The following is a 71,941-nucleotide window of genomic DNA, read 5'->3' on the forward strand; positions in this document are numbered from 1 at the left end:
CGTGAAAACAACAGAGACCACCTAGCTTGGTGGGGGTTCAGGTGTTTTGCCGTGCGGAGGTACTCCAAGTTCTGGTGGTCAGTGAGGATCTGGAACGGGTGTGTAAACCCCTCCAACCAGTGGCGCCATTCCTCCATAGCCATCGTCACTGCCAGAAGTTCACGGTTCCCCACGTCATAATTGCGTTCAGCCGGGGACAGTTTTCTGGAGAAGTAAGCACAGGGGTGTAATTTGGGTGGCTCACCGGATCGCTGAGACAGGACTGCCCCGACTCCTGATTCACTGGCGTCGACCTCCACCACAAAAGGCAGACTGGGGTCAGGTAGACGCAGGATTGGCGCCATGGTAAACCGTGTCTTCAGGTCCTCGAATGCCACCTGTGCAGTCGGGTTCCACACAAGTGTTCGAGGCTTACCTTTGAGTAGAGAGGTGAGGGGAGAAGCCACAGAACTGAAGTTCCGGATGAAGCGTCGATAGAAGTTAGCGAATCCTAAGAACCGCTGAAGCTCCTTTACCGTACGTGGAGTCGGCCAGGCAGTGACAGCTTCAACCTTGTCCCGGTCCATCCTCACACCCTCCGGGCCGATGACATACCGCAGAAACGCTGCGGTTGGATAATGGGAAACGCATTTTTCTGCCTTGACAAACAAGCGATGGGCCAGAAGTCGGTTCAGGACCTGTCGGACGTACTGAACATGTTGAGACCTGGACTCAGAATAAATGAGAATGTCATCAATATAAGCAATCACAAATTAAACCAACATGTCCCATAACACATCATTGATGAGGCTCTGGAAGACGGAGGGTGCATTGGCCAGACCATACGGCATCACGCTGTATTCAAAATGTCCAGAGTGCGTGCTGAAGGCTGTCTTCCATTCATCGCCCTCCCTAATGCGCACCAGGTTGTAAGCGCTGCGGAGGTCCAGTTTGGTGTAGATAGTAGAGCCACGCAACTGATCTAAAGCGCTGGGCACTAAGGGAAGGGGATACTTGTACTTAAGGGTGATCTCGTTAAGACCCCTGTAGTCAATACAGGGCCGAAGCCCCCCATTCTTCTTCTCCATGAAGAAGAAACCGGCAGAAGCCGGAGAAGAAGAAGGACGGATGAATTTTTGTCGCAGCGCCTCCTCCACATATGTCTCCATGGCCCTCTGTTCTGAATGTGTGAGGGGATAAATGCGACTACGCGGAGGTAAAGTCCCTGGTAGAAGCTCAATCTTGCAGTCGCTGGGACGGTGAGGTGGAAGACAGGTGGCTCGTAGCTTACTGAACACCTCTAGCAGATCCTGGTATTCCTTGGGAACTGCAGAAGCCGACGATACCACAGGACTTTCTACGGAGGTGGATGCGCAGTCCAGAGTCACAGGATGAGCCGTTAGTGTGGTAGGAAAACTCACAGTGCCAGACCCCCACTGAAAGGCGGGAGTGTTGCGGCGGAGCCAAGGGAGTCCTAGGACCAGGAGGTGACGGGACTGAGGGAGGACAAACAGGGTGATCTTCTCCCGATGGGTTCCAACAGTGAGCTGGAGAGGGCCCACGAAGTGTGTAACAGTCCCACTGCTAATCGGTCTCCCATCAATAGCCCGGATGGCCACCGGGGTAGGGAGACAGTAGAGCTGTAGGTGGAGCCGATTTACCAGTATAGGGGAGATGAGATCACCTGCCACGCCGGAGTCTATTAAAGCTGGGAGAGAACAGTCCTGGTCACCGTAGGATACATGTACTGGGATGGAAAATTGATCCAAACAGTAAGAGGGCGGAGACACACTCACCCGAGCGGTAACAGCGAACCGGTCCTGCTTGTCCCATCTGCTCTGAGGTCCGTGAGGGCAATCTGGCTTAAGGTGGTCCTCCTCACCACAATACATGCATAAACCCCTCCTTCTGCGGCGGCGGCGCTCCGCTGCGGACAACCTGGATCTTTCCAACTGCATGGGTTCCTCAGGTGAGTCCTCCACATGCGAGGGGCAGTCATGGGCGAGATGTCTGTCGCGGTGCAGGTTGTCTAGACGGATGGCCAAAGCGATGAGAGAATCCAAAGAAAGGGTGTCATCCCGGCAAGCCAGCTCCTTCTGAAGGGCGGGGCGGAGTCCCTGTCGGAAGACAGTGATAAGAGCCGCCTCGTTCCATCCGCTTGCTGCCGCCGTGGTGCAGAAGTCCAGGGCGTAATCTGCTGTAGAGCGGGAACCCTGCTGTAAACGAAGCAAGCGTTCACCACCCTCTCTACCCTCTGGTGGATGGTCGAAGACAGCTCGAAACAACCGAAGGAAAGCTGGGTAACTTCCGCAGTCGTTCCAGCTGGCGGTGGCCCACTCCCGTGCACGTCCACCCAGAACATCGGCGGCGCCAGGGAGGGGCTTGGGTGTGCTTCAGCTACCTCTGGGATTGTCAAAGCACCCTCATAGCACCCCCAAAAGAATTTCAATGATTTTAATTTTTATGTAACTTTATTTGCAGTTTTTTCATACACATTCAAAGTAATTTTTTAAATTAGAAAACATAAAAACTATTTATAAAAAATGTCGAAATATATTTGAGAATACGCATGTAACCTTTGACCCGATTCTTCCGTTATTGGCTAGAGCGGCATGTTTTGCTAGCTTGGTAGCTTGCGAGGTGAACGGTGCAGAGATGGATCGCTTTGTTTTCCAAAAACGTCCACGGATAGACCAAAAAACTTCTGACGGTGGGGAAGCAAGTCAGGCTTCCTCTGTTGATGAAAATTTAGTGATGCCAGGACCGGAGCAGGACCAAGGAGATGAAGAAGGGCAGCTGCCCTCTTTTTCTGCTGACAACCCTAGCAACTCTGGGGTTGCAGATGACATCAGTTCTCGGCCATATGACGACCCAAGGCGGCCTGTTCTGCAAAAGTACCCCTCAAAGCCATTCGGGAACCAGCATAGGAGTTTTAACAAAAGCTGGATGGATCAGTACATGTGGCTGGAATACAGTATGTCAGACAGAACCCGAGCCTTGGACCAAGAAAAGATCATAGATGCCTTTGCCCTAAACCACCACAACAGGAGGATTGTTTTGTTATGAAGACATCAACAGGTATGAGTGCTGTTTTTTGCGGCAGCAGTGTTGATTGCTGTAAATGTATTAGGTGAATATTGCATTTATTTTGAGTTCTTGTTTATATAGCCTATGGGCTTTATATTCTGAATGTGATATAGGAAGGTCTGTTGATTTCTAAGCTGCAGTGTTATTTAGGAGCAGATGTGGTGGATTTTAGTAACCAAAGCTGTAGTGTGTACGCGTAAAAAAATGCAGCGCTTTGGTGGCGTTGCCGCATCAGCTGTTGCTTATTTCTTCAGTATTGTACTAAGGGTAGATTAGATGAATTTTGCATTTTAATTTAGCAACTTTGAATCGTGCAAACTGTGTATTAAATACAAACGTGTGCGTTTGCATTAAAATTTTTGTGCATCATGGTTGTTGGTATTGCATTCGATCGTGATTAAAAGCATCGTCAACTGTCGGGTTAGCACCTAGTAGCACCTGGAAAAAAAATAGCCTGGCGCCGCCACTGACCCAGAAGAGAGATTACGGTGGCGATCCGCTCCCGATCCTGGAGACCCGGATGATAGGCTAAGTACAGATCGCACTGAAGCAGGAATCCCGCGCAGTCGGTCGCACCGCCGTGGAACGCCTCAAAAAGTCTGACTGGAGAAACAGCAGCTCGAGGCGATGAGGAGGAAGCCGCTTCCGGTGTTGGAGGTGGTGCGGTGTTTCCCACAGTCGTCGGTGGCGGATGATGCTGGATCTGGAGATGCCGGTGAAGATCAGCCATCACGGTCTCCTGCTTTCCCAGTCTTTGCTCAAGCGCGTGGATGGCTGCTGTAAACTAAGGCAAGAGGGCGGCTGGATCAGGAACCGAAGCTGGGGCTGAAGACAGTTCTCCGGACGAAGAACAACCTGCTGCGTCCATGGTTGGTCTAGTCTTCTGTAACGGCTGACACAGGGACGGCTGGACACAAACGCAGGTTGCAGGTTTTAAAAAGGTTTAATGAAGTCAGTCAGTGGATCGAATGCACAAGCAAAGGTAAGACTAGACAATGAATGGAGGCAGACAGAAGATATATATAGAGCTGTGTCCAGGTGTAGACTGTTAGCCTGATAAGGGAATGCAGGCGATCCTCATAATGACCACGTATGGTGCGTTGTGGGTAGTGTAGTCCTGTCCTAGTACTCCGGAGATGACGAGCGGTCTGGCGGATGAGGTGCAGCCCTGACAATTAAAACATAAAACTAGTCCAGATAAGGGCTTAGCTGAATGCTAATGTCAACAAAGACTCTTTTTCATGGTACCTACGGCCAAAATAATTTGAAACAGTAGAGGAGAGTTTGGTGGAGTTCTTGTGGAAGAGTGGCTCTCACAACTCTACATGCTAGCATACTAATGTAGTTAACCTATGTTTGGTATCAAATATATATATATATCTATATATATATAGATATATTAGTACTGTTAAACATTTAAAAGGACAAACCCATTAGCAGGGCTATCACACCAGTCTGGTGTTAACAAAGAGAAATAATTTGCCAAGAACATTGCATGTTTGCATTTGTTATTAGTAGAGGTTTAGCTATGAGGGGCCGTTTGAGACATTATTCAGAATTACCCTCTCACAGACACATGTGAAATTTATGTCATTCACACATTATACTGAAACCTCTCATATATTATACTGAAATCATTCACACGTTTCTGTCAGGGGGTGGTGTATGGATCTAAGGAGTGAAGCTTATGGAGAATGATAAAGAACAGTTTATTGAATGTGCAGAGGAGATTGCAGGGTTCGGTGAACGGACGGGCTGGAGCGGGCAGACAGGACTTTCCGGGATGCAGGCGAGGTACGGACAGGTTCTTGGGAGAGAGATGTCAACAGGTTAGTATCAGTTTAACACGACAGGATCAGATAACGTGCACGACTGGTTACCACGATGAGTAGTATAATCCAGCGATGACTGGATGTCCGTGTGGTGGTTATATGGAGGTGAGGTGATGATCTGATGTCCTCCAGCTGCGCCGTCCTAACAGCGGTGTCAATTGGCAGTCCGAATATGGGCAACAGGAAGCACTGATTGAAGATGAGCATGGGCCATGACAGGTATAGTAAAACCTCTCATACACTAAACTGAAATGCTCTCACATACTACACTGAAGTCCTCTCACATACTATACTACAAATAAATATAGCTAAATATATTCACACCTGCAAAATCTATGATTTTTTTATATGACATTATTGTTATTATGCATCATGCTCTCATTGGCTTTCTCACACATTTCTATTGTAGAAGTAAAATAGCAACCACAAAAGCCACAGCTCCATAATGGATTTATAACAGAAGCTAAAGGCAAGCATAATATTGATTGGTATTATAAATAAACATCTGTGATTCTTCCATTAATGATCCATCACTATCGATCACATTTCTCATGTGAGACATGGGATGTGATTGATGGTGATGGGTCATGCATGTGCGACATATTAAACAGTTGCCATTTATGCATAAATCTACATTAGAAACACTCAATGAATTCACTATCAGCAAAGACAACATACATATCCATCAATCACAAATGTACGCACACAGAAAGATGTAAGCCTGTTGCTTCTTTTGATGTTGGGGGATATTTCCTTAGTATTCCCTCATGCATTTCCCTCTGGGGGCCTTCAAATGAGTATGTCATGGCAAGACCCCTGGGAAAGGTCAGCACCGCTCAGAAGTCCCAATGGGGCCACATCAGACACAGCACTGGGAGATCAAAAGCTAGGATGTAACCTACCGGTGAGGCTTCTCAGTGGGGCATTAAGGAGACTGGAGAGGAGGGGAAGAAGGAGGATGGGGGAAAACAATAGAGAGAAAGCTAAAGTGCAAGGAAGGAAATGAGGGTGCAATGGAGGTGGATGTAAGCAGGAAATGGCAAAACTACATTTGCACCTTCAAGTCTGCACAATCATAATTCTGCCTTAAGTCATGATGCAACAACTTCACATAATGCAACGTTTATGCAAGTGAGATCAACATTAGCTGAAACAAAACAACAGTTTTATTTTCACAGGTCTATTAATATATTTAGATTTCTCAGGGACAATTAATTGAAAATAGTAACTCCTGATGAATATGTATTCAATAAAGAAATTTTTACTACACGACAATTTGACTCCATTTAACATTGTTTAGTATACTAATTTTAATTAGTATATTCATTTTAAATTTAAATGCTATTTTTTATCAATACAAAGAAACACATATTGTTTATTTCCTGTCTAATATTTTTAATTTTTGAGCTGCTTTGTTTCCAGTGTGACCTGTATGAAGGCTGGGTTGCTCCAGTGAAATAGCAAGTAGAATGAATATAAATGTTCACCCCATATAATGCTGTACTGATTAATGGAAAACAAAAAAACGGACAATTCCCTTACCACATCCTCCTGAATTGTCCTGAAGTAGTTTCTTCTGAAACTCTGTTGCTTTTTCTTTGCTATGAGCAGCAAATTTTCATAAGCAGCTATATGATTATTAATCATCACCATCAACTGCTGTACCATTGTAAAGAAGTTTACTTTAGTAACAACAACAAACAAGGACAGACAATAGTGGCACCAAGGGTAAATGGTGCCAGTATGTGATAAAATGTGATATGTGATAGAAGAACATGGACAGCTGTCTGGTTACACTGCACTGAGGGAAATATAAAGTATTTCTCTGCTGTTTTGTTTTTTGTTTTGCTGTTTTGGGTGGTTGTGCATTTATGCTAAATGGTAAATGGAACATACTTATATATAGTGTTGTGCTAGTTACTGAAAAAAGTAACTAGTTACAGTTACTGGTTACTTCATTCAAAAATGAACTCAGTTACTTTGTTGATTACTTGCACCAAAAAATGTGTTACTGTTAAATATAGTTACTTTTGTAACCCATTATTGTCATTATAACTTACTTAAAGTGTTGTACAAAATATAAAACAAACTCAAATACAAAGTACTTTTTCAACACAAAGTCAGGCCAGCAAATTATTTTTTAAAAAATTAAATAAAAAAACAATATAACAGCAGCTCAAAAATGAAAAAGGACTGTTGGGTTCATTTTTCCATTCCACATCCAGGGGTTATTGCGTTGTGAACAGCTGTGAGAGAATCAGGAGGGCTTCACAAACGGAGCAGAAGAACCCTCAACCTGCGAGTGAAGACATTTACAAACGACTTTACATAAAAATAAGCCCAAGAAGCTGACTTTGCAACACTGCCCATGTCGCGCTGCATCAAGAAAGAAGAAGAAGCTCACAGCTGTTGGCCGAAATGTATTTATTTAGCTACTACCAGACAAACACACCATAGGGTAATTATAACTGAGTTACTTTATTTGAAGACCAATGCATTAGAGTATTAGTTACTGAGTAGTTATGCATTACTACCCAACACTGCATTTAAAGCACTTTCCTAGTCATGGTGACCACTTAAAGCGCTTTATATACTAAATGCTTTCTCCTTTCTCACACATTCATGCACACATGATAGAAACATCATACATCATACATCATACAACTGGTCTGGATATTAGGCTATACTGTATATTCTATCACATGGTTATGATGTGCTTTAAGGATTATTGAGCTGATTTCAAAAGAGGCATACCCGACAGACCAGCTGGTGTTACAACCCCCGGCTCTGCTAGGTGGCAACATTGAAGACAAGAAATTAAATGGTATAAGTAAAAAGGTTTATTTAAAAACCAAAACAAAAAGGACTAAAGGTAAATCTCAACAATCTCAACAACCTCACTCGGATCTCCGTCTGGACATCAGGTGATTGGGCCAATCACAGGCAGGTGATGACCTAGCCAGCCAATCGCAGACGGGTGATGACCTAGCGGCAACCTCCGCCTGTATAAAGTGAAACCTATGAGGAAGTGCAAAAATATTGCAGTTCACCCTTCATCCGCTAGGGGCTGGGTCCAAAACAAAGCAACTCTCCATAAACTCCCATGTTCAAAAGACCAACTTTACAGCAGAAATAAACATTTATAGGCCGGGTACATAAATCCATTTTAGGATTAAAAGGTCAAGTTTAGCTTCATGACAACTGTGAGGGGGGTGAATTTTTATCTAACTCAAAATTTGGCATAATTAAGGGTGTGTCCTTTTGATTGACAGGTATCCAATATCAGCGGAAAGAAGGGAGAGTGCAGCACAAACGCGGTTTTTAGCTGGCAAACAGTGCACCTTAGCTTTGGCCCGCCTACCTCCGTTAGCTGGTTAGCTACTGTTGTTTGGGCTTAGCTCGGTTAGCTCTTAGCTACAGGCTAAGTTAGATGGGGGAAAATCATTCACCCCCACCTTCACGGTCCCCTTCTCTGCTCGACCTTTCTGCCCATTTTGTATTTTCCAGGACTAACGACACACGTGACGCTACTAAGATGGCGACGGTGGGAACGCCCAGCGAGCTTCACTTTTGCTCTTCAGAAACGTAGGGTTGACATCACGGAGGCTCCGCTGATTTTTATAAACAGTCTATGGTGATGACACAGCTAGGTATGTGCTAAGGAGCCAGCCAATCGTGGACAAGTGATGACAGAGTCAGGTAGTTGCTGGGGAAATCCAGGCAGCCAGCCACTCATCTGGTTGCCACCAAACACAGAAATGTACATACAAACACAAGACCAAGGCCTGGGGCCATAACAGCTGGGTGGAGTGGAGTGAGCTGACCATACCATAAAGCAGGTGATTGTGAACAGCAGTGTAAATCCATGGTAAAAAAAAAAAAAACAGAGCTGTTGTACTCTCTTTAATTGCTTTTTTGACCAAAGCATGTCATAGATATTTCTTTAAGACCTTAGGAAATGCTTTTAGTTTGTGAGCAAAGGAAATAATGTCTCCTTTGAAAATAATTAAATAATTTTCACGAGAACCAGCCACATACACCAATGAGAAAGAGTAAAGTAGGCAACGCCTAGTGGACATTTATGGGAATGCTCTTCTGGATTCATCCTCGCGCGACGTCTGCGTACGACAGGGCCGATGTAGCTGACACTGGTGAAATGTGCTCTCATCCTCAAGCATAGAGTTATGGCATTATTTATTTCCAGAAACACTTAATCACAAACTGACCAATCACAAGGGAGTATTTCCGCGTAACTGCGCTGCAAGCACGGGTGCACGTTGGCTCTGGAAGAGGTGTGCATCAAAGCTCTGCAAAGTTTTTCTGATATGTATATGTGCAACTGCTCTAACTCAAACTGACAGACTTGCTAATTAATAGATATGATGTGACTTCCACTTTCTGTTTCGGAAATCTGACTTTAGGGGAAAACATATTGTGGTTTTTCCTAGTCAGAATTAAAAATTTTCAAATATTGAATTCAAATGGAATACATTATGCTAGCTCCCTCTTGCCATGTTTGCTATTATATACTGCTACTGAAATGTACGGGGGAACTAAGACATGAACTCTGAACTCTGCACTACCTTCTAGTTGATGTATTACATAACAACCACACCAACATAAAGCACACATGGGAGTACGTGGGCAGTGACGTTTGACAGTGTTTGAAAAGGACATGTTAACATACGTAAAGGGAGTATCAAACATAAAATACAAGGTTCAGCTAATGATGTAAGTCACTCTGTATTTGATCTTTAGCCAAAAAAGTTCACTTAATAGATCAAAAAACATTTTACAATTTTGCACCAATCTGATATTATAATAAATCACAAGCTAGACTGAGCCTTTTCATATCAGAGATAATAGTGTAGCAATGATCTATTTTTATTTACATTTTGCAAATGATAAAATATGGTTGAAAAGCAGTTTCAGTATTAAACTATAAGAATTTCTAATAGATGATGCAGATGACCGTACATGCTGCATTCTCTCAGCTCTCTCTTTTTTACATGTTTGCATCATTAAGACAGTTAAAATACAGCAGAGAGGTTTTTTAGAAAGAGTACATATTGCCTCAAAGCCTAAGTGCCTCTTAAGAGAGACAGTCTCTGCCAGCCCCATGAATCATACAAATCAAAAGTAAAAAAAAAAAAAAACAGTGACTCATGAGACTAAAAACATCCAGTTGCTGCCTGAATGCAAAAGCACAATGATGAGGGGGTTGCAGGGAGAAAGAGGGCGAACGATAACAGCTCGATGCCTACGTCAATGACAAAAGAGAAACCAGACCCTTGGGGTGGAGTGGGATAAATAAAGGAGCGAGGAGGGTGGGTAATATTATCCACATCTTCCCTCTGCCTGCGGCTTTGCTGCCTGTCATGCTCTGCTGGGCAGTGATGTCACTCATACTGTAGTGAGACCCACTCATCCAGTCCCTCACAGACATACACAAAAACTGAAAGAGTTTAAAAAAAAAAAAAAAAAAAAAACTGCGCTCACACATAATGCACATATACTGTAGGATGTACAATGCAACACACAGTGCATCATTACAAGTTTATATGGAATAGATGATAAATAATTCAAGGGTTGTAGTCAAGGATAAAAAACTACTAGAAAAATACATTCCTCCTCGCTCGCTTACATTTGGATGCACCTTTATCCACTTAGCTGTTCAGCTCAGTGAGATAAACAAGGCATTTGGATGGAAAGGTACATTTTTGGTTTCCTCCTATTCGCCAAATATGATTATATGGCACATTTGAGTACTTTTCCTAAATATAGGATGGGAGGAGGAGCAGAGAAAAAAGAAGATGATGCGCTTGGTGTCACACCAAACTATGTCCCCATTTTCAACCCCAGTATAGTCCCTTCAGCACCTTAGTCATTTGCCATAAATAGTCTCAGTAGCAGCCACACAAGCTAGCCCATACTGTCTCTCTCTACGCTTCATTTATTATTTTTTAGCTGTGATCAGGCCTCGCCTGTATTCTGTTTTTAATGTGCAGAGTGTGCTGTAAGACAGCCAGTGAAGCTTTGCTTTATTGGATCTGAAAATGCTTAACCCAGCCCATCACAGGAAAATACTGCACACTTCAGTGGGAGGCCAAGGACGCTCTCACCGCGACCAGAAGAGGCTTTTAAATCACAGAGGGTGAACACTGTGTACTGCACTCTATCTGGGCTGCACATCTCATCTGTCAGGTGAATTCACAAAACTGAAAATACAAGGCTGGTTTTAAAAATAAATAGTCTATCACTGATTACACTAAGAGCATTGCAACATGTACATAAAACATTAAAAATGCTTAAAAAAACTATATATATATATATATATATATATATATATATATATATATATATATATATTGTCTGATGCAATATCATAGATTAGCAAGCTTCTTTGTATGGTGCAGGAGTCATTACTTCAAAGAGCAGGGGCTGCCTGAATCCCCCACAAGAGGAAAGAGCTTCTACTGTGGTCAGACACCGTGAGTGGTCAAGAGTTGCTATGAGAGTAAACATCAACAAGAAATCATATGAGTTTGTATTTCGTTCTACCTCTAAAATTCAGATCCTTTCTGCATGCTTCATAAAATGAGGTTGCTTGAAGAAAAGTAAAGACTTTTAAAAGACTCTGTGGCTTAAAAAACTAGAAAAAGTACCTAAAGTAAAGATCACACATGCATTTTCTCCTCAGTTTCCTCTCTGTGTTGACACCCCTTCCCACCACCTTTACTTCTTTGTTTAAGACTTCTTGCATTTTTCACCCTGTGAGCTCAGCCTCGCTCACCCCAGCCACCTGTGTCAATGCTGTATGCCAGCCAAGGCATGTGCAGGTGTCACATTTCATGTCACAGAGCAACAAAAAAGATGAGTGTTCATCAAACTGTAGGAGAAAACACAAAAAAGGGACTTTCTAGCTTTTAGTGATGAGAGGATTTCCTGTGATCACTGACAGTATAAAGAGAACAAAGCACATCAAAAGGTTCAAACTTGACTGGAGAATTGATTTTCATGAAGCACAGAAAGCAGCTGGGGATGTGACAGCTGAACACCGTCTTATACAGAAGGAAGGTGGAGAGCCCAACTCAACTGTGAGTTCAACACATATACATCTCACTTTTTTACTGTATATTAGCTCTTAACTGTTAATCTACAACATGTTAATGTTGTTTGGAGAGAAATTTCATATTTTAAGTTTTTTTTATTTATTAATTTTTACTTTAACTTGAACACATCAGAATGAAAACAACCAGCTAATGCAGATAGAAGTTGGGGAGACAGTGGGAATTCATTTCAGAGCTGAAAGAGCCACATTAAGAAGTGATGTGATGAGCACAGAGCAAGCCAAATGCATCTACACTGTCCACTTTAAAGTGTGCTGAGTGGACAGAACAAAGTCATGGGCAACTCTGACAGTAAGCAGGTACAGTAGACAGCAAATAACTCTGGCTGAGCTAATGCAAAGCTCCATTTCTCCCACATTTGTTTAAACTATTACCCTCAGCAGTAAACCAAGTTTCATAGTTTTAACACTGTTTTAGCAGTAGATTTTTATAAGCTTTTGTGTGTTTAGCAAAAATACAAATTAAGTCTGCCAAAATAATAATTATTCAACATTCATTTTCAGCCTTTTATAGATTAACCTATTAAAGCTTAAGGTTTCCCAGTTGAGAGACTTTGACAAGAGACTGTCCCAAACTGAGTCGAAACACCCTTCTGAAGTTTTTTGAACTACCTGAACCAAAACCTCTTTAATTTTGTTGTGCTTCACTTTATCAAAGTTGGCCTTTGTACTATGATTTGATAGTGGTTTAGAGCTGCCACTGAATTTATTCCAAGAAGATATTTATGTTCATCCATTATTATTAAGATTTATTCTGATGTTTTTGTTTGTTTGTTTTTTTTAGTTGAGCCTGAACACGTTACTTTTTGTGCTGTGCTCCATCTTCATTAGTTCTTCACCAGTAACACATATACTGATATTTACACACCTTAACAATTCTTGCAAGTGTTTCCTTTATTGTGATTGCAAAAGTATTCAAATAGACCGTGTTGTTGCAGAGAAATATACTCATTTCATTATGACAATGCAATTTCTGAGCAGATGCCTTAAAAAAACACAGAGCTTAAAGGGTTAAATACACTTTATAACAAAAATCCACTCTGCAAAAGTGACTTTCATTTAATGATATTTGGAATTTTAAAGGTAATTTTTACTTAAATGGCTTAGCCATCTTACAACCTTAACTCATTTAGTTTTCTTTCTGTGCTGAATTATGTTTATCCATAGCAGTGTACACAGAACTTGCTATTTTCCACCACAAAAGTAAATTATTTTTTTCTTTCTCCATATCTTATTTGTCATGCAGCACAGTCCTGGCTTGTTGCAGTCTCAGAATCCCCTGTCTGAGTTTACCACGCACTCCGTGACGTCAGGAAGCTCTCTGTGTGTCTGTGCAGGCATCTCTGTCAGCTCATGAGTGGAAGAGGTGGGAAGAGTGGAGAAAAAAATAAGAAAAAAAAAAAAAAAACAAGAGGTGGGAGACGGGCTTTTTCCAGTGATATCATAGAAATTATGTGTGTTGCTGCATGCAACACAAGTCCAGCAGCCTGGGTGTAAGAACACGTGATCTCAAAGTTTGTTTTTCTCATTATAAAAGGCACATCCAGGAAGGCAGATGGGAGGTGTCTGCATTGTCTGGGTTAGCTGAACTTGTTCATAAGTGAAGGAAGGGTCACTAGCTGATCAGTACAACCTGATGACAGGAACCCACTCGCATTTACTCCTATGGGCCATTTAACCTGCATATTTTTGTAGATTAAGGTAAGAAACCTGAGGAAACCCACAGAGACTTTAGGAAAGGTTTCCTCAGTTGTGGTCCTTGAGAATCACTGTCCTGTTTTTTGTGTTTTTCCTCCTCTGACACAACAGATTCAAATGATATAGATCTTTTCAATAGCTTCTTGGAACAGAGCTGAAAAACCACCTTAGTTCTATTTTTTTAAAACAACATAAACATACAGCACCATCTGGTGGTGGCAAGCATGTATTGTTTTGAGTCTATTTTACTAACTCAGTATTTCGATGTTACATCACTTACCTGCTGGTGACCTGTCCAGTGTACCATTCATCTCACCTCATAGTTGCTGGGACAGCGTCCAGCCCCCTCTCCACACCCCTCTCCATAACAGCCAATGGATGAAGAAGTGGTGAAGAGCTTATGAGTTAAAAATTTGCAACCCTCTACCATAAAGACACACACATTTACCTTAACTATTAAATTAACTATGTTTTGACAGATTCTGATTTATTGAACTGTAACACAGAAATTACTCTATCCCATCACTGCCCACACCAGGTGCTAATTTAGAAGGATTGAGGTGTGAATATTGTTCCAAGTTAGCAAAGTCTGAACCCAATTAGCACACAGAAAGACTAAAAATCAAAACTGTTCAGCCACCAAACTGAACCAGATTAATAGATCTTATTAAATAAAGGAAGGGGATGAATACAGCAGAAAGGAGAAGGAAAAAAAGGAAAAAGCCCAGAGAAGAGATGGGGTGAGACAATGGTTAAAATCATTTAATATTATTTCATTTATACTTTATAGTGTGTTGCTTTTGATGCTCTACCATTTTTAGGAATTAAAAAATACAAAAACAGTTTTTTAAAATAATGTTTTGAACTAATCCAACCAGTGTGTGAAATTATGTTGGAGTTAATGTGTTTTTAAAGCAAAGACTGAAAAGTTTTGAATGGAGATTTTGGTTTTCAACTAAAGGTTGGGCGACTTCAGAGTTGAGTCAGCAGTTTTGCTTTATGTGCAGAGTTTGGGGAAATAAAGGCAAACTTTAAGATTGCTTTTCTCGCTTCTCCAGCAATTATGGAAAGCGGATATTTCATTTGTCGACATCCCACAGTCTATATAAATGATTTGTCACCGGGCCTTGTCAGGTATGGCTTTAGAAGTGAGATGGATTTCAACTTCTATTAAATATCTCTGCTGATGACAAACAGGGAAATAAAAAAACCAACCCAGTTTAGAGAGGATGAAAACTGAAATGGGAAGAGCTTTAGAGCTCAGACAAGTGTGTGCTTTCATACATTTATGTTCATCTGTTTTAATGTTGGTAATTTTGAAGACGTTCTTCAGAAACTCTATAGTAATGAATATTCACACCTATCCCAGCCAATAATCCATAACTGAAGTCGTAGGAACGCTTTTTCATTTTGACGCCTTCATCTTTATAAACTAATCTGCATCTTCTAAACCGTGTGTGGTTTGAGAATAACATAAAAATAAAAAAAATGCAGATCTCTACTTCTCCAACTTTGACAGAAAATGCTGATTTCATGAAAGATTCCTTCACTTGAACTAGAACAATTAAGCAGTAATGAAACACAAGCAGCAACTTCTCCATGAAACTGAGTTTAATAGATTGTTAAAAATAAGGCTATGATACTGTTTTAGCAAACATTGACAAGGAGGAACCACTGTTACGGTATCCAGAGAGAACCGGGTACAACAGCTAGATGTGACCAGTCTCTGGTGGAACAAGTAAGCACACATCTGCCACACACCTGGAAAATTAAACACACCAAACAAATGTGTCCTGCTTTCATTCTCCTCAGTGAACCTCACACACAGACACACACACATACATTTACATCCCGCCCACCCAAAATGGTGGCAATAAATTGAGAATTGAGCTGATAATGGAGCAGTGTTCTCTTAAAAAAACATGCATAGTTTTGTACATGACTGATTTTTTTAAAAGATTTTTTTTTGTTTGTTTTTGTTTTCACACAATTTCTGACATGATTATATGAATCTATCATATTGAACCCTTATTAACAATCATGTAAACTCATTGGACTATTTTGTTCATAATAGCCTCGTATGATATTTTGTTCATGTAGAAAGTTACATTCTGAACCCAGACGGGCTCCATAACAAAGGAAATAAATACTTAAATGGCAAAAACACAATAAAAAGTTACTGCTCTGAAATGGACTTCAGACCAAACTTGGTCTCACGCTTTTGATATAAAAACAAATGAAAACATCGGCTTGATAGTGGTGTGCTGCTTTCACATTACAGTCATTAAAATGATCATTACTTAATGAAAGTGTCTCACAAATGAATACAAAAAACACACAATATGAAAAAAAAAACCTTTCAGGTCTCCAAATGCACACGTAACAATAAAACAAGGAATGATGAAGCAAGAAGAGACTTTCTTTAGTGTTATGTGGTCCCTGGTGAAAATCTTCTCCCCCCCCCCCCCCCCCCCCCCCCCACTTATTCAAGCTCATTTCCAACAACATCCTGAAAATAAACGTGTAAACTCCCAAATTATTCGACTCACAAATCAGACACATGTTTCCTCTCCTTTCATCCTTTGGTTACTGAACCACTGCAAAAAAATATTTGTACATTTTGTTCCCTTCTGAAATTCGCACACTGTAGTGTAGTTTACATTACTTACATGTGTTTCTCCAAACCTCGAGCTACTAACATCTAACATTTTAAAGTGCCAATGAGCTGAAGCAAACAGGAAGCACTGAGCTGGCGGCACAGGCAGCATTTCTTCATAAACGAGACGAGCAGGCACAGACTTCCTCACGCAGCTAATGCTAACCTGCTTCTTCTAATCACAGGAAACTTTTAAAATGCCCAAAAGTGCTTAAATATTCTTCATATGTTATAAATCTGACGACCTGGGCGGCATTTGAATTCTAATAAGACTTCTCAAACAATATTTTATCCCACGACTTTTGCTGCTAATTGCACAACACTGAAGTGTTTTCTGTGCACTACTGACTTCAAGCCGGTTTTCTAAAAGCCTGACAATAAAAACTAAAGAAATCAGCTTCGTACGTGTTAAACCGTGGAGCTTTTACACAAGAAATAAGTCAGTGATGAGTTATAAATGCAAAGAATGCCTGGAAAACAGCTTAAAATAACCCCTTTTCCTTTTACATCTGAACCCTTTTTAATATTTAGGAAACAACAGCAAACATTTACCTGATCTTTATGCCCTTTTTCCTGTGTGCACCAGCCTTTCCAACATGCAAAAAATGGGTGAATGCTTGGACGCATTCTTTTTAACATAAACAAAATTCTAACCTGTTTCAAATTAATCGTGGATAAAATGTATAAAACAAGGGCTAAAAATAATTAGATTCTTTTTTTTGTTTAGTTTTCTTTTCATTACAAAGTAGTCGTCTATGCAGGCATAAAGAACAATGAATAAAATTAAAATGAAAAACTTGGAGGAGGGCATGCAGGGTTGGTGGACGCCCCTGGTGTCGACTCATCAGTCTGTGCTGTCCTTCAGTCTTGAGTCGCGGTGACCTGCCAGACGATGAGGTGGCTCCGCTCGGCCTTGGTGGGTGCTGACTGCTGGCTGCCTGTCGACTCGGATAAACCGTCCAACTCGCTGCTTTCATCACCTGAGGAGGAGGATGTGTCGAGCAAACAGTAAACAGTTCAGCAATCAGCTCTATTTCTCTTCCTGAAAATGTGTCTGAATAGAAACACACACACATAAATACACAACTTTTAGATGCAACATGGTTTACCAACCAATTCTGAAGTCGATATAACCTTCTCCTCCACTCATGACCAGGTATGTTTTGGGCTCAGACGTTGCTGTATCAGAGGACTCGGAAGCAGGATCGTCAGAGCCAGAATCTGCGCTACCTGGAGGAGGCATCGCCTGACCTGTGTTTAAAAAAGTGAAGAGATAAACAAGTTTAAACATAGTTTTACCTGATGTTAAGAAAGAAAACTGAGGAAAGAATAAGGGACTGATTCAGGAAGCAGTTTCATGTTTGCAACACAACTGAAACCGATAAATCCTTCATCAATTTATTTCCTGGAAATTAATTAAGTACCACGTTCACAAAATTAACAGATCTGAAACTGAAGACTATTAAGCCAGAAATCTTGGTAATGAGCTAAATTTTAACAGCCACATTAAAGCAGTAACCAAAGCAGTCTTTTACCATGTGACTGATGGCTCAGCGTGATTTAAAAAAACTTCTTCATGCATTTGTTTTCAGTAGGCTTGACTAGTGCAATAGAGTTTTTACTGCTCACTCTTGTTTTTTTTTTTTTTAAAAAAAGGGAACATATCACTCTGGTTCTCAGATCTTTACACTGGCTTCCTGTGCACCAAAGATTTGATGTGAAAATGTTGCTGCTGGGGTACAAGGCACCAGATGCTCATGGTCCAAACTATACATCTGACTTGCTGATGCAGCATGATCCAGAGAGACTTCTAAGATCATCTGGGACAAGTTTGCTTTCCATACCAAGAGTTAAAACTAAACAAGGAGCATCAGCGTTTAGCTTTTAATGCTCCTAATATCTGGATACCAGAAAACTTGGAAGTCTGCTCCAAAGCTTAGTTCTTTTAGATCGAGTCTTAAAACGTTTTTATTTACCACAGTTTAAATTTAAGAAAGTGAGTTTTTCTTTTTTTTTCTGACGGTGATGGTGATGTTTTTTTCCTCCTGTTGATTTTTGTTTCTATATCTCACTCACTGTATGTGTTGCCTTGTCTGTTTCTTATTTCTTTTTTGGATTTAAATTGACTGAAACTGAAATGGCATTAACACTGACATGACGATACTGATCGAGTCTATGGTGGTGACTGACACGTGAATTAGTAAAGTTAGTAAAGACTGGTAAAATGTCAGTTGTGTAAACAGCAGCTGGAACAAAAGCAACGGTCCTGGAAATTTCCCCCTGGATTATTGAAGCCAGGACATGACTTTCATCATGGGCTGAAATAAAGAAGAATGTAAGTTGTTGCAGGAAGACAAGAGCTTTTCTACTCTCATAGTAAGAGAAGGAAGTAGTCGTAAGAAATGTGAAATAGATCAAGTTTGGCTTTTCTAAACATAAATAAATAAATAAATAAATAACAGACTGTAGCAACAAAACTTTGAAGAAATACTTTGTAAAGTTCTTAAAAAGTAAAATATTAAAGCACTGGAGCTTGCAGAAGTTGTGACTAGTTGGGCTAAAAATCATTAATCAGCACCTGGATGACAAAGATTTCTTTTTTAAAAAAAAACAGCTTTTACTTGAAGAACAATGGAAGAACAGTGAGACCTGCTACAGTCCAGGGAAAGTCTTTTAATCCACTAAAGTTCATCCTCCTCTGGCTGTTACAAATCACCTCATCCCTACAACCCCCACAGAAAAAAATAGCTGAATATTACACTTTTTATAGCTAAAATAAATGTTCAAGTCTTATTGGAAGTGATGAAACTTCTCTTTTTGGAAAGGGGGATTAATTGGTGAATTACAAAGAAAATATATACAAGAAGGTTCATGTCTGAAGGCATCTTTTCAATAATGTTGAAAAGTTTGAGTCTGAATGTAAAGATTTTTGTATGCAAATTAAAGTAGGCCATCGGCTGAAAAGTCCTTATATTTTTCTTCAGTGTTATCTTTATAAAATATTATTACATTCACGGTAGGCTAAGCAGCTTCAAGCAGCAACAAGACTGCGGGTCCAGATAAGGTGTCAGGTCGGACACTAAAATCATGTGCAGACCAACTGGCAGAAGTTTTTCTGGACATGTTCAAGTTGTCCCTGCAGCGTTCCACGGTTCCTGCCTGCCTGAAGTCCTCCACCATTGTGTCTGTGTCCAAAAACACAACCATCACCTGCCTCAATGATTACCATCCCATCGCTCTCACCCCAATCATCAAAGTGTTTCGAGTGCATCCTCCTAAAGCACACCAAGGATGCCATTCATTTTGGCCTGGACAGCCTGCAATTCACACACAGGGAGAACCGTTCTATAGAGGATGCTCTCTCGAAAGCACTTCACACGGTCCTGACTCATCTGCAGCATCCCAACACCTATGTTAGGATGCTGTTTGTGGACTTCAGCTCAGCCTTTAACACAGTTCTCTCGGACGTGCTGGCCCTGAAGCTTCACAACGTCGGTCTGTCAGCATCACTGAGTCTGGATCAGTGGCTTCCTCACCAACAGGCCCCAGGTGGTGAGGATAGGGAAGTCAACATCTTCAACATTTATCTTAGCCGTGCCCTCTTCACACAGGACTGCTCTGCCATCCACCCCACCAACATGGTTGTGAAGTTTGCGGACGATGTCACCGTGGTCTCATATCCAACAATAATGAGACCCACTACAGAGAAGAGGTCCAGAGTCTCACAAAATGGTGTTCCAAGAACAAACTGGTTCTAAACATTGAGACAAGGGAGGCCATAGTAGAATGCAGGAGGTCCAGGAAGACTGAGCACGCTCCTCTCTGCATACACTGAGAGGCAGTGGAGTGTGTGGACATCATTAAGTTCCTGGTCATCCACATTTCCTCTGACCTCTCCTGGACTGTGAACACTTCACACCTGGTGAAGAAGGCCCAAAAACGTCTCTTCTTTCTCAGAAAGTTGAAGCAGACGTTGAGAGCATCCTGTGTCCCAGCGTGATGGCAGATGAACAGCACAGGACAAGAGGAACAAGAGGTGGTGAGGACAGTTCAAGGGATTGTGGGCCGCCGTCTACCAGATCTGGACCACCTACACCTCCCGAGTCCAGAAGAGGGCCAGACACATTGCAGACGACCCCACCCACCGGGAAATGCACTGTTTGTACCGCTTCCATCAGGAAAGTGGTACAGGAACATTAAAACCACAGATAGAGGCAGCTTCTTCCCCAGAGCTGTGAACCCCCCTCCCCGTAGTTCAAAACTTATATGCCCCCCTCCTATAGTACTTCTTGAACAAGATTCACACCCTCAGACACACCTCCATCCTTGCACTAGGATGCTCTTTATCCACCCTGTAAATATTACTGTCTGCTGTGAATTCTCTAATTTTCTGTAAATATTGAGGTCTTCTTATATCTTCATATGTTTTATGTCTTCATTTTTTACTTATTTATGTGCCTGTTATATTTATGTTTATTAATTTGTGTGCTTAAGCCGCGAGACTCCTCAAAAATTTGTTACGCTTGCATAATGACAATAAAGATCTTGAATCTTGAATCTAGGACTGACACAGAGGTAATACAGATTCTATGTGCATCAGAGTAAATAAAATTCAATTTATCTGCCTGTGGGTGCAGCATGGCTGACTCACTAGCTTTGGATCTCAGGCTTCTTTGCACTCAACACACTCATGTCGGAAAGCAAAGTCTTGAAGTGAAGTTCTTCGTTTTACCGTTTAATATCAAAATAAACTTGAACATATACATAAAAAAGGACTGAAATTTAGCCTTTCTGTTAAACTAACTGAAATGCGGTGTAGGTCAAAAGACTGTGTTGCTTCAAGGTCCAGTAACTTCTAATCTACTTTTCTTGGCTGATTCTTTTTTCTTTTTTTTTTTTTTTTTTACTTCAGTCTAGCAGCCAATCAAAATCCACCAATAAAAGAAGATCATTTCAACTGCAACACAGAACTATAGAATAATTAGGATTAAGTCCTAATCATAAAAAAATGGCTTCAACACTGCCTTTATTTCTTACCTGGCACAGTCACAAAAAACTTGACAGCATCTCGATGTCCATGGAAACACAACTGGGCGTGGGCCATGGAGCAGTATGGCACGAAGCTGCCTGGCATGCCGCAGTCTGAAGTGTCATCACTGTAGACCCGTACAGCACTGCCAGGGCGATTTGGCATGATTCCCATTGTCTTGTTAGCTAAAGAATGGGAAAGAAAATTAAATTAATAAAACCTTCTGATGTCACAGCCTGTATATTAACTGGAATTTGTTCAAGTGGGTTTTTTCCATTATGTCACTGAGAGCTGGAACTTCCAAAAGAACAAAAAAAAGGTTACTATTGATTGGACCAATCTCAGTCTCCAAACATGGTTAAAAACAGGAAATTGTATCAAGACGATGACGAAGGCAGGGGAAAAATACCAATTCAGGTACATACAGAAAGAATAATACTGAATAATATTAGAACCATTCAGTTTCCTTTAAATGGGGCCTTGAAGTGTAAACCTAACAGTGCTGTGTGAGCCAGTCAGTATCCATGGCAACTTGACTATATTTAATTTAAAAAAAAAAGTCACACTTGGGATGGAATTACTGTTGCCCTGTACGTCGGTGCTTTAAAACAGGTCTTGGATGCAGAGACAGAGATAGACAAATAGAGACGATACAGAGAAGCTAAAAGGAAGAGAGCAGGTTAGGATGTATACAGCAAAAAGATTCAATGAACTATCGCAGCAGCCATCATGGCGATGAGGTGAAAGAGGAGAGCAGCAGAAATGAGACAAAGGTCTCCCATGTGCCCACTACACCCACTATTTAGGTTTTCTGAAAGAATTTGTTAATTCCATTTTACAACATCCAAGCTAAAGATCACTTACAAAAGATTAACTTTGTTTTTATTTAACTAATAATTACATCTCTGTGTAGAGAATGTTCACAAAGGATTTAATATCTGCTTACAGTACCTTCCTGAACTCAGCTATAACAGCTATGTTTATACAGTCGAGTCACTGTGGGCTAGAGCTACCAGGCGCCAGCATATGCTTGTAGCCTGGGCCTTGAAGCTCTGAGCCAAAAACTTCTTTGCATTAAAATTATGAGACTGCTGGCTCTGGAATCTTATCATAAAACCTGCTGTTACAGCTGTACACTAGGGCTGGGCAAATCTATCCAAATATTGATAGTATATCGATTTCAAGGCTAGTATCGGTATCAATCGATACCTGCATGATGAGATTAATACTTTTTTACAGTGTTTAGAGGAAACAAAGCCAAAGAATGTTAATGAAAGCCAACCAAGAGTAGGTTTTGCTTTTGTTAATTTGCCCTGTTGACCTAATTTTCCGAAAAAATTGTGTGTGATAAAAGGGAATAACAGATTATGTAATTATTTTGCTACATTGCTGATTTTGATATTGTGTGCAAACAAAAAAGCATACATTTAATTTTATTTGGTTCTGCTATTCAGTTTGTAAATAAAATATGTTTTATTTGACAATAATCTTTATACTTTGATTATGATAATAATAATGATAGATAATTAAAGGCAAACTCATTAATCACTGAAAATTAAAGCAAAAGGTATCGGTATTGATATCAGTATAGGAGATACTTGCCCTGGATTTACTTGGTATCTTTATGAAAAAATATACGGCATCGCCCAACGCTACTGTACATCTGCTGCACTAATTATTCTATCTTGTATGTCATCGCCTGGCTGGGATTGGCTTTACATCGTGACACCTTATGTCTCTGCTCCCTGGTGTGCGGCCCTCTGGACCAATCGCTGCTGCTGTTTCCTCACTTTATGGATTAAAGGGCGCGGTATCTCTTCATTCAGGGGCAGCTGTGTTCCGGCAGTCAGATTTTGTAAAGACTTGTTAGTTTGGTTGTGATTTGTGAGATATTACATTGTGTCTAACCTCTTAGGTCTAGTGTTGAGCCATTAAGGCTTTTTGCTTTAGTTTTTGTGCAATTATTGCAATTGTTAACTGGAGATTTGGACATTGGGCCTACATTTCAGTCTACTTACGGTTTTGGATTGTTATATTCTTATTTACTGGTGCTGCTTCTGTTTTGTTTTGTTGTGGAGTCCATGCAGTCAGTTTGGTTTTGTTTCTTTGATTTGTACTTTACATTTTACTGGATGTTGTCTTCCATTTATTGAGTTGTTTTTGTTTTATGTGTTTCTTTAATTTGAGCAGCATCACCTGCCCATTCCTCTTGTGTATTTGTTTCTTTGTGTCCACCTGCCAGATGGGACAATGAATTCCTAACTACTCCACATTACATCAGGGCATCTTTATTTTATGTTGCATCCCCTTTCCTTAGCCGAGCTGGGTCGTAACACCTGCCTACAATATACTGCACCACTGTGAACGTCACCAAACCTGCTCTTGAACAGTACAATTTATCAATAAAGCACAATAAGCAATAGTGACTTACATAACCTGCATGTAAAGCATAATAAGCACAGAAAAAGAAAAGACTCAATGAAACGTGTAAAATGCAAATAGTGGTATGTTATAGATGTTTGATGCAGATGTTTTTAAGCAGATGGATGTAAAGATGTGCCGTGCCTATAAGTAAAAAAAATGCTATGCTGAATAAAGTAAAACACAGATATCATTAACATGTCAGAATCCTGTAGGCTTTTACATGAAACACTCTTCTGCAAAGACCAGAACTCTGCACAGTACAGTGTTATGTAGCTGAAAGAAATAGCAAGTTGATGAACTACTGAATTCCTTCAGGTCTCCACATCCCAGCCCACAGGTAAACCCCACCTTGATGTCATCTTATACTAAAGTAATCCTGTCTGGATCAAGGGTTAGTTGTCGGGCTAAAACTATGGTAGTGTGACCCCAGCAAGCCCTGATGAAGCCTTGCTAAAGCTCTGAAAATTACCTAAGAAATGCATTTAGCCCTGGCACATAACTCACTCACCACTTTTGGAACGATAGTATAAATGTGGCTAAGGTGTCCCAATATGGTGGCCTAGAATCCCTTCCTAATGTAATTTCACAAAAAAGAAAAGCAAGAAAACCTGCTTTTGACTAACAAGTGGGTCATACTTCTGCAAATGTATAGGTCTGCATCCCTCTGCAGAGTGAAGACAGACAGACAGATGTGAAGGAAAAAAACACTTGACAATGCAGCTCAAGCTGACGCAACGTTTTGATCGAATGCTGATTGGCTGTAAGTTAGCCCAGGCTGGAATGGCCCAACTGGCCGACAATATCCAATTTCTTAACGATCAGGATCAAACACCAGGCACCAACGGTTCAAGTTGTTCCAAATTTTGCAAACTGCCAAAGCTAAAACATGCATTCACACATTCACAGGACCTGTTTAGAAGATATACAGAGAGGCGTTCAAGCCCTCTTTGTTATGTCTGACGTTATCTTCTTCTGCAAGGTCATCATAGTCCAGAAAATTTAAATGCTTAAATGCAATATTTATTGCTATGTCAATAATTTTCTACTGTATACAATGATGAATTCAGAATCTAAGTAGGTGGTTGCTGACTTTGTAAAGGTGAGTGATACCTTCAGACAGTGGGATGGAGATGATGACTCCATTTCCAGTCCCCACCCACAGTCGGTTGCAGGATACTACCAAAGCTGTGATTCTCACAAAAGAAAAACCCAGTTTACCAGTACCTGCAACACACAGAATAAACATTTGCTTACAGCTTAGATACTGTTTTTTCAGCACACAGAGGATTAACAAGCAAACTCTATTAGTAGATTCTATGTTTTACAGAACCTATACACTATCAATTCTATACATATATCCCCTCAGATAACTTTTAATGGGCACTAATCTAGGTGGTTCTTTGGTTGTGTCAGTAGTTTTACCCAGCATCTTGCTGACGTAGGGCTCAATATCCACATCTTGCAGGTGCTGGTAGGTGTGTGCGTGAAACAAACGTAGAGTAGAATCCAGTCGGATAGACACCCAGATGCCGTCTCCCACCCAGGCCAGCTGACGCACCTGACTCTCCTTACGAGGATGAGCATCAAATGACTTCTGCTCAAACAAAATGGGTTCAGATTACATTATTCTAAAATTTTGCAGGAAAGTTAAATGTAGGACACATTTTCTCCTGTGACTTAAATTTGGCTGGAAAAGATGACAGATTTACCTCTATCCTCATGGCTTTGGGCTGGATGACATAGATCTTGTTTCTGTAGCCGCACCACACTTTGTCGTGGACCACTGTCATACAGCGGATAGAGTGATGGGGCCGGCCCAGATCCAACAGGTGATAGTTCGTGAGATCCCACTGGCCGTCTGCTTGGGAAGAACAGACAGATTTGGGAAGTGTGAACTATTACATGAAAGGGGCAAGTTGGCTAAAATCTGCTCCAACAACGTTCTGATTCTTTCTGATTTAGTACTCCGACATGTTGCACACTCACCAATGCCTCTGTGGAAAATCGCTAATGTCCCATCAGCCAAAGCTACCAAAACCCTTCCTTTCACGTGTCTATAATGAGCACAGAAGACACTAATACTGAATGTTGTTGTCCTGTGAGTACAAGTCCTTAATAAATCCTCAAACAACTGTGTACTTACACTATGCCGAGGATTGAGTCTTTCAGCTTGATGGCATGGAGACACTTTCTCCATCGAGCCACAGACGAGTGCACGTACAGACTTGAAAATGAAAAGGAAAACGTAAAAAAGAAGAGGTGAATACCTTTTAAGTTGAAATGTTAAATTCACTGACATAAACAGGCATTATTAGGTCACAGCACCCTCTAGTGGTTACTGTCTTGCTCACCATCCATTCTGAGCTCCCAGCCACATGGTTGGGAGTGCGCTGCTCATCCTCAGGACGTCCCCCTCTGACATGTCCAAGTCTTCTGGCAGGGAAGTCACACCATCCTGTCCAGATCCCCTGAAGAAAGACGATTCATCAAACTGTCATGACTACCCTTGCGCAGCACAGCTCTTCCTGCCTGTTTCTTCTGTAAGCTAAGCAGTTCTCACCTCGGTGTTTCCACAGGAGCTGAGTCAGTGGGGCCTACACCCAGCGGGTCGGTGAACACATGCTCAGTGTAGATCCCTGGCTGGTTCAAATCGACTCCCTGATCCTCCTCTCCATCATCGCCTACACCAGTGTTAGCCTCTGTTGCTTCAGTCGCCTCTTCTGCTGTAGGAACTCCGTCTTCTGCTGGACTGGTCTCTCTGGACAGCTCAACTGGAGGAGTTGAGAATTACGGAGTTACACAGTTTTCAGTGGGAAAAGTGGGAAATGATACAGGACTATTTGTGCATGTGAGATTTGTGATTTCAGTTGGACTGACATGTTTATGTGTGTTTTAAAAGTCCAGTTTTGGTCAGCCTTTATGCTCATAATTGGCTAATGCTGTATCTCACTAATTTACTAGTATCTTTTAACCTTTACTCGTGTAATTTCTGCATTATTGTTTCCTGTCTGTAGCTAAATTTTACATGTATTATTAAGAAGTCTGTGTCAGATGACTATGTCATATTGCTTCAAGGCTTAATTTTAAATGCTCTTCACATCCTAATGAAGACAACTGTAATTATTCAGACCTCTCTTTGGACTGCAAATTTATCTAGGTTTATGTAGCGAGATGACCTGTTTTTCTTGTTTGCTCTTTTTTCTTCCATTATCAACTTAATTCCACTGATAAGAAATTGGAGTAAATGCAGCCCTCCCCACCATATGTAGTACTCTATAGTGAGTATGGATTATAAACAGATAAGATATTGGCAACCCATTTATTTCTCACTTCATCTGTCACGTGATCAATGCCCTGAACAACTCAAAGGATGTTTCTGAGAGGTAAACAAATGCATATAATGTGAGCGGTAACGCCTGGAAGAAAAGCCTGATTAGATTAAATGAATGCATTTATAATTAACTGAAATAATTAAAAAATACTTTCTAATTACATACATAAATCAACCTGGAATCTAGCCAGGAAAACGTCATACTGATTAATGAGCCAGCTTTGTATAATAATAAAAAACACTATTTTCACAGCAGACGAAGCCTCGGTAGCTCTTCCACTTGTTTTAAGGTTTTTAAACCAAACTAATCTCAACGCCAGCAGAGGTTTTTCGGTATATCCACATTTGCATTCTGTACCTGGGCCTGACATGGTGCTGTGCTCAGCTGGCAGGTCAGTGACCCCTGAGCTGGCTGTCTGAGGGACGGCGGTGACACCCTCTGCTGTCATGGCACCATCGCTGCCTGTTGAGCCCACACTAGCCACACTGCCGGCCAGTGACACACCATCACCTTGGCAAGCCTCCAGGTCTTGGGGAACCTCCTCCCCTGCTGGATAATCTGTATCCAACACACCTGGGGAAAAGAAAAAGGACGTATAAATTGCAATTTAAAATGTTAAAAAGAAAGAAAAATAAACCTAATTAAATACAGCGTCCTCTCTAAACCGACCTGGCACACTGGCAATGCAGACAACGTGTGTATTGCAGGCGTAGAAGCTGTCAAGCTGGTCCGAGGGCTGAGTGGCGTCTACCACCACAACCTTAGTGGAGGAGTGGGTACTCATGCACACCCACACTCTACTAGACATCTCATCCTGAATGATCAGCTCCTTCTCTGCTTTCTCCTGGTCCTTTGAGCAAGCACACAGAAGTCAGTCAACAGTCCTGCAAATAAAACTTGAAAAACTTTCTGAGCTCAGCACCAACCCTTAGTTAAAACTACTTTAACACACAACAGTCCTAACCTTCCTTACCTTATTGTCTTGTTCCAGCTGGTCCAGGCTACTGTGAGAGCCCTTTGTCTGCTTGGTGAGCTCTGAAGAGTAAACTGTCCGACCTCCAGACGTGTTGACCCCTGCAGCACACCATAGCTGAGGAGCAGAGACACAACTCATAAATATCTTTGTTTTATGCATTTTAAAAAATGTATAAAAAAAATGCATAATGGGCATGTTTTAATCCAAGTGTTGCCTAATTTTCCACATATGCACCTTCATAGAAGCATCACTTTGGTCCAGAGGTCTCAAGTAAACTGGTACTGGTAGGTTCATCTTGTTTTCCACCTGCCCTCCATTTGCCACCTGTGGAAACAAAACCAGGAAAAAAATAATTGGACAACTGGATAAAATATAAATAAGTGTATGTTGCAAGAACATGAAATTCTTGACTTCAAAGTCTGAAAAAGCTTTTTTCTGCCAGCAGAAGAAAAACAGCAATCCTAAAGTCACACAACTTTAAAGAATGAGTCCAAATTAGCTGAACAATATCTGAAAAGACTCCTGTTTCCACCTTGTTTTTGTTGGGCAGGCTCCAGCCATGTATAGTGACCCGTCCATCCTCCTTCTGCATGTGGGCCTTGACCTGTCGATACTGGGCTTTTTTCTGCTCCTTACGTGATGGTGAGCTGCACTGTTCCGTTCTACATGAGGAACAAATACAAGGACAAGTCATCAGTTCACAGATACACTGTGTGTGTGTGTGTCCATTACTGCAGGTCGTGAGATTACTCACCCTTCATTGACGAAGTCAAAAATCTTAGACTTCTCTGTGGGGAACTGGGAGAAGGTGCTGCTCCTCTTTACCAGGCTGCCTGGAGCGTTGTACTTCATGTTGGACTGGGAGTCCACTTTTTTCATGGTTTGGGCACTGGAGGAGCTAAAGAGTCTGCTGAAGCTGCAGGTGGTGAAGTTACAAAAAGCCAAGAGGAGAAAGACAGTCAGCAGGAGTGCAGGGAAAAGCAGGGCAGGGGGTCACCAACCAGACAATAAAGGATCAGCACCCAGCACCAACATTTACCGTACCATGACGTACAATACAGCATGCTGGAAACTGAAGTATAGCTCAGCAAGTTCTATCACACCCATCTACTCTGTAAAGGATTCAGAAAAATTTAAAGAAAGATTCCATCACATTTCAACCAAAAATTACCACTCAGCATTTTTTAATACAGTTCTTAAAATTAGAGTTTGTTTCTTATGAACAAATCATTGTAATTCATTACAATATGCTTAATTTACATATCTAATATTTAAATATTCAAATCATTTGTCAAGTATTACAAAAAATAAGCTAAAAATATGTATTGTACTTCAGAAAATTTTTAATTAATTTAAGATCATTTAAAACACTAAATTCGGCTCTTTGTAGAACCTGTTAATTCCCCTTTATGTTTTTGTCACATTATTTGTTTTAGTTTTTAAAAATGTTGGAAATTTTCTTCATCTTTATGGTAGACGGTGCCATCTACACCTTTAAAACTGCTCAAACAACCAAAACAAAGTGTAACAAAAATTAGAAGGACATTGTCTATAACCTATGAAAAGTGTTTTATTTCCCATTTCTTTTGTGTATTAAAGTGACCTGGATGATTCTATAGTGTTTCTGATCCAGTTTTAAGTTTTATTTTTAAAGTGCCCAACTGACCACAGCCCTGTAAACATAGCTTACACCATAGTCAAAATGGCTATGAGGAAACTTCTAAGTGGCCTCTTTAAATATAAAAAAAAAATTTGCTCCATAATTTGCATGAAAATATTAAATGTGACCAAACATAAACATTTCTACTACTAAATAAATAGCTTTGATACTTTGGATTTCTTTGATATATTGCTTAGTCTTTTACCACACACACACACACACACACACACACACACACACACACACACACACACACACACACATAAGGTCTGTATTTTTCCATTAAGTTAACTTTAGCTTATAAGTCATACATAATTAAGGCATTTTAATTAGTATTAGTAAGTTTGAATAAACACTAAAGTTTACAGTGCGTCAATACTTATCTTTGTTAACTCATTCATTATTGTAAACATGTTGTATTTATAGTTTGCCATTTACTGTAAAATTTGATCTTCAATGTAGGCACAATGAAAACATAAAATATGTTAACAAATTTCATTGTCTTCACATCTAACTGCTTAGTTTCTTGCTCAATATTTTCTATTCAGCTAAATCTATTAAAACATAGAAAAACCTGCTGATCTGTACTAAACAGACATAGATAAGAGAAAAACCCTGTTGATCTGCAGTTACAACCTGAGTGTGTACATTTATTTGAACATGTAGTCTCCCTGAGTAGACAAGAGTTGGAAAACATCAAAAAGCACACAGCAGGCAGGTAACAGGACACCCCAGGGGCACGAGGAAAGTTTTGTCTTAGAGGTTAGTGATAACAACAAGATTATGGATGAAGACATGAAACAGCTTGATCCTTTAGGAATGGAGGAGCGGTTTTGTGTTAACAGAGGAAAAAAGAGAGGTTTGGCAAGGACAACTTCTATCAAATCATCTTTACCTAATGCTGCAAATTCAACAGCACATCCCGGAAAAGATAAGAAAAAAAATGTATTTGCATACTTGAGAGAAAAAAGTCAACTTCAAAGGCAACTAGAGGCCTCGAAAAAGCCCTGACAGAGTATATGATGTAGTACATCTGAGTAGTGCTATACTCACAACTGCCAGATGCTGGATTTCTTTTTTTCTGTGAGAGCTGGATTTTCTCTTGAAGCCCTACAGAAAAGGAGGAGATGATATCACCTTAGCTGCTGTTTAAAGACATAAAAGCACCCCACCGATCACTGCTCTACACTTCTTATCCTTAACCTGATCATCTCAGTCCACCGCACAGCTTCTTGTAGCTCCATCAGCCGCTCCTTGTACTGATTCCTCTCCATCAACACTCTGGCCATTTCCACTCTGGTGAAGCGTTTCCTCTGAGCTGTCGGTACGTCACCCTGCAGCACCACACATTTAAGCCAGGACAGGCATTCATCAGTCTTTTTAGGAGTAGGGATGGAAACAGGACGTATGTAGATGTTTCACAAGCAGGAAAGAAAAAAACTCACATCTTCTTCATCTTTGTTTTTCTGTCTCACTTCCTCCACCTCTAATCGCACTCTGGAAAAAAAAAATAATAATAAATTGACAAGATATCATTATTAACAGCTAAAGCAGATTTTTAACCAACAAAAAAAGTCTTGTCCTCAGCCAGTTATGTTAAAAATACACACAACCAAGCACCCGAACAGACAGCAAACATGCTTTCCTGCTTTCTTACTTTTTGAGTTCTTCATCCAGCTCTCTGTTTCTTTCCTCCAGCTTGGTTTTGGCCTGTTGCACAGCCTCCAGCTCCCCCTCCAACATCTCTTTCTCACAGGTCAACTCATCCACCTTCAGGATCAAGTCTTTATTCACCACATTCAACGCATTCCTGAAAAAAGCATGGAGAAAAGGCATATTTTCCTTTTTTTTTGGTATGTGCTGAATCCACAACACATTTAAACTACAGTGAATGTCTAAAAATTCTGATATATGAACTTACTTTGTCTCAAGAAGTTGTGAATTCTCCTGAATTAGATTTTCAACCTCCCGACCCATTCCTGAACAGAAGATTAGAATTTTATTACCTATAAAATAATGTAGAAAAGCTGACAAAAACAATACAGCTGTGACTACTTTAACACTACAGTCTATTTATAATAAGATCTAATCAAATAAGACTGAACATTGGATGTGAAATATCTCCTAGTGAGATATTTGTTGCTACTGGCTTAACATTACTACAAACTACCAACACACACAGACTCACAGCACATATCACATGAACGACAGGAGCAGAATGGATAGAGTGGGTGAGGTCTTACCAATCAAACTAAGGTCTGAGAAAACCATGCAATCCAAGTCGGGCGGAAAGAATAAGGAAGAGAAAGAGAGAGAGAGAAATGCGGATATAGTTTGAGACAGTGGAATGACCAAAATGATGACAGAGCCAGAGCTAAATATGTAGCAAAACAGACAGCTGCTGCCAATTCACTCAACTGCAGCAGCAAAGAGGACAAGAGGAAGAGTTCAAGGGCAAAAAATAGATTTTAAGCTGTAAAAAGAAAATTACAGCAGCAAAAGAAAGAGTTGACCTTCATCATTCATGCATCAAATCTGTAAAAACAAAAAGAAAAAGTTGCAGAAGAAGAATGAACTGTGCATTACTGATGCTACTGTAAGCCAACTGTTATCAAACATGATGAAGATGAAGCTTTGGGGTGTAACAATGGTGGAAATGACAGAAGGTGACGTATGAGCGGAAGTCAAAATGGACAGAAAAATGTTAAACTGAGGAAAGGTTTGAGGTCATACACACCAGAGTATTCCACTGGGATTATGGACAAAAGCCAGAGAATGAGACACGGGAGAGAAAGAGGTGATGTTAACATGAGTAGATGGCTAACAGAGCATACAACAGCTGGACCAGAGGATAGGAGCGTTAAGCAGGTGCTGGAGTTTTACAATGACTTTTTTTATCATTTCAACAGCTGATGCTGGTCGAAAGTAGAACTGAAAGCTTAATTAAAACATTTTTACTGTTTTCAGGTGGGGGAGAAAGAAAAAAAAACACAACAGTGATGGAGAAATAAATAACATGCATGCATGTTATATATCTATTTTGCAAAAGCAAGCTTAGTTTTAACTGATACAATGGAAGTTTTCTTTAATAAACTAAGAAAAATGGCATATACAAGCCAAGAGCGATACACAGATTGCATCATTATTTTCAATTCTCAACCTCTCAGACAGTTTCTAGCTTTTCCAGAGCCTGGGAAATAAAGTTTAAAAGGAGATTCAAAGTTTTATTAAGAGGATGTTACTTTTCTAGAAAGCTGATCAAAACTTTTTCCCATTCAACTCTGAATTTTTCTACTTCTACCAGAGGGAAACTCAAAAGTAGTGCAAATACCAAGGAAAGAACAACTGGTCAAATTCTTAATGAAATCCAAGCAATTAAGACATATCGTTTGTTCCACACAATCCATGAAATATCCTTGTATGATCTGACAGAACTGCATCAATTTCAGTGAAGATAAAATCTTGACTCACCTAGAAGATCGGCCCCTTCATCCACATCCCCAATGAGCCCAGTGCCTGCAGACGACAGCTCCTCAAAAAGAGAGTCTGTGTTGCGGTCAAATGCCATGTTCTCAATGCCTTTAGTGGGAGTACTGCATAAAAAATAAAAAGGTAAGGGATGATGTTTTGCTACACAATAAAAAGTGATTAAACCGCAGTGTGCTCCTTGTACTACCTGTGGGGTTTATACCCAATTAGATCCATGTCCAGTTCAGGAGTGGACTCAATGATGTCCTGAACATCTGCACTGTCCTCTTTTTCAGGCAAACCTGGACAAGACACACAGTAGGTAGGAATTAGAGAGGTGAGGTAAAAACAGTGAATGGCAGCTCTTCCTTTTAATGGTTGGAGTAACTGAATGTTATTGTAACTTCAGTCTCTTCAGTTTATTAATAGGTTTTGCATTAAGCTCCACTGGTGTATTTTTTCCTAATGTTAATCATAAGGAGATAATTGATCAATTCTTAAAACTTTTGATGTCTTAGACAAACTGAATATGGTGGAGAAAGGATGTTTCTTTGTGATATTTTTGCATTATAAACTGCTTACGTGTTTGATATTACAGAGAATAGTTTTTGCCTCTTGTTATCCTGACTGCACATCTTGATCTTATGAGAAAGTTGGGAGTACCAGTATACCTTTTTGTTTTGTTTTTTTTAAGTCTGAATATTTTTTTTTAAAGTAGAGCAACAACGAGATTCTTGCCAAGCAAACAGTCAAAATGTCATTCAATGATTGCAGCCATTTGTTATAATCTTTAAAAGACTGCTAAAAAAATGTCTAACAATCATTAAAAAACAATAATAAAATAAAGAAAAGAACAGGATTATATTTGAACTTACCCACAGATATGGATCTGGTCCCGGGCGCGGCCTGCACTTCCGTGCTCTTACTGTTCCCATCCTCCTTCTCCATGTCTGAGGCAGTGGTGGACATTGGTGTTGCAGACTTGGAGCCAGTGAAGTCTGATAGCTCCTCCTGTTGTGAAAAGGGAGTTATTTACACCAACATTTATGCTAATACGTTCACAGTAACAAAACTTAAAATAAACCTGCAAAAAAAAAAGATCACTAAAAGAAACTGGTCAAACTGTGACCAGCAGGTGCAAGACTCCAATTTTCTCAGCTACCTCCAATATCGAGCAAATAACCAATTATTTTGTGTACAAAAAAATACAACTAGGAAATGAAATCATTAAACATTCAAATACACATACACAAGTGCTGTGGTGTATTTGGAGCCTAATAAAAAGAAAAATGAAACAGCCTAAATACTAAAAGTTGTATGTGGATCAATGATAACTTCCACATCAAAGACATCAAGACACAGAGACGACAGGAACAACACAAAGCTGGCACACCAACACAAATTCACACAGCATTACACAGACTACAGAGTGCTTCACATAACTACCATGAACACACAGAAAAACAACAGGGCTGTTATTCTACAGCTACACTGTGCTAATCCACAGAGGACAAACAAACTAAAACTATTTGAGAAGAAACTGAAATTAAAATCTCACTATAATTCAGCTTAATGCTAAATAACTACAGCAGTAAGGGACAGAGATTTAGCTAGAAATGTATGATGATATTATTGTGCAGTGATGTGATTGAGGACCTACATGAATGAAGCAAAAATACAAAGCAAAGTAAAATATAAAACATGTGCATAAAAAAAAAAGATTAAAACTAAATCAGAGTCCAGATGCAACCAAGCTGTTAGTGACTTCAGTACATCAAAAATTAACCAGTTCCATATATGCACTTTAGAATATATGTTTGCACAGGACATGGTTGCATGGGGCTCTGCACAGCACAGGTGGTCTCAGAAGTGATGGTCTCTAAATGTGCAACGTATGAGGTGGCGCTGATGAAAAGATGAAACAGCAAAGTTTGGGAAACTACTGCACTGAAGCCCACAAACACGCAAAAACACACACAGTGGCGTCCACAGCCAGAGCAGGAGTGCAGATGCTGACACTCATCCAACTACCTTGCAGTCGTCTGCCAGTGAATTCCCCCAAGTAGAGTCCTGCGCACTTTTACCCTCCCTTTCCTTTGGGGGGTCCACAAAGTCCAACTGCTTGGGGGGGGAGAGTAACAATGAAGCTCATATGTGGAGAAGCAGTTCAACAGAAATGCAAACACCCAGAAGTGTGCATGTCTGAGAAGTGAATGGAAGTGTTTGCACTAGCCTGTAAGCCTGTGTGTGCACATACAGCCATCACTAACATAGCAGACAGTTTTTTTGTATAACTTATAAATAAAAATTCATTTTAACCTTTTAAAAGCAGAAGTCCCACAGTTGGGAGACTTTGAGAACAGATAAATGGTGAATGGTCTGTACTTATATAGCGCTTTTATCCAAAGCGTACGTCACATTCACCGATTCACACACACATTCACACACTGATGGCGGAAGCTGCCATGCAAGGCGCTAACCACGACCCATCAGGAGCAATCAGGGGTTCGGTGTCTTTCACCAGTAACACATACAGTATACTGGTATTTACTCATCTTTACAAAACTCATAAAGGTTCCCTTCACTATGACTCCAAGGTATTTAAACACATGTCGGGGTTGCAGAGGATTACTTAATTCATTATGGTTATGCAATTTTTGAGAAACATAGACACAGAGCTTGAGGGGTTAATAGAGACTAATTCACTAAAGACCTTTTGTGAAGTCATTTGCTAATTAACTGATAAGTCAATAAGCAAAAAAGTAATGAAAATAAGTTGCCACTATTCTGATATTTAGTGGAAGGTTTCACTTTTTTCAAGCTAGTGGTTTTTCAAAAGTAGAGATTTTACACTTTTCTTTGTTTTACTGGAGAATTGGATTAACAAGTTTGGTATTAAAATATGTTTAAACTTTTTTAAAAGCTAAACTTTAATTAAAATTGGATTATTTGCTTGAAAAACAGTTTATCTCAGTGGTTCTCCTAGATTAAATAAATGATTTAGAAAAGATAGTGCAAATAAGTCAGTTTCAGAGGCAATGAAATGACTTTGCTTAAATGATTCATACTGTTGATGAACATTAGATCATGGCTGATCATGCACGCATTTCTCTCACTGCACCCTCCCCACTGTGCTGCCATAAATCCATATGACGTCTCAGTTTAACTCCAGTGCCTGTCTGCATATCAAAGTTACTCGTGTTCAAAAGGCTGTGCAACAACAATAACCACCCTGTAGCTGTGATTACATAAGACCCAATCACACTGCAGCCAGCCTTTCTCCCTCTCTCTGTCTGAGTGACTGGCTGCATGCCATACAGCAACATCACTCCCACCATGCACTGCGCTGCTGAGCTGATGTCCCAGTTTTAACAGAAATGCAGCAGTGGAATGAAATATCACTGTCACCCTCCAGGTCCTAACTGCCACAGATACAAGCATAACCCATATGCTAAGAAACTACCCGCTTAGAGAAACTGCAGCTGGAAGAAAAACATAGTTATAACTTGCATGACTTTAATGTCTAAATATGAAGAATTATTTGTCTTCCCAATATTATCTACAGCACTTTGATGTGAAGTAGACTCACACTGAAAACCTTCAGTCTCTGTAACAAAAAAAGAAAAAAAGGAAATTGAAGCGATTATGCATATTCATGTCATTCGTTTAATTACCTCCTGTGAGTGCTGCAGCACAGGAAGTTTGCATATTCATCAGTGGCTAAAAAGGAGTCTGAAAACAGAGGTGCCCTTGTCAGAGCCCACTAAAATACACATAAGCACACCCAAGCCTTATCAAAGTCGCTCTATTTTCAAATGGGTCCAAAGATAAACCTCCTCTATCTTCTAGCTCTGGCAAAACAACTGGAAACATGATTAAAATGGTCATATCTTTGCAAAGATTTCGTGTGCATCTTTATGTTTGTATATAACTGCAACAGTGACTGTGTTTAACATTAGATCATATTTAGAACAGTAGACTAGACAAACAACCTTTGACATGTTGCTAAAATTTCTGGTTTGCTGGTCTGTGTGGCAGACATTATTTATATTTCCCAGTTATTAAATATCCACTTCCAGATGCCCCAGTGAGTCATCAGGCTGATATTTTTTAATTTATTCTCTGATGAAAAATCACAGGAATTATCACAGGGAGGTGCTACACACACCCACCTTGAGACTAGTGTTGGAATGTGGCTGTGATGGATCCGTGAACCTCCAGCCCTCTGTGCCCGGAGTCTCTGCTCTAGCGTGGGAATCTGGGATTATGAGCGACGCCCCCCCAGATGAAGGGAAAATCCCTAAAGAAAGAGGTCGCTCTCTCCTTCAGGGATAAGAAAAATTTTAACTGTGTTTCTTTTAAGTCCAAATAAACCATCCCACCACAAAGGGCTTACTGTGGCTTCTCCACTGCCCGACCCATCAGACATGAAACATTGCATGACAACACAAACGTCCATCGTGATTGTACCTGACTCGGCCGACCGCACCAGACTCTGAAGTCTCACTTATCTGCTGCATTTTGATCCTCTCAACATGCTCCATGTAGTTATGGATCATCTGCACAAGTAAAAACAAAACACTCAGAAGAAACTTGTCATAAGTCGTGTAAATGATTGCAACTCTACAATATTTCCTTCCTCCTCTTATTCTTGCTCTGTACTTTACCTCTGAGTGTCGCTGATGGAGGGAGTTGTACTCCTTCTTGAGCTCCACCTCGCGTTCTTCTAACCTGCCGACTTAAGAAGAAACACAACCATTGTCAGTTTAAACTGGTCACTTCACAAGAAAAACCAACAAATTTTCTGATAATAAATACTGGATCAGCCACAAAAATCCCAACTAAAGCTGAATCGGAAAGGAATTAGCATTTTAGACTTTCAATTTATCAGCATGAAATAGGGCTGCACCGTTGTTTCAAATCTTGTTTGTGTGATAGTTGACTGAACTGTAGCACAATTTTATAAAAAAAATAAGAATTTTACTAAAATCAGGATGAGTGTAGCAGGCAAAGGGGTAATCACACTCAAATGGGTTTCAATGTTGGGCCTACTTAGAAGGTGACAAAAACACCTAATCCCCTATTAGCACATCAAGTTTAGCATAAGCCACGCTGTGAGCTGCTCCAACAGACACATTTGCAGCATAAAGCCTGGATACTATCAATTACAGCGGCTACAGCTTGTGCATGTTGTCTGATGAAGCCTCACTTATCCGCGTGCTTTGACACTACGGTGGGATTTCATTCTGATACTGTGACTCATATTTTTCTGGAGACACGTAATGAAGCGAAGGAAGAGACACACAAGACAGACAGCTGAAGCAATCCCTCCGGTCTGTGAATGCTGCGTTAGCAAGTATGTCAAAACTGTGTGTGGCGATGAGGCTGAACATTAATTATGCTGAATTAATACTGGTTGAATGCATCATGTGTTTACCCAACATCTGTCAAATCTATTCAATCAAAATAAATTAAACAGAAGAAAAGACAACTGTGTAATGTTTCTGATCTGTTTGGGAGCTGTTTAATGAATGTTTAATATAAAGTTAAACATGGTAGCTAATGGCAGGCTGAAGGGGGTTTGAATGTGAATGTAAACGTCTTCATCATCAAAGTGTTTTAACATGTTTAAGCAACATTACATAACTTTCTGACATTAAACCTCAGCTTTTCGGACTTATTTTGATGGCACACTGACATTCATTAGGCACATTGCTGGAGCCATCGTTGCCTTGCAGTGCAGTGAAACTGTAAAATCGCACTTCACAATTTTTTTTTATTATTTATTTTTAAACACACTGGCTGTTTTGAACAGTTACCATAGATGATTCATTAAAAAAAATGCAAGAGGACATTTATAGAAGAGAGCAAGTGACAGAGAAAGATATTAAATGAGAGTCAACATCGGACTGACTTGGACTGGCCAGAGACAAGATGCAAGACAGATCCTTAATGTGCCGTCATTAGGGGGTGCAAAAGTTTGGTGGTGCCGCTTTAAACCTTTATTCTATTGCTAAAAGAAATAGAAACTATCTTTGATTTTAAAATCAGCCTAGAACTTACCTTGATTGTGCAGACAAATAAGGAAAAATGAGGCCTTATAAATTTGGGGCTTTTAAATATAATCAAGAGGTCAGTTATCTTACAGATATTTGCACTTTTATCACTGATATCTTTATTCGACCCTCGGAGTCCTGTATGTTATGAACCTAATTATAAGACAAATACACATTTTTACAGTTTATTATCCCTTTTCTTGTAAAAGCATTGGATTAAAAAGCATGTTTTTGTTTACTCTTTAGTCTTTTTGTAAAAATCTAGCACAGGGCAAAATGTTACAGAAATAATGACTTTGAACTGTGTCTGTTCTAGAAAGTCTTGTAGTCGGATGCCACATTTTCAGTTCCACTAAAATAAAATCAACTGCTCCAACTTTTTTATCTCACCTTTTTATTTTGGGTTAAAATCACAGTAATTTGTGAGTTATTCTCTAATCAGACAAAGACATCATGTTAAAAAGAAAGCTCCAGTCCAACCCCAACTGTGGAAAACACTGTAGAAATACTAGTGGAAAACCATCGTGGCTGGCTGAATCCAGTTCTGTTCATATATGTGAATTGAGATTCCACAAGACGGTCAAGATCGGCTTAAATAACTGCAATCAGACAGTAATTACAAGAAGCCAAAAACAATAAGCTGCACAGCCATTGCTTATTATATTGCCAATTCCTTTATACTTTTACAGGAGCATGTGGCATGTGGACTATGCCTCAGATCAACATACAGGAGCGAATGAATGATTTACCACTGGGAGTGGCGGTGACTTGATTCCACTAACTGACCAGTCTGTGTGTGTGTGTGTGTGTGTGTGTACTCTGGGAACTACATTTGGTCAAACAAACACATTACTGCATTACGTATGATTTCTCAGAAAAAGACTTATTTTTACACTAAGCTCTTTATGTTGTGCAAGCTGAGGTTTAATTCACTTTAACCAGCTGTGCTGATTTGCTTTGCTACTAGATGAAATTCAGTGTGTGATTCCACTTTTTCATCTCTATTTTTTCCCACCAAGACGAAATGCATCAGCCAATAACTTTGCCTCCAACACTTAATCCACCAATAAGATAAGTAGTAATGAAATGCCACATTAGAGGGGGTGTGAGTAACAGAAATCCTATAATCCCATTACTGTCACCCCTGCAAAGATGGAGAAAATTAGTATATGGTGTTTGTGTTATGACAAACCAAGAAAGACATTCGAATTAAATATGAAAAATGGCATCAACAGGGAGGCAAACATACAGGATAAATGATAATACTGCTGACAAGCTCTAGTATTTATATTATTGAGGTCTTACTCTGGTCTGCGTAGTTCTTGATCTTGAGTTCAAGCTGCCGAGAGTGAGACTCCATTCTGTCCACATGGTTCTGCAGGTCCTTCTTCTCTTGTTCATGAGTGTCTTCAAACTCTATGAACTTCTACTCAAAGAACACACATACAGAAAGCTTGGTCAGATTCAGTGGCATCACACTGTATGATTGTGTGTCTAAGAAAGGTGCAACCGATAATTTAACACTAACGCTGGGGCCACTAATACAGAAAAAGGATTACCATAGTTACTACTTTACTCACCGCTACACTGATTAATGTTAATCATGAGGAGATATTTCATAGCTGCCAAACACCCACAGACACTCATGCTGCTGTGATAATCTACAACATGATCTGTGACGACAGATTTTAAAATATCTAAATTGGAGTCAGAAACTCTTGCTTCCTTCCGGTTTCTTTCAGGGTGGACCTCTGAACAAGAAAATATTTGTGTGTTGATGTGTGTGTCTTCGTCCACATCCTGTTCAGCTGAGCAAGCCAAGGCCCTGATGTGGTTCCCCTTCCCTGTCTGGGCACACAAGTCTTCCTTTGCTTCAGTGTGCAAGTAAACACAAAGGAAACTACATTGTATGAGCTGAGTGTAAAAATATACATATATATTATATATATAACCCTTAGAAAAATTCATCTGATAGCAATGGGTTTAAATGATCTAAACAGCAGATTTATTCTCTAAATGTAAACAAATTATTTGCATGTATTAATCAGTTATGAACTAAATGGTTTCTTTCAGGTCATGACTGCATCAATTTCAGGGATTAGAAGAATGAGAGTTGCAATAGCATCAGAGGACGGAGGACGAGTTTTATTTCTGCACTCAGCCACTGGCTGACCTGCTCTGAATGGTAAATAGGCTGCTTTCTACAGCACTTTTTACCACACATGCATTGCTTTTTTTGGACCAGGTAATCAGTCCAGTAAGTAAAAAGCATAAAAAGCGTTCAGATGTGTGGAAAAACTGAACTGTTTAAGTCATCTGTGTGTGTGTGTGTGTGTGTGTGTGTGTGTGTGTGTGTGTGTGTTTGGGGGGGGGGGGGCAATGACACAAAAGCAGAAAATGCAAAAATGGAAGCTGGAGGACGTTCTTCAAACAAAGGATCACATGACCTGGAAGTAACGCCATGCCTCTCAAGCAGGCTCGACACACCCCTGGTCAGTCCTCTAGGGTGTGGACAAACTCTTTCCCCATAAACACCAGCTTCATGTTCATACAATAAATGTGTATATATATTTGTTATAATGTGTTGCTATAACAACACAATGTGAAGCTGGGGTGTCAGTTAGCATATTTATTAGCATTTGGTGCTACTTTGCCTTGAGGCTGCAGAGGGTCCACAGCACACTGGATCCACTTCCCTGCTGTAGCAATGCCCTGGGCCAAAGGAACAAGCTGCAGCAGACGGCCCGAGTCACATCCTATCCATTGTCATACAGCACAGCGTCTCAGGGCACATTCATAACACAAACCACACACGAAACACTTTGGGAATTGTCCCTGAAAAAACATAAACACACAACTGGAGAATTCACTTACAGTGATAGATAAAGTCTGAAAAAAATGACCCTGTTAATGTCCATCAGGGGTTTTCCTCCCTGAGTTTTCACACTAAAACAACACAAAAATATACCATAACCAAAGGGTGTGGAGTTGAATATGAGAATATTTCCCACAAGTATTTAATCACAGGAAATGAAGCATGCACTGATCATGTCTCCATCACAAAAATAAAATAAATACAAACAAAATTTAAAATATTATGTTAGTCAGACTAACGCTGGACTTAAAATGCATGTAAACACGTTAGTCCCCCTTAAACTTTACCCAAAAACAAAAAGATTCTCAAAACTGGACTAACACACCCAAATAACGTAGGTGGTACCTCCTGCATGTATATGCTCAACTGGACTCTGAGTTCTCCAAACATGCTCCAATGTTACACTTTTTCAAGATGCAAATTTAGCCAAATTCTCAATAAAACTGATCTTCTTCACATGTTCTTTTCCTTTTCTCAGATGGTAAAATTAATTGATAAATGTGAGTAAAATCAGCTCTGGTTACTGTGACAAAATCCCCATTCAGCTTAAAGCAGTGCATTGAATTTGTTTTTGAGAAAGATGATGGCTCCATCATCAATAATATGCTAATTAACCACATCTTTACAAATGCTACCTCAAACCACTCACTGCACTTAGAGGTTCATCAGCATAAAAACTTAAGTTACAAAGTATGATGCAAATAATGTTGCATGGGATTTAGACTTCTAGAGCAGCTAGGAATGACATATCTCTGTTCAGTAGGATTGAAGACTTGTCTGAAGACAACAGCTTGGACGCCAACCTTTCTTAAGTTAAAAGAAACACTGTCGATTCTGAACAGTCTTAATTACTTGTGAAGCTATATAATAGTAGCATCTGTGATATTAATTCCCAGGAACCTAAAACACATTCAATACCCTCCTTCAGCCCACGTATAGAGGCAGGTGTATATTTAGCATCTATCTTCCACAAATTGTTGCTAACTAGTTTTGACTCCTCTCTCTCTCACTTCTAATTATACAAGTTACCAACAGTTTGTCTGTTTTTTACAAAGATATGATTCCTTATTAATTTAATTTTACGCAATTTATACTGTAACAATAAAAAGTTCCTTTTGGGGAGAAATACAGTGGTATTCAATTGAATTCAACATTACATAATTTACTAATACAAACCTCCATAATTATCCCCTTTTAAACAGGTCATAATATAAAGATATTACATGCATATGTTAACAGCTTTATCAGCATCCGCTCCCAAAATTTAAGTGTTTTCTTGAGAATTTTGTATTACTGCATTGGAGAAGTGGACTTCTTCTCCCATTAAGAAATATTATGGACTTAATGTTGGAGCTTGTGAAGCTGTGAAAGGATTAAAATATGACTGGCTGGAAGTTTACTGATTTTAGGGTAAGAGGTAAACCCTACATAGCCTTCAATACAGAAATATCATCATCATCATTGTGAGTATCCTGAATGAACCTGTGGTAAGATGTTTTGTCATATTTACAGGTCTCTATGCCTAGATTTACAGTTACAAGTGGGACAGTGATGACCCAAAACGCTGAGTCACTTCACCTGCTGTTTCTTCACTCAGGGTCTCTGGGGACTCAGACATGACTCCACCAACTGATGCAATAAGAAAGCTGATAGATTATTGGTGTATCTGACAAAGGGGTGTGTGAGTTTTGTTTATTATGGCTTTGTTGATACAGTTGCATTGATTAAAGAGTTGTGTCACTCACAATCCTGCTAGAAAAGACAGGCACGGAGCCATATCAGTGTGTCGTTTGCTTTGATGATTCTGCCTTGTTTACATCCTCGGTAACCACCATGGATGTTGGCAGGCCACGTGTAGAGGTTAGTTAACCGCTCAGTGATGCTGGGAGAAGAAGGCAGTCGGGGCTGCTCTTATTCTTCTTCAAAGGATGCGGAGGGTCGTGTTTCCCTATTTGTGTCTTCTCTACTTCCACATAACTCACCTCCTCCGCGTGTTTCCTCAGCGCTTTCTCCCGCTCGTACTGGGTGATGAGCTGCTCGTTGTCCTCTTTCAGGAGCTCCAGCTCCACTTCGTGCTCCTGGTTCTCCGCGAACACTGAGTCCAGGTTCTCCAGCACGGCCACAACTAGCGGCATCAGCTCCTTCACAACATCCTCGTCGTATTTGCCGATAAGCCTCTCGAACTCGCGGTAGATGGAGTTGGCCAGGCCCGATACCCGCTCAGACATCATCGCTGATGTCCCCGGGTCGTCCTGGTACACAACTCCGTCTTCTAGCTCCATTTTAGTCCTTTCCCTTTCAGCAAACAGGACCACTGTGGGTTTACCCGCGTTACCCCGCCACAATGAACACCCTCACCCCCTTAAGTTAAAACAGCTTGTCTTTAAACAGACAGATACATTGAGAACAACGCACAAATGACAATTACAATGCAAGACAGGCTACGTGGATTTCTTCCTATTTATTCTTCACTTGTCCAGTGCTGCCTTCAAATGCTCTTCCAAAGCTTGTTTTTCTCCATGTCCCCTTTTATTAGGAAATCACAATGCTCGGTGCATTAAACGCCGAAATGCTGAACGTTATTTTTATTTTAGGGTGGCCTACAAATATATGTATGGTCCCTGAAAGTAATATACTAGCAAAAATAAGATTTTGGTGTTAAAAAAAATTCTATTCTAATAAATGTTAGTTCTCATGGCCTATTTTAGTATCTCCAACGGCTTATGAATCTACCATCTAACAGCTGAGTGGTTGACCAGATCACGTGATGACGTCACATCATGCTACAAACGTAGGATTATTTGCAGTAACGTACTGTTGTATTTATATCGTGTTAATATAATTAAGCGTAATAATAAGAGTTGAAAAATTAAAACAAAAAAGTACATTAAAAATGAAATAATAAAAATATAAAAATACATATTTGTCTATTAAAAGTACACTAACTGTAAAAATAATTATTTTAAGTTTAGTGTTATAGAGTGTTATTATGTGTAGTAACATATAAAATGGACAATAATACTAAAATACCTTTGGATGGCTCATGTTTATATATAAATGTATCACATTATGATGTAATAAGTTTAATTGTAAAATCGTACAAAGATGTAAAAATGGAGCACAAACTACTGTATGTAGATGTTCTTGCAACCTAGAAATATTGACGCAAAATACATTTTATGGAAATTATTCTTGTCAAACAGAAACATTTCCGTTCTGGATTAATTGTTCTACACTGATTTATTGTACACGCAGGAATGTGGGACAGTTACAAGCAACATGGTACATCCCCTTCTGGGTTCTGTGTTGCCAGGGATTTGAGCACTACCTGCTACCTGAAGACCCTTTTCAAATTTGTTCCTTGTACATGACATCATGACAATGTGTATAATAGCTCCCACTTTATGCACTTTTTTGAGCACTGGTCTCAAACTTCAGTCCCAAAGAGCCACTGTCCTGCAACTTTTAGATGTTTCCCTGCTCTAACTCAGTGAATTCAAGTGAAATGGATTCATCAGCTTATTGTCAAGTTCTGGACAATGATACACAGATTTTAGTCAGAAGTGTTGAAATAGAGAAACATCTGCAGAACAATAGCCATTGAGGAATGGAATTTGAGACCAGTTTTTTGTCATCTCTACAAATTTTCCAGATTTTGTGTGTCCTTTTGTTGCATTAAAATGTCTTGCCAATGGGGGTTGTGGTGAAATCTTAGGACTGAGTGTCATTCCCTTCAAACAAAGAGCAATAAAAGTGACACTAAACCTTACAAAACAACAATAATAGCACATAATAGCTAATAGCACACAACACATCTTGGGTTAGTATGATGACACTTTAATAACGAGAACAGACAGGTAAATTACAATATTTAGTTTGGAGCAGGATACGAATATAAATCATACACTTTTACTCACCTTATTTTTTGTGATTTCCACCTGATACAAAAAAAACTTTAAACAAATCTGCTTCATTTAAATTTTCATTAATCCATTTTTTTCAAAGAAGAGCAGAAATTAACTGCATGGTCGGTTTTCCAGATTCCACCACCCAGGTATTTCCCACATAAAGGGTGGGCAAGACCTTATCAGGGGAGCTGCTATCTCACACACATTCACACACGCTGCTGTGATACCAGTGATCGTATTAAAAAGAGACGAGAAATAAAACATCTTTGCATTAATAATCTGGATCACCAAGTGGAAATATTTGTAACAGGTTCAAAAAGGTCCTTAGAAAATCAAGAGGGTTGTTTTTGGGGTGCAGGATGTGAAGCTTGATTTGATCAACTCTGGTTTCCTGTCAGCTGGTGGTGGTAGACTGGATCCTTGGCTTCATGTGCAGAGCTGTGAGGCTGCAGATACTGGGGCGGGGGTAAGTCACAGACTACTGTGTTGCATCGAAAAAAAATTAAATATGTACATTTAGTAAAATGATGATGGAGTTCCTGGACTTCCGCTACAGATGTCTATAAAATTAGATCATTTCATATTTTGACTTTATGCAGGTGGACTTTAAAATTAAAATAACTGCGGGATTTTTAGATGACAGCAAAATCCCCACCCCCAAGATCCCCACCATAAACCTACTGGGCAGTCTGGTTCTGGTACTGCTGGCTCTCCAGGATTTTACTTCCTCAAAGAAAGAAGGTGGATCTACAAACAAATTTAAAGATCAGATGTGCTGGTCCTGCAGGTTTGCAAAGATCAACAATAAATAAATACATGTTCAATTTATTTTATGGAAATTCTTTTCCTCTTTTTCTTTTTCCCTTTCTGCTTTATTAACTATCGCTGCTGTCGGGCCAAAACCTCCTATGTCCAAAATTCATGATTTTTGTTTTCCTTCATAAATCAGTACTATTGGTCACCCTCTATGTCTGTCTGTTGTTTTACAAATATTTAACCAACAATATATGATTAAAACAAAATACAAAGTTTGATGACATTATGTCCAGTTATTACAAAACCATACAGTTTTTTTTCATTTTTTGAAAAATGACAGTTTTGGAGAAAGGAGGTTTGCGCCCGACAGCAGCGCTATGTTTAGACAATTATTCATTTTAATTTATGGCTAATAAACACAGACAATCAGAACAAAGCCCAAGAGACACTGACATTGGCCACCTCTGACTCTTAATACAAACACACAAAATATGAAATGTAAAATTCATGTAAAATAAGCCAATTAAGTTCTCCTTGTGTATACTAAGAGCAGTTTCATTTGACAAAAGCATTGATAAATCAGTACACTGTGTTATTTTTAACTATTTATTTATTTATTTAAAAAATGATAGACGGCAGTAACTTTCAGAGAAACACCATGAATCTATTGTAAAACAAGATTTCAGAGACATACACGAAAACAACACAAAGGAAAGTCAATAAAATATTTTAAAAATATATATATCATTAAAGAAAAAAAGCCATTCCAAATCTGTAGATTGTGTATTTAAGAGCGGGAATAAGGGAACACCTTTGATGTAGAATTTAAAATGTGTAACACAGATTGAAATAGGTTTAATTAAATATATTAAATGATTAATGAAATAATAGAACATTGTTTAATGAAATGATATATTGATAAATGATATAGATTATTATTTTATGACTTTAGATACTGATTTACTGAGGTAGCAAAAATAATTGTGTAAATATTTAAATTTTATGTATTTTATGTATTTTAACCCAGTAAAATGTTCTTTATTCAATTTAAGATGAATTAACTTAATCATCTCATTGGGGTCTATATTAAATGAGTGCTTGCAGGTTAAATTGAAGAAATATGACAAAAAAATAGTGGACAAATTAAATCAGTAAAAAAAAGAGAGAAATATTGATTCATAAAGAAAAAAAACAAGAATAAATGTAAAGCTTTTTGGAAGAGCAGATAAAAAACATGAGTAGAAAACCTACATCTGTCTTTTCATTAGATTTATTCTTTTTTTAACGTCTGAGTCTGAGTATAGTTTTACATGCGCTTGTACACGTAGATGATTCTGTGGCAGGATGGACAGCGATGCTCCACGTCTTGACAGGAATAAACGCAGAAAGGGATACAACAACACAGCCAAAACCTGTAGAGGACAACAGCGGAGAACTGTAAGTTCACCTTTTAATCTTGTGTATTCATTTTTTAGTTTCAGATTTCTAGTTTGAGTATCTTCCTCTTTATTTTTTCTGAAACAACACATGCTGCAGATTACTTCTCAAACCAGGTTATTACCCGAAGACGGCGAGGCCTGCACATATTGCCCAGGTCAACAGTCCTGGTGTGTGCTCCGTTTTGGTGATCACAGTCTGCTGGCACTGGGGGCACACAGTCTGTCCCGGCATGTCATGTAGGCCTGGTGTTACTACCACATGAGTAACTACAGATGAGAAACACACAACAGAAAAGATTTACTTCCATACTCTTTTGTCTCCATAATTATTAGCATAAGCTATTAACAAGTGCAGTGTCCACATCATGGACACCTTTCTCACTGTCATATTTAAATGGTTAAAAGTTATGTCCACCTAGCAGATGCTGATCATGCTGGTAGTGAGTTCTACAAGAATTTTATTATTTGAACAAAACCTGGCCTCATGTGGATTCATCGAGACATATTTAGTCTTAAAGCCAAGCAAATGTTCAGAGATGAATCAGTGTGTGCTTACCTTTCACTTTGTTTTGTTAAGAAAGAAAAAGGCTGTTACTGTAGACTTTTTATTCAAGATTGTTGTTATTAGATTTGAGCATAACATGTACTGTCTGCATTGGCACAACATAACCAGGAGAGGCTGCTAATAGTCCAGTAACAGTTACATATAACATGCACTTAAAGGCACTTTTACATGTTTTTTCTGTTACTGTCATTTCACTTTTGCCTTCCTATGGGTTTTGTCTTGTAATTTAAATTGCTGCGCTATTGAAGCATTAGGACAGCAGTACTGTATTTTAATAAATGGTAGTATAGTTATAAAGGATACTTCAGACAGTTCTTTTTATGTAAGGTAGAACTGTGACATCAGAAGGTCATGCATGGGTTCAACTGAAAAATGTACTTGTGACAGGAATCCTAATTCTTCTATAGCAAAAACTGATATCCAAAGATGTGACTGTTCACATAGCAGACCCAGAACAAAAGCTTTTTGTCAGGCACTGACAGGCTACAAACAGAGCTATTCATCTGAGCAGCTTGTTAAGAAACCAAAGATTTCCATCACCCACCGCAGAGGTCTAAACTAACACACATTCTCTGTCTGTTCACAGATTAGTTCTTACAAATGTGTGGTGAGTGAGTTATTTTTTACATGTCTATGCCTTTGCTCCTAGATACAATAAAAAAGAATGAATGAGGCATATTGTGTTTTTCATGCAACAGTATTTTCCTCCTCACCTGTTGTGACAGGTGCAGGTGCAGTTGGGACCGGAGCAAAAGCAACACCTAGCAAATAGAAAATACAATCAAACAAAACGAGGTGGGAAAGTAGCAAACAAACAGACGTCACATACTGAAACATAACTGCTTTTCCATAAAACAGAAGAACTGTACTGGGGTGTGTTACTTCCTTTTTAAGTTGGACTTAACCAGGATGTTGTAATTTTATTTAATGGTTAAATGGAGCCTATGCAATAAAAGAACAATGCAGCATTTACTAACTTTGGGAACAAGGTAAAATAGTAGAAATTTGAGCAAGAACACAGACCTCCCTGGTATGTAGGAGGGGCAGGTGATGGGGAGAAACCTGGTTGGGGGTATGTTCCTGGCTGAGGGTACATCCCTGGCTGAGGGTACATCCCTGGCTGCGACATTGGACCTGGATAATTCAGGGGTGGGCCAGGGTAGGGGGGAGCAGACTCCTGTGGGGGGTATCCTTTTTCCATCTTCAAAAATTCTGTCTGAATAAGAGAAATGTTTATTATTCCTTTCATGCAATCACCTCCTTTTCAAATTAAGTAAAAGTATAAAGTAACATTTTTATTGCAATAAATGAGCTAAAGGACAAGCACAATATGTAGATGACATAACTTTAACGGTTATGGATGTACGTGGAAGAGGTGATAAAATTATACTGATTAATTCTTCCATCTGCCAGTTGCACAATTTCGTGTTATTTTGATAGCATCATATTTAATTTTTTTTTAATCAAGAAGATGAGCAGGAGGAAGTGAGAACATGTAACCAGATGACTGTTTTACTGGCAAGATTTCACTCTTAACCACATCCTCTTTTCAATGCGCCCACTAGTACAGAGCAACAATATTCCATTTAAAAAAAGAACTCTTTATTCAAACAGGCTTCCTCTTGTTTTAAAAGGCTGCAGGGGCTAGAGTTACCTGGCCTCTCACTGGGTAAGAGATAACAGCCCCTCACACCAGAAATCCTCTTGTGAAATGGTGAGCAAAACAAAATTTAGCAACTTAAGAGCTTATTTTGTTGTTGTTGTTGTTTTATTTTACTGAAGTATATTTTGGGTCAGTTAATGAATGTGCAATACAGATTTGCAAAGAAAGTCTTAGAGCTGAAGAGATCAGCTGCTGGACCTTTGAAAGAGGAATGTTGTCACCAGTAATTGAAAGCAATTCAATGCCCCTTATCAATGCAAATTAATATCAGCTGGTTAACTGTTTGTCTATAAAAAGTTTCATTGCCAAGTTGTTGCATACAAATAAATAATTAAATAAATAAATAATAATAATAAAGGGTGAAAAAACATTCTAAGACATTCTTGATTAAAGAAATCTGCCTTCTACCTGGATGATTAAACCAGGGTGGACATTTCAGCAAACAATGATTTCAAACAAACAGCCAAGGGAACTCAATTGATGTCAGAGAAAATAAAGCCGCTAATGGCCGAACCAACCATATACAAAATGAGAGTTAGCTTTGTAAAATATGTAATGCCTTCCTTAAAAAAACATAACATTAATTGCACCTTTCCAGATGCAATATCTTTCAGCTTAACAGGCACTAATGTGCTCCCAGACCATCAGAGATAGAGGATGTTTAACTCAGCATGGATAACAATCTGGAGGGTTCTGCTCCTCTTTAATCTAGTAGTGGTTCCCAAGCTATTTTCCTTGAGGACACCCTTCATGCAAATACTAAAAAGCGATAGACCCCTGCCCCACCCCGTGCTGAAACCATGCTTGGTTTTATGCTTTTAAAAGTGAGATTTGCACTATAAATTATTTATTCTGGCTGAGTCATGTCCTTTAATAAAGTTAAATTTAAATATATAGAATATAGCCTTACTTTTTTTTTCTTAAAACAGGAACAATGTCTAGACATTAATCACAATGGATCTGAATGTTCAAAGTCTCCGGAACCTCCTGTATTCTTTGGGGGTCCCGGACCCCGGGTTGGGAAACACTGATGTAGAGAATGCTGCATTCATGATTTCTAAAAGGGATTTAAAATTTCACTTCATCTGATTACATAACAACTTTTCTCTTTACCTGAGTCCAGTTCAAGAGAGCTTTGGCCCTGACAAGACAGCAGTGTTTCTGGATTATTTTCACATATGACTACTACTTTTGACAATCACAGATTTAACCTACAATTTTGAATGGCATAGCAAACATTCAGTAACTTCTAGAAGTTTCTATTGTGTCCTTTTTAAATACAGTGCTGTTTGACGGCAATGGACTGCTTTGTTTTGATTTCCAGGAAGCGATTATGGATTAAGTGCCTTGCTCAGGGACCCACAGTGGTACAACTTCATTTCCAGTCCAGAGACTTAAACCTGAGTTCCCAACCTCACCTTTGTTTCCAAATATGCTGCAGATCATTGCATCCAAATAACCCAATCTTTGCCTTAACAGGCCATAAAACGTAGTTTATGGCCCATACATTAAGACAGCTGGATTGATTTGCTCATTCACTTAATTTGTTCCTCATTAGTCCTTCAGTGTATTTCAGCCTGTTGGTCTCAGTTCCTCCTTTCAGGTTGTTGTAGTCTTCATGTCATATACCTGTTTCCTGGTTGGTCTGCATCAGTATTCACCATCTGAATTTGTTCCTGCATTACGTCTGCCTTCTGCCTCTTAATCAGCCTGTATTTAGGTCCTCGCCACTTTGACACCAGAAAGATATCTAGTACCATGAGGTCAGCTGCAAACATGAAGGCTTCCGGGTTTTAATTTGTCTTGGACAGCAGGCTAGGTTCATGATAACATAAACTCACTGTATCTGATGACACTACTGCTCCAGCCTTTTATGCTTACTACGATTCCTGAGTGTACTGACCCAGATGTGTAGCAGTAGCAGCCATAATCAAAGCTGTTCAAATTCTCTAAATACAAAGGGATGGAGCTTGAAAGAATAGGTATAATGATCCACAATCCTACAATTCCTTGTGACTGCAACGTCCTAGCAACACTTTCATGACATTTATACAGTTGTATAATTACAATCTGCGTGAACAATTTTCAGGATTAGAAGGTATATGTGAGTACCCTAAGACAAGAATAACTTTCACTTTTATGCCTTGTTCTCTCCCTTGGATGCTGGATCCTTAATAAAGCAATATGTCTTATTTTACTAATATATAATGGTAAATGCAATCATATAAAGTATCTAAAATGTTTTTTGTGTTCTTCAAACATTTATATGTTCAATGCTGCAGACTCACATCACAGCTTAGGGTGTTTGTATTCTAATTCTGAGTGTAAAATTTTTTTCCTCAATTTTTACAGATTTCTTCCAAGAATTTTCCCTTAACAACATTTTGACAATTTCTACTGAGATCAGCGAGGCTTTCTTAACAGTTTGACCAAAACCCCAGCTTATGGTAGGCATGTGCCCTAAGGGTTCTGTACTGTTTCCTGACCATCCCCAATTATTCTCATTAGTTGATGTTAATGACCCATTTATAACTCCAGACCTTGGTGAAATGGATATCGTTCTAAGTTACTCATACTTATGTAACATTTTTGGAATTGTTGATGTTGGATCATCAATTGTTTAGAAATAGCTCTAAGAGAAATTCTTGGATTGCATAAGATCCTCTTCCTGAGATATGGACTGGACATGCCCATGCCGATCTGTTCATTGTGCACTGCCAGGCAAATGTTTTATTTTTTTGGCACAGAGAAACCTTCTAAAGTAAATAATCATGAGCAAAAGAGTTACATCAGCTTTTTAGATACAATTGTGGAACTTCAGCACCCCTGACTAAACAATGTGAGTGAGCCAATTTGCATGTTTTATTCTTAAAGTGAAATTTAACTCGTTTTCATTTTGCTGTATGCTTTAACATCTAGAGCTACAGTATCTCAGAGAATTGAGTACACCCCTCACATTTTTGCAAATGTTTCATTATATCTTTTCATGGGACAAACTACAGAAACAAAACTTTGATATACAGGCCACCAAACTATAAAAACTAAACACTGATATTCTGTTGGTCAAAGTTTAATTTCTATAGTGTTGTCCCATAAAAAGATATAATAAAGTATTAGCAAAAATGTGAGGGTTGTACTTACTTCTGTGAGATACTGTATAAGCTGCTGCTACAGTGGGTAAAGATTTATTTTTCCTGTTTGATTAAATGTTGTTTTAACTCCAGCAATGTTTCATTTTCAATGTAACTATTAGCTGAAATGTTCTAAAGAAGTATAAGTACCAAAATGGAAAAGCACTCGTTTCACTGTAATAGTCAAGAGGCGATTTATTTTATCAGTAATGTGCTCAGAGGGAGAGGCTCTCCTTTTTTTTTTTCTTTTTTTTTTTTAACAGGTGGAAGATCACTTAATTTAGCTTTCGTTTTGTTATGGGCTGAATCAACAACAGTGGATTAGTACATTCTATACTCACTTCGTATACTCATCTGTCTTGCCCATTGTAAACAGGCCCACTCATTCCTCAAAAGCCTGTCTTTGTCTTGCTGTAAACCCATCTTAAATCAATTAGAGCAACATGAGCCACACACACAAATAAAGTAATATTTAACCAGAGCATTGCGCTTGTGCCTCACCCTGTTTCATGTAGGAAATGCAGCAGGACGATTCTATTTTTGTTTAATCTACAACACTTTGACCTTACAGACACAAGTCTGTGTACTTTGGGTGTGGAAGGCATGGTAATCTTGAGTGCTAAAATAAAAGGAAACTGGGCCATTTTTTTTAAGAAGGGCTGTTTCCTACTCTGTCTGTGCTGAGGATTACAGAAGCATGTTAACAAGGCAGTAACAGTTTCAATATGTGTCGACTAATGTAAAATAGAAAGCAACTTACGTGTGACTTTCCATCAACAACATCAGCAAAAATATAAAGTGACACTGCCTCTCCTCGATCTCTGAGCGTTGAAGAAAAACAGCAAATCCGAGATACAGAAGAAAGGACTGTTTGGTGCCTGACTGAACACAACTGCTACAGAAGTTGTTAATGAGAGGAAGAGCTTTCTGGTATTTCGTTTATAAGCAAAGCTGGCTGAGTTACTTTACGGTTTCCCCCTCCTCTTCTCTATTCTCTCCTCCCATTATTCCATGTGACTGTGAGAGACAGAAAATAAAAGAAACAAAAGAAAAAGGCATTGGACTGTTCATTCAAATGCTATTCACATAAGAACTAAAGCAACTCTAAGAGACTTGAACACAAAACTAAACATGAACAGAAAGTGTATTGTCATTACAAAGAGTAATTTGTTTTATTTTTCAGCTTTCAGAGCGTGACTGCAGCAGTGTTTATGTGTTAAAGAACACACGGACAACAGTGTGAACCAGACCACTTATGGTTAAACAAATAAGAGAGGATTTATTTTTATGACTTTCCTTTGTAATTTGGCTGTAGACCACACTAAACGCACACCAGTGTGCTTCTTTCCTGTTGATTCACACCATCACCTTCCTGTGCTGTCTTTTTAACAGCACTCGTCAGTTGAGTTAAAGTTTCACACAGATTTCAGCAGATGAACAACATGCAGGAGTGCTACTGTAAAAAGAGACTGAACCTGACAGACAAGTTTAATATTTTTTAATCATACAGAGCCCCTTCCTCTGTGCCACTGGAAAATAAAGTAATTTTAGCAAATGGACTGCGTTTTGCAATCACATGTTGAAGTCTGAATTAGACCTCCCCGGCTTATTACGGCAGCAGTACATGATTTATCTTGTGACACTAGATGAATCATGTACTGAAAAATAGTGATGTGCAGATCGATACCAAAATATCGATACTACCAATACCAGTTTTTTGTTTTCTAGAATAGATTTTCATGTTAGAATATTGATATTTACTCGTTTGGGGTAAAAATGGAGTCTATCACTTAGTGGAATACAGTGGAAAGTACCTATAATATCAGAATCTTCTCTAAATTAATTGGCAGGAACTATTTTTTTTCTTCCATCAGCCAAAGTGTGTGAAATGGTGTTACAGCCCTGTGACTTTTCCAGCCTGGTGGCATGATTGAATTATTGGCTGATTTGAATGACTGCAGGGATTTCCCCAGGACTCCTCCTCCCAGTCATCCTGATTGATCAGCGGCTGCTCCAGTTCTGGGACCGGCTGCCCAACCAGGAAGCAGGGTTGACTTCAAAAGAGACGATCACTCATCCTTCATTCGGGGCAGCTGTAAACAGTGGGACACAGTTTGCCTGTTTAGCTTTCGCTTGTGTGTGTGCTGTTTTGATATCCTGTGTGGACTTGAGATTTGGGATTTAGTGTTAAGTGTTAAAGTTTGGTTGTCAGTTTGACAAGACTTTATATTCCTGTCTGAGGTGCTCTCTTTGAGTTTTGTTTGATTCAGACTTATTCCACCACTGTGAGCGTTGACCCTGTTATTTTGGGACACTTTTAGTTATCTTTTCTGTTTTGTTGGTTGATTGTGATTTGTGTTTACGTGAGCTTTTTTTTGAGAATTATTGAGGACTTTTATTTGGGGATATTAGAAATTTGGAACCCATTTGTACCTGTTTTATTTTGATTATCTGTAAATAAATCGTCTTATTTCTTATATTCCCCGTGACCCGTCTCGTATGTTCGTTCCCTAGGTGCCCTAGACCAAAGGGGTGCGTAACAAATGGGCTGGCCCAGCATAGGGATACAGCAGCTCATGTCTCAGGCCATTAGCATCACATGTGGAGCTGAACAGTGGCGATATATATATTGTGTGTGCGAAGACATTGAGGTATTGTAGCAACACTAAAAACCTTATTAAACATCTGAGTCAACCATGACACAGTATATAATTAAGTTATATTAATTATGTACTATTATAAAATTAATATTATTATATTATATTAAATTAGCGGGACAGTGCTGCAAGAGTGAGACATATCACTCTTGGAGTCCTTTGATGCTGCAGGCAGGCACTAACCACCATTCAAAGAGAGAAAATGTATAGCTGTGTACCACTGATGCTAAATTTTGATAAAGTGATTTTTATCTGTTTGCTAGTTTCAGGTTTTTGTGATGTTCAAACAACAGGAGTTCCCCTCATTGTAAGACTATTGCATCCTGTTTTGTTATGTACAGCATTAATGCTGCAATAAATATCTGTACGAGTTCAGCTTGGAGTGATATGTGTCCTTGTCAGCTCACATCAATTCAACCAGCTTAGATTTAGTGGGTAAGGATGCTGCAGAGGCTGGTGTTATTAAATATATAGTAAAACAATAGAAAGACAATAAGATCAATCCCTCTCATTTTTTTAGACTAATGGTTAAATATTTTAATATGTAGGAGTTGACAAACATACACACATAATGTGGCATTTATTTATTTATTCATTTTACTTGTAATTTCAGTTTAAGTCAGAAAGTATTCTCATTGTAGCTGCTTTGAAAGTGATTTTCCAAACACATTAAGTTTCTGTACACAAGCATCAGTATCGGATCGGTATCGCGATACTAGCTTGCATTTTACTTGGTATCGGATTGGAAAGAAAATGAGTGGTATCTAACATCACTACTGAAAATGTCATTTTGGTATGAAAAAAGGAAGTAATCATGACATTCAGATTTAGACATTGTGTTAAGTGTTTCTTTTTGTCTCCAAAGCTTATCATTTCTCCAGAGTTACTGGATGTCTACATGCCTTTTTTAAAAAAGTATCATACCCTTATACAACCATGCATACTCATTTCCTGTATAACCCACCTCTTATCACATGACTGACATATTAACAGTCCGATGACAGCCAGGACAGGGAGGTCACAGGACCCTTACAGGAACATGACCCTGAATAACTAGTCACAAGGAAATACTGATCTGACTTCAGATAGAGAACATTAGTCTCTATGTTAATATTTCACCCTACAAGGTCAGCAGAATTCCAGTGTTACAATAATGTGGTTCCTTCTTGCTGCAAGTGGACAGAGAGGCCTTCTGTCAGCAGACTGACAGGCTGCTCATTTCCAGAATATTTCTCTACATACAATCTACATCTAAGGCTTAAACATACAGATGGGCTGAAGTAGTTTTTTCTCTAAAATATTTCCTAGTACATTGATCATAACCCTTTTTGGAGGCTGCACACTTATTAAAGTATTCCAGAAATATATTTTTGTAATTTCTTTTCAGGCTTTTTCGCTGGAGCAATTTGTAGCCGAGTGTGAAGCGGCTGGGATGAGAGTCAGCATCTCCATATCCGAGACCATGGTCCTCAGCCGGAAAAGGGTAGAGTGCTTTCTCCGGGTCGGGAATGAGGTCCTGCCCCAAGTGGAGGAGTTTACGTATCTCTGGGTCTTGTTCACAAGTGAGGGAAGGATGGAGAGGGAGATCGACAGGTGGATCGCTACGGCGTTCGCATCAGTCTGTCGTGGTGAAGAAGAAGCTGAGCCAAAAGAAATAGCTCTCGATTTACCCGTCGAGCTACGTTCCTACCCCCACCTATGGTCACAAGCTGTGGTCAGTTTAAAAGGACTTTGTACAAAACCATAGGAGGACAAAAACCCTGTGTTTTGAAAAGTGACAGGAGATATTTTGCTTCCAACAAAACCATTATTACTAAAAGCAAAATATGTTGGATTTAGTATCTTTTTAACTGATGTTTATTGTAGTAACATTTAAATCGGTCACTTATGTTGAACTTATCAGAAATTTTGCTGTATGCTGTGTGGGTGAGTGACCTGGCTAAAATAAAAGGAATCTAGTAGTCTTTTGTGACATGCATTTAACAAAAGTGAGTCTATTTCTCTTCTTCAAACAAAAGACTAGCTTTCCATACACATTCAAAGACACTTTTACAAGCCCTTCAAAATGCATTGAAATGTAGGTGTTAACATAAAATTTTAATGAAGTGTATAGATGACTGCACAAATAGTGAAATCCTATCTCCAATTATAGAAAATGGGTTGGATTAGTTTAGTTATTTGTGTGGTGACAGTTCAGATCATATATTACATTACAAGTTACCAAAATGCAAAATGTCCACGTCTCATATCTATTCAATATACTACTAAGATGAACCACAGTCTGATGTGATCCTTTCAACACAGATCCAAAGTGAAAGTGTTTTATCCTTTCATTTGGACTCTATTTGAAATGAAGTGATACCTGCAAGCAAGTCCAGGCAGGAAGCTTGACCTGCTTTGTTGCTTGCCATGTGCTCTCTTTCATATCAAACATACCCTGCCAGCCTGGACGGCCTGTTTAAGCTGCTTCTTGTTTTACTTTATACCTGTTACTTGCCACCACCAATGCAAGGTGTGCTATTCTTCCTGTTTTTTTTCATATAATTATTGCTGCTGCTAAAAGCAGTAGCCTATACCTCCAGCTTTTCAGCTACTGATTTTGCCATCCAGCACCTGAAATTCCTGCTTATCTCTGGAATCAATCAGCTTTCCTCGTGTTTTACAGTTGTGGCACCCTCTGTTGGTTTTGAAGGGGAGATTTTACAATCATCATGCTGTGCTAAGATGAGACAGAGGTATTCATATTTGTCTACTGTATTGGACATTACAATTTTGCACCTTTCTCTTCACTTCACATGTTACTCTATTAAATCCTGTTGATCCTTACAGAAGACAACTGTAGCTTCAAGATGCTGTCACAAGTGAGGGGGTGTGGCATTATTAACTTGCCCCTGTCTGTCTTTTCAAAATGGCCCCCATTTTGGCCATCACATTTCATGTAAAAAAAAAAAAATTTTAAATGTTAGATTCCAGTTGTTTCCAGTATGTAAACCTCATAGGAATTTTTGAGTGAGTTTTTAGAGCTGAGTTTATTTATTTTCCTTAGAAACTAATTTTCTTTTATTAATCTCCTCTGTACTGGATGTTAAGGCTTTGTACTACTGTTTGTATCAAACTTTTTTTAGTGGACAACTCCATGACAGAGGTAGAGAAGATCCTTAAAACCATATATATATATATATATATATATATATATAGAGAGAGAGAGAGAGAGAGAGAGAGAGAGAGAGAGAGAGAGAGAGAGAGAGAGAGAGAGAGAGAGAGAGAGAGAGAGAGAGAGTCTCTACAAAGAAAAATAATCTCTTTAGAAACTGATTAATTTTCCTATTTAATGTATTAATAAACACTTGCAAAACAAAACACTTGTTTTGTTCTTGTTGTATTCATGTGGTTTGTCTAATGTAAAGAGGCACCCCCTGTCTACAAACTATGTATGGGTTACAAGACCCAACAACATTTTAGAAGAAAAAAAAATTGAATTAGGTGAATACCTGCATCTGTTCAAGGCTGATAATGGGAGTGTTGACCAGTTTTATTCACATGTGTGTTATTTCTTTGAGATTTAGTGATCTTGTGAAATCTTGTGAAAAAACTGCAGTTTTCTGCTTTTGTGTGCACAGTTTTGAACATAAAACTAAACATTGTTTTATCTGGCCACAGCATTTACCCAGGTCCAAATTCAGTGGCTTTGACTGTAACTTGAAGCTGCCACATATCCCCCCCTCCCTGCCCTCAACCAACCTGCTCTTCTTGTCTTTCAATCCCTTTGTTCAATTTTTTCTTCAAACTGTTTCTTTCATTCAATGCTAATTAAGGAACATTTAACCTTCCAAAAGGTACAGTGGTGTGCTGCTTTGCCCCAGCTTTATATCAAGAAGCCTCCTTCTTCCAACCTCAGCTGGGGCCTTTCTTTGTGGGGTTTGCATGTTCTTGCAGTGCATACATGGGTTCTGGTACACTGGCTTCCTCCCATAGTCAAAACACATGCATGAGGGAGTGTAATTGGCTGTTTGTCGCTCTCTTGTCACTGTACCCGGCCGGGGATAGGCTCCAATGAACTTGCATTTGAGTAAGACAATATATAGACAACTTAACCTGATCTTTTAGTCATGACTTTTTATGATTTGGTCCTTGTTAAAGTCCCAATTCAGCTTTTACAGAAAAGTGGTCTCTAGGAGAGGTTACGTTAATATTTTTTTTTATTTTTATTAGATACCTGTAATAGTATCTACATGATGTTTTAAATAGCCTCCCAAAGTTTTGCAGCCTCTGCAGGCTTAAATGTTTTATACAGAGCTATAGCTGACTCCAAATGATCTATTTATCACATTCAGTGTATAAGCTCAAGTCCCTCATCAGCTTCTAGAAAAAAATTAGTGCATTATGCATTTAAAAGACAAAAACTGTGTTTACATTAACATCTAATTTTCACTGCAATTCAAAAGGAGAGTGTAAATGAATCATTGTTACCAATATCTGTGCATAGAGGGAAAACTGAAATTTTTATGACAGCAATTAAAATCTTCGATGCAAATGAGTTGTATTCATTGTTAAGGAATATTGTTTTTGTTTTTTGACATTTATTATTTATTTTGACATTTACTTGTTATAGTTTAGCTAACCAGTAGATGGCACTCTTAACCTTTACTTGCAGGAAAGAGTGGCACTGCTTTCAAGCCGGTTTATGAAGGTTTAAGAGTATTCTTCATTTCCTTCCAACATAACTGATGGATTATGTTGATTAAGGATTATAATACATCACTTGGTGCAAATAGCAGTCACTGGTGTCAATCATGAAACCAGATCCTCAAACAGGGGAGCTAATAACTTTTAAATATCATCATCATCATTTAGGGATAAATTATATATTATAATAACTACCTATAATCGTGTTTGAAATAGGTCTGAGGGTTATTTTGAAGGGCGATTTCTAAGTTTGGCACACATCCCATCTCTTTTGGGGGACAATCTGGTTGTTTTTAGCCTCACTTACAGGGAATAATCAGATGATCCATCTGTGTTAACAGTTTATTATTCAGTAACAGTGCTGAGAGAATTTTAGCACAGTCTGTTGGAGCCTGAACTGTCGTTCTCTATACATTTTCTTCTTTTGTGAACTGGCGGAATTCTGCACTCAGAACATTAGCAACTAACAACACTGCCATGTGTGTTTCAAAGCAGCTGTGGTTTAAGTTGCACATTTCTTATCCTTACAGAGAAATTCTTCATAAAATTCTAAGTGGCCTTTTTGATTGTGGATGAGCGTCCTTCCAGCTTTGCTTTCAAATGATGATTCAACTGTACAGTTTAGTTGGTACATAAATGCTGAATACTGGGAGTATTGTGACATTACATGACATTTCTTAATCACAGAGAAATGTCCTCACTATCCCCCTCACCACTACCACCGGCCATTTTTAGACTAATCTACTAAGTCTAAAAATGTCAAGATCAGTGCCGACACAAATCTTATGAGAACCAAATTTAGGTGTCATTTTTTTTGTCTGTGTGTATTATTTCATACTACTGTCCATGTAAAATCCTTTCCGTTTGTGCTGGGAATTGCATGCCTTCAAATCACGTCTCTTCCGAATGTTTCTGAAAGAGCACATTTTTATACCAAGATTTGTGTGGACTGTACAAGCTATTCATCGTTTCCTCAATTTCATCTGATTCAGGATAATTATAACATTTTTATTAAAATACTATACTTTTTTTTATTTTTAATAAATCATTGACAACGTATTGTATACGAACTTTAAAGAAACTAATAATGATGACAGGATAAGAGAGGAGAGAAGCAAAGATATTGAAATGCAGCTTAAAGGGTTGAGGATATTATTTTTTATCTAGGTGATACAACACAATACATGCTGTAAAATTGTGTAAATAAAATAAAATAATCTAAATCCTTTGCCATTAATGAAATCGGACCTTGTCATTTTGAACTAAATAACTTACTGTATTTCACCATAATATGTTGAGAATAAAAACATTTTAACCAACAAGAGTTAACTAACAAATTAACTATTAAAAAAGGGTGGGCTCTGTCCCTACAATGTGTAACCAGTGAGTACATGATGTAGTTATTTGGATGATATGGGAAGCAAACCTCTGAAGTGTGTGAAAAAAGAGCTATCTCAGCCACTGTAAGGTGCAAATTACCATCAGTGACTTGTAACAAATTGGGTAAAAAGGTCTCAGACATGCTCAGGTTGCAGTACCTCCGTGTTAGTTTATCAAGTTTCTCTTTATGAACAGCACAACAAAATCTCAGCAATGTCCTTATTCAGTTAAACAGGGCAAAAATATAGTTCTTGAACTAATTTCACTTAAAATGTTTAACATCAAGCATAAGGGAACAAAATCTGTATAAATCTTTCATTAATATGCATGACATCATGTTAAAAGACGAGTAATCTGATCTGTTGTTGTGTTAACGTTTGTGTCCAGCAGGGGTGTTTCGTTTTCAGCTGGCTGCTTGTCTCGTTTCCATTAACCCTCAGCAGTACAGAAAACCTTTACTTCTTGTCTGTGCTGTGTCAAGTCCTCTTATTTACCTCCTGTTCTCCTATTAGGTGCGTTTTGATTTGAAGTAGTTGATTACCTTCACATTCTAATTGAATTTGTTTTTGTCTTGAACAGACAGAATGATGTGTTTTTGTCTGCTCATCAGCCTGCCTCCTCCTAGTGTGTGCAACCAGAGTTTTAATTTAATAATAATTTTTATTTTATTATTCCCAGTTGGAAAATTAGTCTTTGAATTGATCTGCCATTTAGCAGCTCCCATTTATAGTTTGTGTAACTACAGTGTTTTTTTTGTTAGCAAGACAACCTCAGAGGAGCAATGACTGGTCTATTCTGCAAGCAAAATAATGAAGCTTACAAGAGACAATAAAGAGGTAAAAATGTACTCCCTAAATATTTTTAACTGTTTTACATATAAAGTGACTGCCTGGTGGATTTTTTCATATAATTTCATCCATTTTTACAGTTTCTATTGCAAAGTTTGATAAATAAAAAATGTGATCTGTCCTTATATAACCAGAATGTTATTTTGGGTGTTAAAAATCCATCTTTAAAGTACGACCAGATGTTCAGACTTTTGCTTTCTTGTTCATGACTTTTCCTAAAGTACAAATGATATATGAATATCAAGGAATCCAGTGTTAGCCAGATGTTAATGTCCATGGTCACAAAGATCTGTTGAGATCAATAACCTTTGATTTAAGATGCTATTCAGTTTACATACTTCCAGTCACACAGCAAGCTGTGGCAGCCATGTTGAATGTTTTAATACCCCAAATACCTCTAAATACCTCAAAATCCTTTGGAAAAAAACTCCTCAGATCACCCATCTATTTTATACTCACTTAAATCCAATCCAGGGGTTGCTGGAGGCTGTCTCAGCTGCATCGACAGTGTTACCATCACATCATTGTGCAGCCTCATGCATACAAAATATTTACCCAAATTTGATTCTGGTAATTTAATTGTGCTCCATCTGGCAGTGACTAAACGCCAAAAACATATATTATGATCCATGATCAAAGGTCTTGGTGACATAAAGGCTCAAAGAAACACCCTTGGTGTTGTGGACTCATAATTTTGTAGTTTATTAAATGTGCTTGTGCTTTTGTTTAGAAGCTTAGCATGTAATCAGGAAACTGGAGAAGCAGGTGATAAAAGTTCCCCATTCAACAAATGACAACTGTATGAATATCTGTAAATTCAATGCATGGTCTTTTCTGACTGAACAAAGCACTAAAGACTTTGGTTTCAAACAAACAAGCCCTACTCTACTGTATTGAGTTTAAGTTTGTCTCTGCACCACCAAACATATATAACACCTTACAGGTCTCTGAATAGATCTCTAGAAAATGAGGCATTAGGTCTCAGTGGGGACTTGTATGAATACAGACTGGATGATAAAATAACTAAAAATGATAAAATAAAAAAAAAAAATATATATATATCTTTAGTTCAGGGCGGTTGTGTAAATAGGTGGTAATAAGGTTGTCTTAAATGTATTTCTTTCCATTTTCTTGGGTTTCCCTGCTCTGATTCACACCTGCATTTGTTATCCTTTGTTGAAGACAACTATTTCCACATCATAACACAAAACTATTGCTTTAAATCTTCCTCCTATTATTTTCACATAAGGTACAGTTCCTCTTAAGGTTCTTGTAACACTTTTATGGGTTTAAATTATTCATGGGTGGACTAGCCGTTAAGTCAGCAAACATAATATATGAGCACTAAGGTGGTGTTAGCATGAGTCATGTGTCATAAGGTGGAGTTCCTGTTTTAGCTGTAATTATATCACAATTCCTTTATTGAGCAAGTACAACTGATAAGCAAATGGAAGTGAACAGCAGACCACTTCTCCCACACAATACTGCTCTGTGAAGCACCTGCGCAGTAAAGATCTGCTCACAGGCCAAATGAGGAAGAAAGTCCAATCAGACAACAAGAAGGGAGTGGCCAGAAATTCCACATTCACCCCATTATCAGTGCTTGCAACAAGCAGATGACTTTACTAAACAAACAGCGGCAAAAAAAGAAAAATTAAATCAACAAAGGAGAGAAGTTAGGGAGGAAGTGGGAGATCATTCATTTGAAGTTTTACCCAGAACCACATTCAACCAACAGGATCAGAGTCAGGATGGTTACACTGGACTTTAACGCACTGACTGCACCGGTGGGAATTGTGCGCCTACTGGAGGTCATCTTCACCTGCATCTCCTTCAGCCTGGTGGCATCACTAGGCCACGCAACCGACTCCTTGTGGACATGGTGTATGTTTACCTGGTGCTTCTGTTTTTGTGTCACTTTCCTAATACTCATCTTGGAATTCCTCAGTGTCAGTGGAAAGCTGCCAATCTCCTGGGATGATTTCACTTCTGCCTTTGGCATGTTGGCTGCCCTAATGGTGTGTGCATTCTTCTTTTTTACTCCAGTGCTTTTTATCTTTGTCTACTAATAGTGAAAAAATACTGTTGCCATTCAAAGTAGTATTTTCCTGAAGATATGAATTGATAACAATGCCAACATTGGTCATAACTTCTAAAATGATATACTGGGCAAACTTTAAACAGTAAGGTATAAATGAACATAAACACTTAGTTATTCACACTGTTAACTGCTAACATTTTGGGATTCTCCAGTAATTTTGTAGAAATGGTACACTTCACTTCCCAAATTTGATGAAGATTATTACAGCAAAAAAAGAAGAAAAAAATGTCTTCTTCTTTAAAAGGAACTTTTAAAAATATAATAGGCTTAAAGTGCAAACTTATTCTGTGGGACACAGCTCTTTTTTCAGCTATAAATAATCTATAAACTACAGCAGATTCATTTGTGGGGATTGTACGATTTTTCTCAGGCTAACTATTTTTAGTCCAGTAACTCCCACCGTAAAGGGTGTGTTTAACTGGTGAAACAATGTCTCACTCAAACTCCAGGTTACTTAATCACGTTTATTGCAACCTGTAGGAGCTACTTGCTTATAGCAACTAGCATCCCCTCCTAAACAACTGTAATGACACAAACAACAGAACACAATATTAACACCACATACACTTGAGCATACCGCTTGCACATTTTGTGGAAACAACCATATATTTAGCCACTTTTACGTGACTCACCAGCTCAGTCTCTCCAGCAAACAGCGATAACTCTACCAATAAAGAAAAGGGATATCCGCCACACACGGATGGACAAACCCTCTCACCACCGGCTTTACACAAATAAAAACACTTCAAGAGAAAATTGTGAAGCGGCTGGCTGGTGATAACATTACATACACAAAATAAACCTACATGTCAAATAAAAAAGAAAGAAAGGGAAATTCCCCACAGGGATTATTCAAGAAACAAATGCAAATTTAATCAAATGCATTTCCTTTTTCTTTTTGGCATCTCTCCATGCAGGTGCTTGCAGCATCCATCATATACTCCGTCATCTCTTCCTATTCTGCCCTTGGCGAACAGATTGCGGCCTCTGTTATTTCCTTTCTGGCCTTCATCCTATACGCCATTGAAGTGGGAATGACTCGGGCCAAACCAGGGGAGATCAGTGGATTTCTTTCTACAGTTCCAGGTCTTCTCAAAGTTCTGGAGGCTTTTGTGGCCTGCATCATCTTCATCTGTCTGGGTTCCAACAACTACTCTGGTTTTCCAGGACTTCAGTGGTGTGTTGCCGTCTACTCCATTTGCTTCATTTTTGCCCTCCTTGTCATCATTTTAACCATCTGCCGCCTGCTGTCTGCCTTCCCTGCACCTATTAAACACGTCCTGACTGTCTGCAATGTGCTGGCAGTACTGATGTACATCACAGCTGTGGTCATCTGGCCAGTGTACAGCTTCAAGAACAATCCCAATCCATGTGTTAACAATGTTTACTGTCCATGGAACATGTTAGTTGTTATCATGTTCATGACCTGTGTTAACCTGGTTGCTTACATTGTGGATACAGTTTATTCTGTTAGGCTGGTGTTTTTCACCAGTTGAACCTAAGCATGTTCTTTTGATTGTGGATTTCATATCAGTGCCACGAGCTGCTTCATGAATTTGATTTCTTTGAGATGCTTTTCATCTAGATTGAATGATAAAAATATTTTATATGTGGAATACCAATTTATTCTATATTAATTCATGGTTATTTAAACATAAACCAACAAACTAATGCATCTATGAAATTAGGGAAATTGTAAATAAATCAACAGATTTGTGAAATAAATCCTCAAACACTGAAACAAATTTAGAAATATTGAGGAGATAAACCACAATAAATCAAAATATATTGTTTAGTTATTTAACCATACAGTGTAATTATCTTCTAATTAAACATTTATGTCACAAAATATTTATTTCCATTGATTTAAGGGGTGAGAGGATCAACCAACACTGGTGTTGCTTTTAGATTTATACTAGCATATAGGGGAAAAACACTTTAGTGTCTGTTTCTGTATTTTAATGGAACCAAAAGGGGGCCAAATGAAACATTTGCTTGGAAATGAGGATTTTGGTTAAAAGATTAACATGTGCTCTTTGGCTATAAGATGAAAAGCTGTGACATGTACTGAAGGAGAGATATTTTTGTGATTTTATTATTGTTTCTGAACAAAACCTGTAAAAGAAGAAATCAAGTTTCATGACATGTAATCACCAGGGATAGTTTTTCATTTCAGTTTCTATTTTTAATAATTTAGTATATGAGCATAGATATTGGTAATGGTATTGGAACTTGGTGTTGGTATTATCAGTAATGCTATTTGTATCAGGAGGTTATACCAGCCACAAATTTACTTGGTGCTGAATCCGTACAGTTTTACACTATTGTACAGTGATAATTCACTTTAGAAAAAAGACAGGGTGATGTCATCAGATCTTAGGCAATCCACCACAGCCCTATCAAAAGTGACACCATAAACGCCTATACAGTGTGGGTGTGTGTTATAGCTAATTATTAAGTCACACAAGGTCACAGTGCCTCAGACCAGAGTGTGTGTGATTTGCTGAGAAAAATATACTACTTTTCAAGACACTGCATTTTAGCAAAAGATAATTTATCAATTATGGACAAGAATTTTTTTTCTTAGTGTGTTTCTTCCTCTATTAAAGTTTAATAAAAACTAAAATTATTGTTATTATTTAAATTTTTTTTCTCATTAATAACAAAAGACTTAGCCCTATCCACACACTACCAACTCTGCCTTCATCACATCACATCCCACAAACACTCACTTCAGTCTTTTTCACACATACTCCAGACAACGCCCAGAGTAATTTGTCTGGAAAGTGTCAGCAGTTGCCCTTTCATGCCTGTACCAGACAACAAAAGTATATATGTGTGGCATGCATCCTCATCACTCCAGAGTGACTCCTGCTTGGAGCACGCAGGAGACACTTGGAGACACAACATATGGAGCTGAAAACATCATCAGGATGTAAACTGATTTGACATAAAGTCTTTAGACATTTATCTTTTTTCTCAGCAGCTCGTTCTTTTTATCCAAACTTTGTAGTTGGAAGCTGAGAGGATAGATCTGGAATGGATCTGGTTTGATAGATATAGATAGGTAACTTGACCAGCTGACTCCATTACATGCCATAATATCCGATATGTGTAATGACGCACAATAAAATCAAAGTAGGACATTTTCCAAGGTTTTGAAAACAGAAAGATGTACACAAATGTACACACAACCAAGATGCTCAAATCTAGCCATTAAAAAAGGAAGTCAGTATAAAGGAAACCACAGTCATGCTTGGGCTATATGAGTGTTGGTCAAACACACTAGATGTAATGTAACTTAGGTAACTTGAACACTGATTTATAATTACATAAAATCTGTTTAACTGTTAATATACCTGAAGGGATCTCTTTAAAATAACTGCATTTCTCTTTAGGTTATTGCCCCCCTGGTTTCGTCTTTTTGGGACCACCTAAAAATTCCTTAAGCTACCATTCCCCTCCCCTTCTGCACAATTCTCCTGTAGGAAAGATGGGTGTCATCATCATTTATTTATATTGTTATCCCTTTTCATCCTATTGTTTCTTATACATTTTCTGTACATTTTCATGTGTTTCTATCTGATGATATGACAGTCGTAGCATACCGAAGTTTGTGGATAAATATTCTGGGGTTTATAATCCCTAGCTTAACTTAAGTTCTGCTTCATTTGTATACTGGAGTGAGCAGACTTACACGGTGCTTTTCTTTTTCTTAGCTGTCCTCAGGTATGTAAAGAGGAATGCAAGTGTACAATATGTGAAAGCATGTACATTGTGTTCGCCTAGCAAACATGCCCCTTTTGTACAATTCTCCTGTAGAGTGGGCAGACTTACTCTGTGGTTTTTCTTTTTTTGTTGTTGTCCTCAGAAAATAAACGGAGACTGTCTCTCTAAGACATCACACTGTGACGTAGCAATTTAATAACCAGCACAACACAGAAACTCACGGATTACAGAAGCACAGTCCAAAAGGAGTGAAATTGATGTTTTGTTCTTATACTAAACTAAGTTTCGTCTTTACTTCTCCAAGTTCCCTGATTCAATACAGGGCACAGAGGATGGATAATGAACAGCAGTGACTTCATAAATCTACTTAAGCACTATAATGGTAATGGTATCCTGAAAGCAGGTTTTAGTGAGTGTAAAGGATAAAAATTCTAAATGTAATTTAGTTAATCATTAATTCATTAAACTGCTCCCTTATCTCCACCCACAAACAAAAAAAGTGAACACAGGGACAAAGTAAGACTCCTTTTCTTTGTGTGATCTACAACCTTTCTCAGACCTGAATATGAGCTCCTGAGCTGGGCTTGTGTCAAGGACCAGAGTCCAGTGAGCTCTAAGAGATGAACACGACAACACCCAACCAGTATCCAATCATCGCACTGCTATGCAGGCCATAAACAGCCCAGATAAGCTCAGGATGCTCTGTTAGAATAAATACCACACCTGGATTTCCATTTGAAAGAGCACACCTGCTGGGGTATTTTGCCTTGATGGATTACTTTAACAGGATCTGGCTTGAAAACGAAAGCCTTGCTGTTCAAAGGGAGACATAAAGTACAGTTAATGGACTTTAAGAACAACATTTTTTCTTTAGTGTTGAACAAAATCCTGTCCAACCATGGTTTATGTGGATGTAAAATCCATCACCAAGCCTGTGGGGATCATGCGAATAATGGTGACCATCCTCACCTGTATGTGTTTTTGTTTGGTGGCAGCAGTGGGACATAATAAATCTCCATATTGGGCATGGTGCATGTTCACTTGGTGCTTCTGCTTCCTGGTCACACTTCTTATTCTAATCCTGGAGTTCGCCATGGTCAACACAAAATTGCCTTTCGCCTGGGATGACTTCACCGCTGCCTTTGCTATACTGGCGAGCCTACTGTGCCTGTCAGCTTCCATCATCTACCCTATCTTTTTCACCTGCAACACCTGCCACCGGCAGATTGGAGCGTCTGTGGTATCCTGGGTTTGTTTTGCTGGGTACGTTGCTGAGGTGGTCTTAACACGCCTTCAACCAAGTGGGGAGACCAGAGGGTTCCTCTCTACGATTCCTGGCATAATGAAGATGTTGGAGATCTTCCTGGCCTGTCTTATTTTCATGTCCCTGGAAAGCGGGCAGTACTCAGGCTCCTCACCGCTGCAGTGGTGTGTTGCTGTGTACTCATTGTGTTTCATATTTGCCATCCTCATAATTATACTCACCCTTGGACAACTGACTTCTTTTTTTCCGTTCTCCTTTGAAATAGTGGCAATCGTCTATAATGTTGTGGCAACAGTGATGTACTTAACAGCTATGGTGATTTGGCCATTGTATACTTTCCAAAACAATAAGCGACCATCTAACTGTGGCTCCCTCTGTGCCTGGGATAAACTGGTGGTGGTCACCCTCATGACAATCTTCAACTTTCTTGTTTACACCTTGGACACAATTTATTCCATACTACTTGTGTTCTTTTTCAGTAGTGAATGAGCTGCTGTTTATCAAAACTATCAGAACAGCTATGAACAGAAAGAGGTTGGCCAGTGATTCTGATTGATATTGTAGACCCATCTTCCAATCATTCATGTTATTTTCTTGTTTAAAACATTCAGTCTTTTCATTGTTGTTGTCATATTAAACCAAATTTAATACTGTCTCTTTTATGCATATATTCTTGCAATGCAGATGCCGTCACTACAGTGATGAAAAGTCCAGAACAAAAAGACAGTTTGTTAATGATTAGAAGTGTAGTATCATGGTCATAAAAATGAACAATTACTAAGCAGAACTTTGGATCCTGAGAGTGATCAAACAGTGAGAGTAGCAACACTGCCAGCGTTTATTACAGGCTAGTCAAATTATGTGGAAACTAAATCTATGTTGCTATTCACTGGTGGTGCCGCAGGTCTCTGGCTTTCACTGGTGAGACATTTAGACTCCTTTAATCACAATCAAAGCATAAGGAGGCAACATCAAAACCCCTCCCTTTGCTGCACACTGAATTTGTCTGAAGGTTTGTAGACCTTGGCAATGAAAGCACAAGAGACAAAGTCAGAAAACTTCAGATGACACAAGGTCAGGGGTAACCTGGAGAATGAAAAGTAAACTTACATACAACAACGTAACAACATGGTTTGCACAGGAAACTGAACAGAATTTGGTGGAATGTTGATGTGAACACTCAAATTCCGTTGACTTTTTATGAATGCAGGCACAAGTGAGAAAAGCCACCAAGAGAAACTGTCACTTTCTTCCTGAGAACCACATGAGAAAAACAGACTATATCACCAGAATCTGCTTATATTGTGTAAACTGTAGTGTTATTGTAAAAAGACACTGCCTGCATGACAGCTGGAACTGCAGGTCAGAGATCAGTCAGAGGAGTCAGGGTTTAAGCCCCCAGCCTCATATAAGCTGGTTAGTCAGACCATGTCAAAAGTTCTGAACACAATGAAACATAATGAAAATCTTGAAGTCTGATGTTGGCTTTACATAGAAACAAAATGTAGCAAGAATCATGCACATGATTTGACCAATGCCAATTTTATAACTCTTACAATTCCTAACTCTAATCATGACATCTAATTTGAGTATTTTAACACTAAACTTTAGCC

The 71,941-nt window shown here is 39.0% G+C and overlaps 4 protein-coding genes across 11 annotated transcripts; 2 read left to right on the top strand and 2 right to left on the bottom strand.

Moving 5' to 3' along the window:
* Positions 1-16,199: 16,199 nt before the first annotated feature.
* spag9a (sperm associated antigen 9a) lies at positions 16,200-44,685 on the bottom strand. Of its 7 annotated transcripts, none has more exons than XM_042012009.1 (32): positions 44,184-44,685; positions 40,632-40,752; positions 37,938-38,008; positions 37,741-37,829; positions 37,443-37,593; positions 35,302-35,388; positions 34,146-34,281; positions 33,479-33,572; positions 33,274-33,395; positions 32,540-32,551; positions 32,046-32,060; positions 31,724-31,781; positions 31,460-31,612; positions 31,248-31,299; positions 31,006-31,136; positions 30,856-30,912; positions 28,897-29,058; positions 28,675-28,804; positions 28,377-28,466; positions 28,140-28,256; positions 27,836-28,016; positions 27,524-27,739; positions 26,395-26,605; positions 26,186-26,302; positions 25,978-26,058; positions 25,821-25,888; positions 25,544-25,692; positions 25,257-25,428; positions 24,945-25,058; positions 21,419-21,595; positions 17,495-17,632; positions 16,200-17,361 (listed from the first exon to the last, which is right to left on the bottom strand). In XM_042012009.1, the coding sequence occupies exons 1-32, from the start codon at positions 44,481-44,483 to the stop codon at positions 17,243-17,245; spliced, it is 3,891 nt and encodes a 1,296-aa protein (XP_041867943.1). In that variant the 5' UTR covers positions 44,484-44,685; the 3' UTR covers positions 16,200-17,242. The 7 variants fall into 7 exon arrangements, with proteins under 7 accessions (XP_041867943.1, XP_041867935.1, XP_041867977.1 ...); XM_042012001.1 differs by having other exon boundaries at positions 35,302-35,391; XM_042012043.1 differs by lacking the exon at positions 35,302-35,388.
* Positions 44,686-48,128: 3,443 nt separating this feature from the next.
* Positions 48,129-54,600, bottom strand: LOC121634215 (lipopolysaccharide-induced tumor necrosis factor-alpha factor homolog). 2 transcript variants are annotated; one of them, XM_041976735.1, is made up of 5 exons: positions 54,424-54,600; positions 49,893-50,081; positions 49,583-49,630; positions 48,427-48,571; positions 48,129-48,277 (listed from the first exon to the last, which is right to left on the bottom strand). In XM_041976735.1, the coding sequence occupies exons 2-5, from the start codon at positions 50,068-50,070 to the stop codon at positions 48,172-48,174; spliced, it is 477 nt and encodes a 158-aa protein (XP_041832669.1). In that variant the 5' UTR covers positions 50,071-50,081; positions 54,424-54,600; the 3' UTR covers positions 48,129-48,171. The 2 variants fall into 2 exon arrangements, with proteins under 2 accessions (XP_041832669.1, XP_041832662.1); XM_041976728.1 differs by having other exon boundaries at positions 49,893-50,085; positions 54,424-54,597.
* A 10,257-nt stretch (positions 54,601-64,857) lies between these two features.
* LOC121631043 (myeloid-associated differentiation marker homolog) lies at positions 64,858-68,249 on the top strand. The gene is made up of 2 exons (XM_041971672.1): positions 64,858-65,252; positions 66,253-68,249. The coding sequence occupies exons 1-2, from the start codon at positions 64,986-64,988 to the stop codon at positions 66,829-66,831; spliced, it is 846 nt and encodes a 281-aa protein (XP_041827606.1). The 5' UTR covers positions 64,858-64,985; the 3' UTR covers positions 66,832-68,249.
* Positions 68,250-69,962: 1,713 nt separating this feature from the next.
* LOC121657172 (myeloid-associated differentiation marker homolog) lies at positions 69,963-70,817 on the top strand. The gene has a single exon (XM_042012573.1). It carries the CDS (start codon positions 69,963-69,965, stop codon positions 70,815-70,817), a length of 855 nt encoding a protein of 284 aa, XP_041868507.1.
* Positions 70,818-71,941: the final 1,124 nt, after the last annotated feature.

Source organism: Melanotaenia boesemani, chromosome 2, assembly GCF_017639745.1.
Source record: "Melanotaenia boesemani isolate fMelBoe1 chromosome 2, fMelBoe1.pri, whole genome shotgun sequence".
NCBI classification, from domain to species: Eukaryota; Metazoa; Chordata; class Actinopteri; order Atheriniformes; family Melanotaeniidae; genus Melanotaenia; species Melanotaenia boesemani.

What these genes read in the sequence shown, in the direction of transcription:
- spag9a (XM_042012001.1), bottom strand. Translation starts at nt 44,483, where the DNA reads ATGGAGCTAGAAGACGGAGTTGTGTACCAGGACGACCCGGGGACATCA. An exon ending in CTGCATTGCCAGTGTGCCAG is followed by an intron (nt 27,740 to 27,835) that starts GTCGGTTTAGAG and finishes TCTTTTCCCCAG; the next exon opens with GTGTGTTGGATACAGATTAT. An exon ending in CCAAAGCCATGAGGATAGAG is followed by an intron (nt 25,429 to 25,543) that starts GTAAATCTGTCA and finishes TTGTTTGAGCAG; the next exon opens with AAGTCATTTGATGCTCATCC.
- LOC121634215 (XM_041976735.1), bottom strand. Translation starts at nt 50,070, where the DNA reads ATGGAAAAAGGATACCCCCCACAGGAGTCTGCTCCCCCCTACCCTGGC. An exon ending in ACCTGCACCTGTCACAACAG is followed by an intron (nt 48,572 to 49,582) that starts GTGAGGAGGAAA and finishes TCTCATCTGTAG; the next exon opens with TTACTCATGTGGTAGTAACA. An exon ending in GCAGGCCTCGCCGTCTTCGG is followed by an intron (nt 48,278 to 48,426) that starts GTAATAACCTGG and finishes TGTCCTCTACAG; the next exon opens with GTTTTGGCTGTGTTGTTGTA.
- LOC121631043 (XM_041971672.1), top strand. Translation starts at nt 64,986, where the DNA reads ATGGTTACACTGGACTTTAACGCACTGACTGCACCGGTGGGAATTGTG. An exon ending in GCATGTTGGCTGCCCTAATG is followed by an intron (nt 65,253 to 66,252) that starts GTGTGTGCATTC and finishes CTCTCCATGCAG; the next exon opens with GTGCTTGCAGCATCCATCAT.
- LOC121657172 (XM_042012573.1), top strand. Translation starts at nt 69,963, where the DNA reads ATGGTTTATGTGGATGTAAAATCCATCACCAAGCCTGTGGGGATCATG.